Raw genomic sequence first — 72,089 nt, forward strand, 5'->3', positions numbered from 1 at the left:
CCAACAGGCAGAACTAAATACCGAAATCAGCAATTTACCTAAACGTTACCACTAATGTAGTCATTGCCGAAAAAAACAAAACTAAGACAATAGCGGGAACGCAATCTTGCTCAATAATCCGACTATAAAAACTTGGTTTAAAAGAAAAAACTGGCTAAGAGCGAGTTGGAGGCGCGCACCACCGGTTCCGTTCTGTCTGTAAAACTAAAAATAATACATTTCTTGAATCGGAACCTCCTAAAATACTTATCTTATTCTAGTTTTCAGTTGGGTGTGGTTGGCCGGGTAACTGGGTTGAAGGGTCAGATAGGAAGTCTCTCCTTGTAAAACACGTATACTCAGCTGCATCCGATTAGTCTGGAAGCCGACCCCAAGATAGTTGGGAAAAAGCTCGGGAGATGATGACGATGATTCTAGTTTTAAGTTTTTGTTGTTCAACAAAATTTCAACTGTCTACTGGCTACCATGGTTTATAAGATATAGCCTGGTGACAGACGGATTGTAGGACAGACGAAAAGCGAAGTCTTAATAGACAAGAGATAGGGCTCCGTTTTTTGCCCACGAAACCCTAAAAAAGACACTGTTAAGAAAATCAGCGAAAACTCTAACGATAAACAGAAAGAATCGTCTTAAAGATATTTATCGGTAAAATATTCTTGCCACAAACCAGTAGCTTGGGGTAGAAGCTCATAAAACGACTAAAGCCTAGTTCACACACACACGTTAGTTTCCAAGTGTATGGTGCTTCGGAAACCGGTTTGCGCCGGTTAGAGGCGGGGCAATAAATATTGGAGCAGCTTAATACTTTAATCTGGATTTAATAAGATGGAGTAGCTTATTAATTTCTTAGTGAGGATTAAGGAAAATTAAGGCGATTTTTGTTAGAGATTTTTTAAGAAAAGATGGATAAGTTTTTGATTTTAAAAGATTTAATAAGTACTGTTTTTAAGAAGACTTTTAAGATTCTAATTAACTTCTAATCTATTAATAGTTTAGTTAATGCTATAATCAGGCAATGGATTCTGAACTTAAAACCCATTAAATGTTTTTTTACTCTCTAATACTTTTACATTGATTCAGATTTACCTACCAAACCAATCACCACCTCTAAACTACCATTTATCTTTTTCCGAATTATCAAAATAAGTGCTGTCATTTTACCAAAAAGTCTGATGAATATCAATGCCATAGATAAAATCAAGACTCACTATCAAACAAGCCTACATTCCGATTAGTATGTGTTGGCTCTGGTCATCAGCTAACCCTGTTAAAGGCTTTGTAGTACAGACAAAGGTAAAATGTCTCATGTGCCTGTAATTACAGTGGCAAACCCTTTGATCTGCAGCGCTTTGACGTAGAAACGGGTAAGGTGGTAACTGGTTTCCTGGATTTCATCCTCCGAGCCTTTTTCCCAATCATGTTGGGGTCGGCTTCCAGTCTATCCGGATTCAGCTGAGTACCAGTGCTTTACAAGAAGCGACTGCCTATCTGACCTCCTCAACCCAGTTACCCGGGCAACCCGATACCCCTTGGTTAGACTGGTGTCAGACTTACTGGCTTCTGACTACCCGTAACGACTGCCAAGGATGTTCAATGACAGCCGGGACCTACAGTTTAACGTGCCATCCGAAACACAGTCAATGGTGTCTAAGATATACTTAGAAAGTACATACAAACTTAGAAAAGTTGCATTGGTACTTGCCTGACCTGGGATCGAACCCGCGCCCTCATACTTGAGAGGTTGGTCCTTTACCCACTAGGCCACCACGACTTTTTTTTTTTTTAATTTTGATTTGTTTGATTTGTTTGTAAAAATTTGTGCCTACACTACCTATATTTTGTAAAAACATTTACATGAAGGTTAATAAGGGTAACGGCCGTTTCAATCTATACTAATAAAATAAAGAAGATTTGTTTTTCTGTTGCAGACTAGAGATAAAATCTTGTCATTACCTACTCCCATACACGTAATGTCAAATACTATCTCGTTTAAGTAAAACACAGATAGGATATTGATATTGGATAGATAGGATAGGATAGGATATTGGGATTTGGGAACGGCCGTAAGGCAATAATCACATTTTTCCTCAAAATTGAGGATGTTTGCTGTTTTTCAATCAAATTTTTTGACCAGGTAAGTAGCATCAAATTATAATTAAGTACGATTACACGTGTATAGCCTACTTTCCTTACATTTTGTGGCAAAAAAAAAAATCCTCCGACTAAATTTTTATTTTTACGCATACAAATTTGAGAAACCGTCTTACTGTTGAGATAGGAAATCATCAAATTCCCTTTCCTAGAACCCTATGCACCTACATAATACGGTGCATAGGGTTCTAAAGCCATTTTATTATATAAAAAATCTTCAGTACTCAATCCAAGCATAACATGTTTCTCTAGTGTAACCCAACCCTAACATCAAACGCTATTGTTTCCAACCACCGCCGATGTACGAAGAAACTTTACATAATCAGATGGCATCGACAAACGTTTGCCAACAGAAGGAAGGGTTGACTTTTGAATTTTTTCCCCATTCACTTCGAAATGTTTATCTATTGCTAAAGAATTGTATTTGTTCCACGTAAATGGTGGTGCGTAATTGCTCTCTGTTGCTTGATGATAGCAATATTGGCGAATGACTTTTTTAGGACTAATTTCCATTTTGGTTGGAATTTTATATGTACGAGTTATTTATTTTTATAATATTTAATTACCTAAACTTCTTAAGAAACGAATTGCATAGGTAGTATCCAGGTTTTTTCATCGAGCAGACTTAATGGACTGATTTGAAAAATCTTTTAATGGTAATTAGATACCCATTTATCGAGTAAAGATGAAAAGTAGCTTATAGGGTTTCTTTTTATCCGATGACGTAAATAAAACCGCTGGCGATAACCAGTGTCATATTTCATTTATTTCTTCAAGAAAAGATCTACATATCTGCCACCATTCAATTGAAAATGTTAGAGTGGTCAGAACATAGAATCTAAATAACTTAGCTAAGGCTTGGGAATAGCAATCTAAGTGGCGACGTTACGAACCAGCTTTAAACTTATGAGGGAGTATGATATGCATAGTTAATGAACCTTACCAATATTATTCACTTCTAATTTGTCTAGCTAGTAGACCAGATTTCGGACAATCCATATTTTTATGTGTAAATGCGACAAAAATTCTACATTTCCGGGATATGGGAACTTCTTCCGTACAAAATATAGCCACAAAATATGTTACTCGGGGATATTTTATCATAAGCTGGGTACTCACTTAGAAGTGTAGCACGTAACGTATCAGATACGGTATCAACCTGCAAGTGGGTACGGCTCGTCCACGGTCCTCACGAGCACACTGCAAGCCGCCTTTGTGTTCGCAGTGAAACCGCCACTCGGCGGGTCACTGCGAGTTTACAGCGCTCCACGCACGAGCGGCTCGCAGCGGGCTCGTGCCTACGTACTCACTTGATACCGTATCTGATACGCTTCGTGCTACACTGCTAAGTGAGTACCCAGCTATAGATATTCAATTTTTTTTAATCACTTCAGTAGTTTCGGAGCCTTTAGGGTACAAACAAACAAACAAAAAAAATCCTCTTTAGTATATTAGTACAGAAGTACAGATTTAATTTCAATTGTTTCTTCAAGAACTTAATTTATTACCATGAATTGAAATAACTTACCTGAGGGAATAGCAATCTAAGTGGCGACGTTACTAACCAGCTTTAAACTTTTGAGAGAATATGATATGCATAGTTAATGAACGTTATCAATATTATTCACTTCTAGTTTGTCCTACGTGGCGAGATTCTGCCAAAATTGTTCGAGCAGAGCTAGTAGACCAGTATTAGTTATATAATGTCGGGAATATAAATATAATGTCGGGACACCTTTTCACACACGGTCGGTTAGCCCCATGGTAAGTTATTAATTAACTTGTGTTATGGGTGCTAACACAACTGATACTCTACATATAGCTACATATATACATATTTATAAATACATATTGTAACACCCAGACCACGGCCAACAAGCATGCTCACCACACAAATGTCGACCGAACCGGGAATCGAACCCGGGACCTCAGGTCCGGCAGTCCGGCATGGTGACCATTGCGCCATCGAGGTCGTCGAGTTAGATATGTTGATGTGACAAAAAAATACATATTTACCTGTTTACATAGAAGACGACTTACCTACGGTTTCTGAGCGTCCATTGTGAACTTCTTCACGAATCCGAACAAAATAATGGCCTATGTTACTTAGACATAGTTGGCCTTACTACAAAAACTTTAACCACTGTTTTACACTTGTCTAATAAAATTTTGGCTGCAAAATCTTGCTTATATTATAAATGGGAAAGTTTGTGAGAATGTATGGATGTATGTTTGTTATTCAATCACGCAAAAACGGCTGGACCGATTTGATTGAAATTTGGTATGTAGATAGGTGATACCCTGGATTAACACATAGGCTACTTTGTATCAACACACCACGCGGGCGAAGCCGCTGGCGGAAGCTAGTAAACCATATGTCAACGTCATAATTTGACATTTTTTTAGACAAGGCATAAACTGACGTTTAAAAGTTTTTGTGGTAAGACGGAGTGTATCTTTCTGACCGTGGAAATATTTTTCAAATTGGTTGTTTCAGAGCCATTAGGAAACAAACGAATAAAATATTTCGAAATAGTTTAGAGGCTACTATGACCAGTATTTTGGACAATCATTTTTCTCCAATTTTTAGTATAGCAATATAGGTCTTGTTATATTACCTTTCATGCAAAATATATTTAAGTAGATATATCATGTTTTTACAAATAACTAAAAACAAAGGGGCCAAATTGAATTTTCACTTTCAAAATTATTTTAACGTTAATCTTTTTAAGTACATAATATTACAATATAACATTACTAAGTCCTTACAATGTATTTATTTCAAACAATACTACGTACTTAACCATACAAATTAGATTATCACAAAATTCCATTAAATTAATTCATGCGTTGAGTTCAAAACAATAGTATTTAAACTTTACACTTGAAAGAATCCCGGCTTTCAAACCTTTTGATAGCCTGAAATTTATTTTTTCAGATCAAAATCAACTCTATTTTTAAAGCAGTAAGGTGCGTTTTCAGAACATCCTTGGCAGTCGTTACGGGTAGTCAGAAGCCAGTAAATCTGACACCAGTCTAACCAAGGGGTATCGGGTTGCCCGGGTAAATGGGTTGAGGAGGTCAGATAGGCAGTCGCTTCTTGTAAAGCACTGGTACTCAGCTGAATCCGGTTAGACTGGAAGCCGACCCCAACATGATTGGGAAAAAGGCTCGGAGGATGATGATGATGAAGGTGCGTTTTCAGTTAAAGATTGTTAAGAAAATAAATTGCTCTCAAATTGATTTTGATTTCTACTAGTCGCCAGAGGAAATTAAGAACTAAGTAATATTTTTATACATTTAGAGACTGGGTCTGGACTTCTAGATAGAAACTGTTTAGAACGAATATTTAATTCATTAAACATTCCTGTAATTTAGCTGTTAAACCCGTAGACGAATTTATAATTCTTTCAGCATTCCTGTGATTTAGTTGTGAAACCTGTAGATACTTATAATTATTATTATTATGTGGGAAATGAAAATGGCGTTTTCATTAAAGGTTGTTGAAATGTAATAAATGTTTATTTATTTTGTATATCAAGAAAAAGAAAGTTAAAAATATTGAGTTTGAAAAACATGTACCTAAAATAGATTTCTATGAAAATGGTTATGAGGAGCTTAAAAAAGTCGTGGTGGCCTAGTGGGTAAAGGACCAATCTCTCAAGTATGAGAGCGCGGGTTCGATCCCAGGTCAGGCAAGTACCAATGCAACTTTTCTAAGTCTGTATGTACTTCCTAAGTATATCTTAGACACCATTGGCTGTGTTTCGGATGGCACGTTAAACTGTAGGTCCCGGCTGTCATTGAACATCCTTGGCAGTCGTTACGGGTAGTCAGAAGCCAGTAAGTCTGACACCAGTCTAACCAAGGGGTATCGGGTTGCCCGGGTAACTGGGTTGAGGAGGTCAGATAGGCAGTCGCTTCTTGTAAAGCACTGGTACTCAGCTGAATCCGGTTAGACTGGAAGCCGACCCCAACATGATTGGGAAAAAGGCTCGGAGGATGGTTATGAGGAGCTTAAAGGTTCATAAACATAACTTAATTCGATTTTTATGTTCTAAAATGTAGAACAGTAAAGAAGTATAGAAGTGCAGAAGTAGTTATTTATATCTAAAAAAATATGAAATCATAATTTACATTGATCAAAGGCAAATGTAGTATTTTTGTATATTCTGTATGTTTGATGTTTCTATGCACTAACTTCTTAAATGTAAACCATTTAGTGGTTTACTCGTCACGAGGCCCACTAAAAAAGTACCCTATGTCCTTTCCCAGGCTTTAGACTATCTATATACCAATATCTTTTATATCAGTAGCTTTTACGAGAAAGTAAAACGGTCAGGCAAGGGGTACTTCCGCATAATAATTTTCTTTAAAAAATACACAAGAAGTAAGAGAAATCAAAGGAAATAACTAGCTATCTTTAAATGCCAGCAGAATTGTTAAAACCATTGCCCTCAAGCTAAGAGATAGTCTTTCACTAATTAATGTAACTTTATACCTCTTGTTTTCATTGTCGTATTTCTAAGAATATTGGAATGGCTACGTCTGTGTCATAGAGAACAAATGATGAGCGGACATATCATAATGGAAAGTCTCCTAAGAAAGTAGCGTGCAGAATTGCGGGTGTTCGGGGGACGAAGAACGTTACTATAGCAGGGCCTTGCTATAGTAACGTTCTTCGTCCCCCGAACATCATATGCCTTATTTGAAAATCGCTATTTTTTTCTTAACAGAATCGCGAATCAATTAACAAGGTAAAGAGTGGACGTACTTGGGCACTGCATGTTATACCGATGTTCGAAAAACTGTAAAACTTTGAATTAACTTTAAATAACTGATAATTTTGATCACGATCACCTTACGTAGTTGACCTGCAAGAAGGCGCCAGACTTACCTGCCTTTTTTATTGGAAATCATCAAATGTCCCCTCCCGCCTTAGGTGTAGCGTGAGGGAGTGACAGACTCTTACTGACTAAACCCCACCATGTTCCTTCTTAAGCCTTTTATGTATCTGGGTAACTCTTTCGAACAATCCCGCAGCCCCGACAGGAGACATACGTGCCTTATGGCATCTCCGCTCATCTTTCTTTCCTCCGGAGTCTGCGCCTTGTCATTTTATTAATGTATATTGTTTTATAATAAAAGGTCCTTCTTTGTTATTTTTGTAAGTCTGTCGATAGCACGCACCAGGTGGATTTGAAAGTTTAATTGTATGAAAATGAAAACATTGACGATTTAATGAAAATTTGTATAAAAACTACGTGGGTCTGGGTTTGTGATAATATTCGATTGTGATTTCAATATTGCTGGTTCTTCAAAATGTTTTAGCGGTAATTTTATGGAGCTTTGTGTTAAGGGTACCAAAATCGTGATAAATCCTGACTGGCAGTTGTCCTGGTTGTCGTTTGATCATCTTTTGCAGTCATTACGGGTCGTCAACACTTAGTATTATTAAGGCGTATCGGGTTGTTGGGTAACTAGGTTGAGGAAGTCAAATAGGCAGTTGTTTTATGTAAAACACTGTTTCTGAATAGACTGAAAGCTAAAGTTGTTAAGCCGGATTATTCGAAAGAGTTACCGCGACCCTGGTACATAAAAAGCCTACGACGGAACACGAAGGTTTTTAGTCAGTAAGAGTCGACACTCCCTTACCGCTGCTAACCCACAGCGGGAGGGGTCATTTGATGATATTTTTTGTTTTTTGTTAAAAAAAAGGCCAGGCAAGCTTTTTAAATTACCACTAGAACAAAAGAGTTGGTCACTCGAACATGCTTTGTCTTTTTGTATCTCAAAGAATTGGCAAAACAAAATTCTGTTCTGCTACAGCCTTTTTATCGTCCCACTGCTGGGCACAGGCCTCCTCTCACATGGAGAAGGAAGGAAGGCAAAACAAAATTCGAATACATAAAATTATTGAGAGCGGACCGTACACTAATTACGATACCGCACCTGCATCCCACAAAAATTACGTAACAAGCTTTATTTTTCCTCAAAATTCTTGCGCAGATCAGCATAAAACAGAAAGCGTATGTTTTAATAACAGGCACAATATCCAAAACGAGCAATAACAACAGCTCAGAAAGCTATTACATCGCTGGTGGAGCAATTTGAGGCTATTCCGCCGTGAAAATCGCGAGTTTACAATAAATCCAGAATTCTCGTACTATTTGTGCTCGAACGCAGTCTTGGTAGGATGGGAGTATTTGAGGAACGTGTGTTGAGTTTTGATAGGGGCAGATTTTTTAAAAAAGTTGAGGAGATTTTTGGTGGTTATCTTGAAATGTGATGTGTTTTAAAGAAGACAAAGCTTGATAGAGAGGACACTGAAAGCACACTTGTAGTTGACCGATACTTTGATTGGGCTCTTAATCAGAATGAAGATGTAAAGTCGGTATTATGGTAGTCCACGCATTACAACGGTTAACTGTTGGGCTACCAAAATGCTTGATGGGATTCACAATGAGGTACCTTAAAACCAATCTGTCTGGCTAACTTACGGATAATTTAGCCAAACCCATATTTATTTTATTTTTGAGGTAACAGATTTAAAAGCGTTGTGACCCGCATGACAAAACAAGACATTTTATATATCCTTTTCTTCTACAAAAAACTAAAAAACCGTTGGCACATGTTCAAAATACTACCCGCGTAAGCAACATAACCCCAAGTAGGGGTCCCACAGTTAGCATCTACAATGCCACACTACGGCTGATTTTCGAAATTGCAACGTGACGCGCCGACAATAACGGTTCTGTATTTTCAATTTCTAAATGCTGCACTCGAATATTTTTGCCGTACATTTTCAATGGGTGTTGCCCGGGATCAAAAAAATAAAGGAGACGTTTTTGGGTAACGGGATGGTGTAAATGTTTTAATTTTTGGATATGCAAATGATTGTATTTCTTTGTTAGGATGGCGTGAAAGATTTATATCTTAGGACTTTTATATCATGTATCAGTTATATCATATACACTTTATTGACTTCTTTACATACATTTTAGAAAACTGAAGTACCTTAGGTCACCCTGCCCTACCCACGGAAAATGTGGCTTAAATTCTCGCTATAAGAGCATTTTGCTAGTATCTTTATTACAAAGCTAAAGAGTTTGTTTATTTGAACTGGCTATCTTGTGAACTACAGGACCAAATTGAAAAAATCTTTCAGTATTAGATAGCCCATTTATCGAGCTAGGCTATAGGTTTTTCTTTTCGTCCAGGTGCATTGGAGAAAATGGTAGTATTAGATACGCGTTATTTACCTTCAGAAAAAGAAACCTTTTCTATAAATGCCTTTTCTATAGAAGGAACTTTTAAACTTAGCCACTGTTTCGGCACATCTCCCTTTCTTCTATCTTCCGAAGTGATTCAGTAATGATGGGCGTCGGCTCTCGTTAATTCCTCTCGCTTTATCTCCTTTACGTATACTGTCATTAATTATTGTTTTTCCACGCTTTTTGGGTTTTTAAAAATCGAGGATATTATTTCGGTATAAATCTTGATGGATGCTCAATTGCGCAATTTGGCTTTTGGCGTCCGAAATTTTGGGAGCGTCAGTTTCGAAATGGATTTCGAAATAACTTTTAAAGGCACCATTAGAGTGCTCGTCGGTTTAATATACAACAGTATCATATAAAGTAGAAATGGTTAGTCATTTGTTTTAGGCTTTTCAGCTTTAATTACATCGCGTTACCATTATATTCTGATGTTATATGACTACCATATGTCACAACATCAGTCCGCAATTTATATGAAGGCGTTCATTTGAAAATCTTTGGCAGTGAGTTTTACCAGACTTACCAAGGGGTATCGGGCTGCCCGGGTGACTGGATTGAGGCTGTCAGATCACTCCATGTAAAACACTGGTACTCAGCTGAATTCAGCTAGACTGGAGGCCAACCCCAACTTAGTCGGGAAAAGGCTAGGCAGATGATGATCAGCAATATACAGATTTATCTTTTTCGAATGTTAGCGTTCATTTATTCTTAATGTTAGTGTTTTTTTAAGATTTAGAAAAACACAATCTGCTCAGCTACCTACTGTATACTTAGCCTCTGGTCTCCAAGAAATTTTCCGTTACTTCCTACAGACATTATACAGCCTTTTCAGAACCCAGATCTAATAAACTACATATAAAAATACCCACACAAAAGCCAAAGCATTATTAAATCACTCGCCTGCTTCTTGTTTCCACTAAGATACGCCAACACATACAAACAAAACGCCTGGTTTTGCTCAACTTCTGTTTCGCCACTTCTCCAGCAATAATTAGGTACGTGTGGCTTGCTTGAAAGCCGAGCTTTCAAAACTTTGTGTACAGTCTTAAAATTGTATATTTTGTTTGTGTATTGTCAAAGAGAATTAAAGTAAGGGTTGGTTTATGCTGGTCTAGTTTTTTTGTTTTTTTTTTTATGTGGACAGAACATCACGGGTACGGGTACGGGTAGTCAGAAGCCAGTAAGTCTGACATCAGTAACCAAGGGGTATCGGGTTGCCCGGGTAACTGGGTTGAGGAGGTCAGATAGGCTGTCGCTTCTTGTAAAGCACTGGTACTCAGCTGAATCCGGTTAGACTGGAAGCCGACCCCAACATGATTGGGAAAAGGCTCGGAGGAGGAGGAGGATGTGGACAGAACATGGTAATAACAAAGAAGACTAACTTTAATGTATTGTATAATATATGTGTGTACCATGTATTTGATGTATTGATTTCAATCACTCAGTGTATTAAGGCTTCAAATACCTACTTAAACATAAGAACTTTGAGTATGAAGAGCTGACGGAAAAGATTAAAAAAAAAGAAATATATTATATTTATTATTTTGGATGATTTGCATCCCTGAACAGAGAAATTCTATTGGTGGTGGTAAAACTTCTTCTTTTGCTCTGCTTTGGTGAAGTCTGGGCCTTGTTGTGGAATGACCTGACAAATATTTCTGATGAATTTACTTAGAATTTAATTTTAAGTTAGGTACTCCCTCTTCTATATTTAGTGAAGAACTGGGCATGCCCACTCCACAACTTCATCTGTAATTTCTTACGACTTATTTGTAATATTTTGACATCCCGTCTTATTAGAAAGAAAGAAATATATTTTATCTCAATATCCAAAAAAAAACAACCTCCTTCTCCCCAATACCCTTGAAAGCCTTCAAAACGTAATACACCTTACATTATCCCCATTATAAACTGCGTTTAACCCTCCAATGATAAATCAAAACACTGGGCCCGGACAATGGGCGCTTATGGCCCCCATTTCGCTTCGGGGTCGAAAGTATCCCGACATGTAATAACAAGACCCCACTAATTTAAGCTATCAATTTCATGTGTACTAATGGGTTGACATTGTTTAGGTTTTCTTGCAAATCGTGTGTGATATTTCGTATTGTTTGCTTTTGTTTTATTTTAAGCTAGCTGTTTTCCGCGGGTTTTCTTACATTATAAGAACGTGTTTATATTTGCCCATATTTTTTTCAAAATGTGTATACTATGCCTATTGTAACTAACTAAGCGTGAATTTTGACGTCTGATCTTTACCAATATTATACTCACCATATCGCTTTTGGCATTGAAATAGAATCTCGTGAACATATTTAATGCATGAGCATTTGCTCACTTTCAAGTCAGGCTGATGATGATAAGTGAAGATTTTAAATGGCTTTCAAATGTTTAATCTTGTGCTTCTATTTACTTATTGATCACCATCTCCCGAGCTGTTTCCCAACTATGTTGGGGTCGGCTTCCAGTCTAACCGGATGCAGCTGAGTACCAGTGTTTTCTGCTTCTCTTAGTATGTAGGTAGCGGTAAGTCTTCCATGTAGATATGTAAAGAGTCTGCTAGGCTTATTTAGTTTTTTAATAATTGTTCTATTAAATATTCGAGAATTCGGGTATTGCATTAATAAAAACAACACACGAAATAATTTTAAAGTCTTTAATTTTCTATTTTCAAGATGTTATTTTTACATTTTCCATACAATTTCACAAATTAATATTGACATTATTTATCTCACGATTTTATAATTAACACTTCTATTTTTACTCCTGGCAAAGGACATATTTTAAAGTTTCAAATAAATTAAAAAAATAAAATAAAAAACTGCCTCATTTATTTTAAAAATTATATTAGAACAGTTGCTCTTTTCGGGGCTGCCTCGGCATCAGTGAAATTCACGTTAAAAAAAAAACCTTAATGCCTCGGAAAAAGAAATCTAATCTCTATTTGCAAACCATTCTGCTCAACCCGAGGCTGCCTTGAGGAATCAAACAGTCGTTTAACAACTGGCTCATATAATTTACCTTTATATGATACGCATTAGATATACAAACTATCAGATTTATATGTTTTACAATATAATTTGGCATATTTCCATAAAACTATTTGTTACAACAATACAATAAATAAATTCAAACTCCCTAATGTATAATGTCTACGTACAAAAAACCTTTCATTTTTCAGTAATCAATAAACCTTACGACTAGTTTTACGCTTCCATAATTACTTAGTAATAACTTATTTCTATTTCAAACACAAGTTTACTGTCCTATAATAGTACCTATTTTATTTTTACTCAACTAAGTAAAATAATTAACACATAAGGTCAGTCATTTCTTTACATAAGTTTTGGTTGAGACTGTTCATCAAATCCTTCATTTCTACGTGTCATCAAATCAAACAGTACTACAGTTTTGGGAATGAAAAAACGTGTACCTACATGGGAGTCACTCTCTCTGGTTCTTTCACCTCTTTGAGAGTATACACAGACCTCCTCACGGCCCCTCCTTCAAACCGAGCATTCGAGACATGGTGCAAAACCTCTGGCAAAGATTCCCCATCTGAATGAATCACTGTTTCATCAGTCAGGTTCCCGCTTTCGTCTCGTCAAGATCTATGAAGAAACTCTGATGTTAAAACCTTCTGGTTGTTAGCTTTCAGCACCTTCTCGTGATGTCGTAGTCTATGAACAATCTCGTCGTGAAGAACATTGAAACACATGGCAGTGAGAGCGAGACCAGTCATGATGTATATTGAGCAAAACCAAACCGTGCCAGAAGACGCGCCATTCTTCTGCGTAGCTCCAGGAGCTAAATGTCCAAAACCAATCGTACTTAGACTCATGAAGCAGAAATATACCCCGTCTATTGGACTCCAGCCTTCCAATTGATACAACACTAACGCTCCAAAGAAAATGTATGTAAAAATGGCGGCCAAACATAAAGAAATTGGAGCTAGGATTGAAAACCCTCGGAGGGACACTTTGGAGTCTGTGTCAGTACAGCTCATGGAGTCACAGTCTCTTAGGAAGCTTAAACCTTGAGTTTTGTCTTTGATTGAATTTGTGCTTACACTGTGAGCTTGTGACGCAGATATTATTGTACCTGAAGGAGACCTGACATAATACGGCTCTTGAAGGTGTAAATTCTGATGCCTGTAATCATCTTGTCTTCGTACTTTTTCCTTTCTTTCTTTACTGGTCATAGTGCGTTCATCGAGACAGCAGTATCCGCATTTCGTGCATAGACAGCAACATAAAGCTCTGCTGAATACACTTCTGGCCAATCGTGACAGTAGGGCTCCGACAACGGAGAGATATAAGAGTGTTAAAGGTATGCCTATTACTGCGTACCCTATTGTGACTGCCTTTCCAAGAGCTGTTCTTGGCGCCACGCTGCCGTAACCTGAGAACAAAAAGTAGGATCAGCAAAGTTCTATCAAAGAATACAGTACTTTGATCGTATGTTATATTTGTTTAGATATGGTAAAATTTGGAAAGTAATTTAGGACATAATAAAGGGTATTGAAATATTTAATACCTATCAAGAAAAAATATATTATATCTTACCTATAGTAGTCAGGACTGTCAAAGAATATAGAAACGCTTTCGCGAAGTTCCACTCATAGTCATCAACTACCAGCGCAGGAGCTGACTCCAAGGCCCTTGCCCCTCCATACTGAGCTGATACATCAGCCGCCACTCTTGCCACCAACTTCTCCTGGAACCTGGCAATCTCCTGAGCAGCCAGTCTCGTCCAGTTCTCCTTATACAATATGTTTAGAGACACCGTAATCTCCCAAATACTTTCCACTGTTTGAGACCTCAATTCCTGACTGGCCTGACTGATAGTCCCATTTAATTTTGACAATGGTACTGACTTCTGATTTTCAGTAGCTTGGTACGATGTGGTGGCTAGAGTTTTCTGGTGAATCTTGGCCGCTCCCCCTTCAATGGCCAAGAATATGAAAGCACCAACCAAAGTATATGCAAGGAGTAGTGTGAAGATACCAAGATTCGTAACACACCCTGCGATAAAACTTTTCTTTTTACTCTTTTTAGTTTTGACACAGAGACAACACGTCGTGATGACGTCCTCGTCAATCCTGTAGTTCTCAGATTTGCCATTTTTCTTGTACTTCCCATTCGAATGGTTCTTTTTCTTCAAACTTTTGTCCATGTTCGTCTTCATGTGTTCAATATTCCCAATACGTGGCGACCAGTGAAGAATATAAGGACAATAGAGATTTTACAACATCGTCTAGTTAACCTTATTGAGAGGTAGAGACAGAAATCCATCTGAAACAAAAAGCCACGTTTATTTACTTTCCTTAGATTTTTATTAGTTTCGAATGAGCTTTCGTCGAGGCCTATATAAACCCAAATTCGACAGAATAAAACTGCTTTACTAGAAAAAGGCGGGGGCAATAAACTGAAAAGAAAAGATAAAAGTAAATTCGGTAAATATAAAGAAAGATATATTAGCGTGTGGTATAAAAATATGGGTTTGTTTTTTGGAGTCCTTTTTGACAGGCGTGAACAGTCTAGTTAGCACAGCTAGATAATATATCAATAGAGAATTGTTATACTGCTTATTTTCTATACAGACGTCATCGCTTTATTTAGTCTGTGTCCCAATTTTACGCTGACAATGTTATGGATTAGTTTCACGAGTTTTTTGTACAATATATAAATTTAGGTTTTATTTTATAACCTCTAGGTTACAGTTCAGTAATCTAAATAAAGCCTTTTGTTTACGACTGAAGATAAAATTAATAATAAAATGAAAAAAAGGTCAGTATCATTCTGTTTTTGATAGATAGCCTAATGCTATTGGAATAAAGAGCGATAAAATTAAGCCTTTAGCTATGAGCAAATTATGTTTACGACCATTTTTTTTTTTGAATAAATGGTTTACGTCATTTTAATAATGACAAACAAATGGCACTCGTACCAGGTCACTAGCAAAAGAATGTTTGATTTTACATTTATAAAAAAAAACGATTTTTAACTAAAGAAAAAAACAACGACAGGTATTTTTTTTTTAGCTAACTCCTGATTAACATAATAGGTAACAATTAAGTTTTATCCAAATAAAGGCTTTTTAAATTAAAATCTGTTGAATTTTTCATTTGTCTTTCACTTACTGTAAAGATAATCTTTTACGTTTAATATAAAGGTCTTCACATAAACAACAATAACAAACAAGATATTCAATGCATTAAGCGCAGTTACAAGTTTATTACACGCGCCGCCAAGTTGCCGGGAACAGCGGTATATCCACATTAGTGATCTCGTTAAAGGAGTAAGATTGTTACGCTCTGAGTGAAATTCGTAATTGTAGTGTTTTGTAGATTTTATAGTACAAGGCAGAGGATTATTAATCATCCTTATATGTTCTCGCACACTGCAAACTTTTATGACGAGTCTCGTAAAAATCAATAAAGACATGAATAGTATTTATTTATTATTTCAGAAATGTACAATTTTAAAATAAACATTTTCCCACAAAACCGGTTTAGCGGTTTGACTGTGGGTGATGAGCCGCATTGCCTTACATAAACTTATATATATAAACATTTATAATTTTTTAAACTACTCAATTATTTTATGAAAGTACTTTTTTAACTTAACTTTAAAGAGTCTTCTATTATTTTCTTCTCTGATGTCTGCCGGTAAACTGTTGAGCACATATGGTACACGCTTCTTTAAAGTTCTATCACCAAAATAATTATGAACCCTTGGAACAGTATATTTACCGGCAGGCATAGACCGTGTATTGTATGTATTTGATACAATAGATAAGTCATGCTCTTTCCTGCCGTGCTGATTTATGGTAAGTGAGAACACACATTACAACAATCAGGTATTCTTCCGATATCAGACTCGGCATCATCATCGTCCCTTCATCCCCTTATCCCAATTTTATTTTCAATTACCATTTAAGTATTTATTTTTTGGATTTTCTCCTTCCATACTCTTCTATCTGCCGTCATCTCACAAGTAACATTCTTTCTTACCATAATAATATCTACTTTCCCATAATCCATTCGATCAGACTAAAGAAAAAAAAATTGTTACACGATTTACTTTAGAATATATACGGAACTATGTAAGTTCGAAACTATGTAAGTTGAAATTGTCTTCAAAACAGATATACCTAGCTGAGTGTAAGTGTTTTACATAGCGAATGCCCATCTAACCTCCAGCCCAATTTATTCACCTTTATTTACCTACATTAATAGTTCACAAAATCCACAATTTCCCTACAAATTGGGACTATAACTTAACGAAACGTCATCGTAAATAAAACCGTATTAATCTCAGTAATTATTAACAGACAGCTCCACAAACTTCGACCATTAAAAGACTCTGTGTCAATGTACTAAAATCTCTTTAATTCCACTACATTAAATTCCAAAGATATTTCCTCAGGAAAATATTAAATTACACTCGAGGACACTTAAAACGGGCCAGTAAATGAGCTTTTGTTTTTTCTGACTCATTGGTTTGTTTCTGATTAATTTATTTAATCAATTGCTTATTCAGTTAAATGGCGGTCTTTCATGTTTTTCTGAGGCATTGAAAATTTAACGGGTAGGTACTTGGTGCAACCGTTGCTTGGATTTTTTTTCTGTTGGTTCATTTCTGAAAATAGATTGCAACGTAGAGAACAAGTAGATTTTATCCTTTACTTTGAAATTAATGAAGGATTCGGAAACTAAATGGGTTATTTTTCTTGACACCTTTTGAATTAAAAGTAAAATGTAATTTATATGGGTGATAAGTTAAAATAGATGCCAATCATAAATACTATCTCGTTTTGTTCAATCTATATTTCAATTTTACATCCATTTGCTAACACTAATATTATAGTAACTGCAGACTTTCGCCAACCGGTAGTTTATTTGGACTCATAAATCAGTATGAAGATGAATGGCAGTAAGCACATTACAAAGATCAGGTATATAGGGATTGTTCACACCAAACGTATTGTCCGCCGCTGACTGTGAGTATACTCACAGTCGGCCTCAGTGTGAACGTCGACTCAATCTGCAGTACGCGTACTCACCAAGCCGACAATAGGCTATAGCGTACGATGCGCTACATGTGTGAACAAAAGAATACGCTCGTGTAGGTTCACACTAGATGCGTACGCTGAGCGGCCGACTATTCTACACATAAAAGAGCTCAGTATTTGAAGTTGCTCGTAGTATTTTATAAACGATCTCTGAGATCACTCGTGGTTCCCATACGATAAAACTAGTGTATTTTAAAAAAAAATCGGACGTTTACTGATATTTCAATTAAATGATGCGCATTCAGATAGTTGCCATTTGCGAAGCTCTAGAGGAAGACGAAAATAATAAAAAGAAGAGATTGTGGGTACATCCCTTAAATTTGAAGAGATGTTTTCTTGGTCAATTTCATACTTTATATTTCGAATATAGACTTTATCCAAATAAGTTCAAGAAATATTTTCGTATGACAGTAAAAACATTCGATGAGTTACTATCTTTAATACGTATAAGTTTATATAAAAGGGACACTAATTATCGACGTGCTATTCAGCCAGAAGAAAGATTGACAATTACTTTAAGGTAAGAGGAAAACAACTTGTACTGTAATCAACACTTATTTATTATAATCAAATCAATCACGTTTAAACAATTGCGAAAAGAACAATGTCAGACGTCCATAGTAACTTAGGCTCAATAAAAATATTTCATGTACAGTGAAAATTCTTACAGTTTCTTGTGTAGTTTCCCGCTGATCCCCCCAAAGGATTGTTCCCCCCAAAAAATCCCCCGTGGGCAGAAAATACCCCCAAATTTGAGGGGAATCCCCCCAATCTGGCATCACTGCGCGGCGGTGCGGACGCGGCGGAGCGGCGGTGCGTACGCGGCGGAGCGGCGCTATTCGGCAACTGCGTCCGCGTAGCCAATCCGCGTCCGCCGTGCATAGTCGCGTAGTAAAATAATCGGCTACTGAGAGTCAGCTACAACAGACGACGTAACAGCGTATAGTCGGTTCGGTGTGAACGACAATTTCAATATATATGGAAAAGCAATAAACTGCGTAACGCGCGCTCACAGTCAGCGGCGGACAATACGTTTGGTGTGAACGATGCCTTAGCCGGTATCAGACCGACTGAAAAATTTGATTGAATTCACGATTTCTTTAAAAAAAACAACCATCGTCAACCGTCGGCCGACTGTTTTGTCTGCCGTGTGCTCCTAGGGTTCTCTTTCCATCGATTGAATTGACAATCATATCTCATTTATCTTGAAAGGGTAAAGTAAGATATTTCCTTGAACCATAAAGTAAGAAACTTTATCGGAACATCTTTTGGTGAAAAAATATCACCTTATAGGGTCATCTAACATATGACCTTTCAACTGAAACCTTTAGGGATTCTTGAAAAATAAGTAGTTTATGAGACTTTCGGAAAAATCACTAAATTGGGGTCCAATCGAATCCATCTGCTTATCTTTTTCTTTTCTAAGACTATGTTGGAGTTAGCTGCCAGTCTAACCGTATGCATCTGAGTACCAGTGTTTTACATGGAGCGCCTGTCTATCTGAGCCCTGTAACTGGATTGACACCACCTAATACCCCTTGGTAAAGCTATTTCTGACTTCTGACTACCCGTCACGACTATCACAGATGTCCAAATTATAGTTGGATCAATTAACTACTGATTATTAAACTAATGACTCATATTAATTTCAGAATTAGTTTAACTTGCAACTTAATTGGTTTAACTTAACTATCACCTATCGCCGAAAACATAGTTTACGTTCTATAAACATGAGTTATAATAACAATTGAAACCCTAATAACACCAGCAAGAGCATTAGTACATTCAAAGTCTAACCTAACACTACAGCAAAATTACTAACTCTACAAACGCCAAGTTCCAACAATATAAGGTGCTTTAATATTACCTGCCAGGACTTGAATGGGGGGTAGTATTGCGTTTATAGATTACAATAGTGAAAGAATTTCGTTCCCCGGAACAGTCAATTCAATTTGAGACATTAAACAAGTTAAATTAACATTGGCTCTACTCTGCATAACGTGGTTCACAAATTACGCGCGTAGTGTCTCTTCGTCAATGAAAACAACTGCTATCTCTTTCTATCCGTTCTGCAAGAGTGGCAACGCGCAACTCTACTGGATGGTTAAACTAATAAATTAAGTCAAATTTATACGTATTTTTTTTTGTATGAAAAAAAAAATGACAAATAATCAATTATTTATCTTCACTATTGTAATCTATAAACGCAATACTACCCCCCATTCAAGTCCTGGCAGGTAATATTAAAGCACCTTATATGTATGTCCAAGTAATAAGGTATGGCATTCCCAGATCACAATTACTGCTACCCAGTCGAGTACCTTCAAACATTACCTCCGGAGAACGGTACACTACAATGTTTTGCAGATATTTAAATTAAAATAAATAAAAAGAAGCTTGAAAAGATACACAATGTCTTCAGATTGCTGCTGTGTATTTTTTTTTTAGGTTGGGTACTTCTGTGTTTTAAAGCAGATTTTTGGTGATTATGTCACAAAGTGAAAAATATCCCTTGATATTTGCTGGTAAACGTCAGAAAATTTCGCATTTTCATTAATGAACATACTTTATATCATAGAAAATTAATTGTAACTCATATTATAGAGACAAGAGCATTAATGAGCTTAAGTAATACCAACAAAGTCTAACCTAACACTACAGCAAAATTACTAACACTACAAACGCCAAGTTCCAACAATATGTATGTCCAAGTAATAAGGTGTGGCATTCCCGGATCACAATTAACCTACCCAGTCGAGTACCCTCAGACATTACCTCCGGAGTACGGTACACTACTCGTGCGAAATTTTGGTGCGATGGTACAGAGAAATGCAGAAGTTCCATTTTAGTAGAAAATGTATTAAAATGAATATTACAAGAAAGCACGTAGAAGAGATGGCAAAAGGTTTTGTACAAGAAAAAATGTCCTAAGAAGAAATTTTTATGTTTAAAAGAATAGCTGACAATACCGACGGCTTTAAATTAAATATGTAAATGTAGACGTGAAATACTTTAATTTCACACTCTCGAGATAGTTTAAGGCGCTATGTTTTTTAAAAAGTTTAGTCAAAAATTTTAATAAGCCGTCTCTTTGCGAATACAGACGACATAAAACAATATGACAAAATGCTTCTTTTCTAACAGCAGAACCAACCCCATACATATAAAACACTGCATGATATCATTCCAAACACTACTTCTAACGTAATTAAAGTATCAACCAAAATAATAAAAAATCCAATTAAAAAACCAGCTCCTTTTCAATCCGCAGTACAAACTAAACCTTCTGACCACCTCCACTTACTTTCCAAACTAACATGAACTCAACATACCTTGTGACCATACCCCGCATTCTACCGTCGCCGGTCTTCTATCGTAAGCAATTAGACTTTGCAGTTGAAGCTATCTGGTCTATGCACTATTACTTACTAGGTATTTGGTACGTCTGGGAGTTCAAAAATGCAATTTGACAACCTATTTTCTTCTACAAATGTGTTTCAGTTTCCTTTTTGTAAGTGAACTTGGAATTGAAAATATTTCTTTTTTTTAACAATAAAGTGTCAATGTTACACTAGCTTTCACCCGTGTGTCCTTCCATAAATGGTCAAGACATCACCCATAAAAAGGCACTGAAAGATTTTTTCGAATCGGTTCAGTAGGTCCTGAGATTAATGCATTCAAGCAAACGTACTCTCAACAACACAAAGGCTTCATAATATTAGTAGTAGACACTTCACATTTGGCATAAATAAATATTGTAACACTGCTTTTCCACAAGTTTACTGTAATACATACCAAAATTATGTACCTAATTATACCCGGAAAGCACAAAAATAAGACTACAATAACAAGATTGACACTGACACCCTTAAATCCTCTCCAAGAGCTCTTCCAACGAATAATATGCAGACGCCATATTGATTGGCTCGGACATATGAGTGAAGGACGAGGGTACTTGAGTTCCAGATATTGGTAGTGTTGATGCTAGGAGCCTGAGGTCAAGATGATCCTTCTCGAGTGGCGCGTAATAAGTTGGTAGAGATGGAAATATTCTTGGGTTATTTGGTTATGTACCTCAGGTTATTTTCCGCGTTTTCACCCACGTGCCGGGGGTACTTTCTTCCCGTACTTGGATGAAATATAGTCAACGTTACTCGGGGATAGTGTTGACTTTCAACAGTGAAATAATTTTTGAAATAGGGTCTGTAGTTTCGGAGCCCTTGGGCCAAAAAAAAAATGTTTATTAAATCCGTGTAGATTGGTAAAAAATATTATTTCTTAGGCCGCTTTTAAACCTACCGAGGAGTATTTGAATCAGTTTGCGCGGTCCTGGTACACGAAGGGGTTCAAAATGAACAAAGATGGGTTTTAGTTAATAAAAGTCTGACACTACAAATGCATCCACAAAAGGGTGCATTTAAACTCATCTAATCAAATTCATTCAGAGATAACAAGGATAGAGTGCTCTGCGTCTTTTTACATAAAAATAATTTTATCGGAGAAGAGGCTATAAATGTGCGTAAGAAAGCTATAGTTTTGAGTTCAGTTGGTCTAATCGCAACTTTCATTTTAATCTGAATCGTGTGCTAATAATTAAAAACTGAGAATGAGATGACTAAGGCGATGTTAAAATAAAGATATTTCAAAATTGAGACCAATACCTAAAAGCGATATCATATTACAGGTAAAAATACCAGCCTATTTCAAAGCACGGTTGAAAGTGAATAGAACGCCAAATGATTTTTATTACTAACTGGATAGCGGAGATACGAATTTTCACATCAAAACAAATATTTATTTTGGCCTATTATTTGTTCCGAATCGGAATGTTTGGCTAAGGGATTTGTACGCCTTTGTGTATCGGCACCGAATACACAGGAAATCCTAGTGTGAAGAATTTGTTTATTTTCGCAAAAACAAAGCTTGGATATTTTGCTATCGGATACTGGGTAACGATCTGGTTATTTTTGTGTGCGATTAGAATTATTAGACCTATTTAGCATTACCTTACATTTTTTCCTAAAAATGTTAGTTGATTCTGCAAACCGCCAAAAAGACTCTTAAAAGAAAAAGTACAACATAGAGAATGATATTATGAACACCAGGACACCAATTGTTAATAGACCTACTTACTGCCACTGATAAAGTCATACCTGCGGCTAAACACTGGTCTTCTAAAATGTAAGTATGATTGCCATCAAATAGCCAGACGAAGAAGTACTTACTTAATAAAACCTCATAACTTAAAGCAAAATCTCGTTCCACCTTTTTTTTTTTTCCGACGTCAAAAATCATCAAATGACCCCTCCCGCTGTGGGTTAACAGCGGTGAGGGAGTGTCAGACTCTTACTGACTAAAAACCGTCGTGTTCCGTCATAGGCCTTTTAAGTACCAGGGCCGCGGTATCTCTTTCGAACAACCCGCAGCCCCGACAATCTGGTTCCACCTTCAAAATCAATTTAATCCAAAACCAAAGAGAATCTTCCAGAAAAATCCCGTCCAATCGGCGCTAAGTAATGTAACTCCACCCAAATCCAATTTCAGGTGACGTCGATAAAGATTTTGCATAAATCAGTGATATAATCCTATGATACCGCATTTTAGCCGCTGCCATACCTAATGTTCAGCAATTGAATACTCTATATCAATTTAAATGACTTATTTCATTACGCTGCACGAGGATTCTCTGGGATCTGTGGGCATAAATTCAGAAATTGATAATAAAATTTTAGTAGGATCGCATTATGTTCAGTGTTATATTCAATCGTTCGGATTTGTGGGGTAGGTGTTTGGGGCCTTTTGCGTGATTTAAATGAAGGGATTTAGGTATTTTTGGGTACCTGGTTATGTTTCAAATATATGGGTCCCAAGATTCGCAGAATGTTTATCGAATATTGTATGCTTGATTTCACTGCTTATGCGTACCTTATCTAAGAACTCGTATCAAGTAGACGTCTTATTAGCTGTTAGAATTTCAAATGATGATAACAATATTAATATGATTTTTAAGGAATCATTTTCATTGTAGTTTTTTATGTTGTCTATTTATTGAACAACAAAAACATCTGTACATTATTATAAAGAAACCTCAACCTTTTCGTTAGCCATTTTCGTTGCAGTAAAGTTTTTGATTTTAACAAATTCACAAGACCTGAATGAAAGACATTGGATCAACAGATATTTTCCCAATTGAACCTTCACTAAGCCTTATTAAATATTTAGTCATACCAACAACCAAATTCATTTATCCCAAATTAATTTCCCATCCACTCAGGCCAAGACGAAACACTGAACAAGTTTTTCCTCACACGTATTAAACGGGGGCTCCGAAGTTTGGCGGAACTTGCCGATTAGTTCCGAGCTCAAATCCGGAACTAAAGTAAAAACGATGTTCAGACAAGTGGCGAAGTTCGTTCGAAACTTGGAGCGGTTTCATAACGAGTTTGATGCGGTTCTGTTGCCAAACAAGGTACGGAAACCGAAAATAGCTGGAAGTTCGGTGTAGAGGTTATAAAAAATCTAGGATTTGTAGGGTTTTGGTTTCAATTGTTTCTTGAGGCTGTAATTAACTTTTTCTGTTAGATAATTGGTAACGAAGTAGCAAGTTGGCGCTATTGAAATTTAAACTGAACTTTCTCTTGGAAGTTCACACAGAGGATGCCATGGTCTAGCTAGAGTATTCGACAATGCAGAAAGCACGAAAACTAAAACAAAATCTGGAATAAATCAGTCACCAATAACAAGGTTTTACTTTATTTCCCACAACCGGGTCACAAATACCTTAAATATGGTCTCTCTTAGGCGTTGACTTATTAAGTTATTTTCGTCAAGGCGAGAAAGGCAGACAATTATTTTCGCATTTATAATATAAACAAGGATAACATTACAAATTCACGTAGGTACAACTTCCCCATATTCAAAGAACCCTATATTCCAAACAAGACCACAGACACACTTCACACCATCTAAAATTCGTACCACATAAACTTCCAATCAATAAGTCATCCATTAACACAGATAAATAACTTTTTGCTCACAACTTGTCTAAACATAATCCACTTAACCGCAAATTGGACGATCCACACTGTTATAGATAGTTCAACTCAGATTTGCGCGCGGCCCTATGTGTGCGTCGGCTTGTAAATATACAACTTTCGTTCGTGTGACAGTGACGTCGTCCGAGCATGACGTGTTCTTATCGCTTTTTGTTTTGGGTACAGTCATTTACAAAAATGTCTAGGTCTTCACGGAGAAAATGTTTAAGGAGTCAGGTAACGTTTCAAAAAATGAAACAACATTCAAAGCTTTTTATTATTACATTTTACAGTTTTTCATTATTTTCTCATACGTTTTTAGGGTTCCGTAGCCAAAATGGCAAAAACGGAACCCTTATAGTTTCGTCATGTCCGTCTGTCCGTCTGTCCGTCTGTCCGTCTGTCACAGCCGATTTACTCGGAAACTATAAGTACTACAGTGATGAAATTTGATGGGAATATGTGTTGTATGAACCGCTACAAAAATATGACACTAAATAGTAAAAAAAAGAATTGGGGGTGGGGCCCCCCATACATGTAACTGAGGGATGAAATTTTTTTTTTCGATGTACATACCCGTGTGGGGTATCAATGGAAAGGTCTTTTAAAATGATATAAAGTTTTCTAAAAAACATTTTTCTTAAAGTGAACGGTTTTTGAGATATCAGCTCTCAAAGTCGTAAAAAGTATGTCCCCCCCCCCTCTATTTTTATAACTACGGGGTATAAAATTCTAAAAAAAATAGAGGTGATGCATGCTAATTAACTCTTTCAACGATTTTTGGTTTGATCAAAGTATCTCTTATAGTTTTTGAGATAGGTTGATTTAACTGTAATTTACGGAACCCTTCGTGCACGAGTCCGACTCGCACTTGGCCGGTTTTTTCAAATTGACATTGACAGTATCTAAGAAATAAATGAGGTGAAATATCTAAGATGAATTAAATACTCCTTATATATTTTCTAGCTCGGGGTACGAGGACAATAAATAAAAGTGTGGACTAAAAATGCAAAATACATCATAGGTATGATTTTTCAAGTAGCGATTCAGAATCATTAGGTATAAATAAATAAACATTAAATTACGTAATAACTGTTTTTCTTTAAACCGCCGTAACGTACCCCTAAATAACTGTATTTGTATCCGACTGTACCTCTTCTCACGCACACAAAGTCACTGTATATGTACAAGGGTTACCCACACATAAGGCCGCGCGCAAGACTGAGTTGAACTTACTATAGACTTTCACGGAAAAAGGAAAAGCCTAAAAAAATCTTATTACAGGGTTTTTCTGAGCTGATGGAAGAAAAACAGTGGGATCTAGGCTTCCTTGTTTGAATAAAGATTAGATTGATTGAGGTATTAAACCTGCTAATTACATATGATCTTTACGAAGTTTATATCTAGAATCTAAAAGTTGGGTATTAATATTATTCGGCTGAAGAAATTGCCACCAGTGGTTCCACCGTCATACCGCAAGAATTACACGCAACAGGGCAAAGATATATGCCTATAAGCCTTCTTCGACAAATGAGCTATCTAACACAGAAAGATTTTTTCAAATTGGCCAAGTAGATTCCCTGATTTTAGCAGCAAGTTCAAGCCAACAAACAAATTCTGCAACTTTCGTAATACCTATTAGAATAGACACAGAAAATTACCAACACTCCGAAAATCAGACAATCCCTCTTACGCAAGCACATACTATAAACCATCTTAGAGTACAAAATGTACTGTAACACTACACAGCATATAGTGGGTCATGGAGAACAAAATGAAAACGGAGGTGCTTTAACGGAAAAATCACCTAAGAAATAGCGCGCCAAAAAGCGAGAGAGTGGGGGGACGAGGAACGATGCTGTATTCGCCCTCTTACGGCCTCTTCTTTGGACCCGAACATTTTTTTCAATGCCAAAAACCGTTGACAGATGTCTCAAAGAACCTAAACGCCTAGTTACTGATCGTTTTGTGTCATGCCCACCGCATTTGACCTAGAAGAAGGCGCCTGACCTACCTGCATTATGGCATCTCCACTCATCTCCTTACTCCATGAGTGTGTCATTATGCTACCTAGTTACACAGGGTGCTTCGCTAGCGAGTCTGCGAGTATTACGTATTCAAGATACAAAGCCTATTGTATTTTCTGACATTACACTTCTCGACGCATACTGTACTGTATTTAGAAGTTGTATTTACAGTTTGTTTTGTTGGAAATGGAATCGGATTTCATATTTTGTTGAAGCTCTTTTAATGGTGTGTAAGAAAGCTTTTTTCTGTGGGTGTTTTATTTTTCATTTGCCTTATTTATCGTCCTACTCTGGTCGGACCACACAAAGAAGGATTGGGCATTCGACGTTAATCAGCACGTTTTCTCACTCATGATATCAAATTTTATAGTCCAGATGTTACGGTATTTTTATCACTATTATATTTTAAATATTTATATTCAGGATTATTTTAACCGTTATTTTAAACGTTTACATCGAAAAACGTTTTTCAAAGTATTTTCTGAAGCAATCCACTTTTCCAACAAAAGATTTCTTCTCGCGCAAACCATTCCAAAAAACCAAAAGAAAAAAAATTTAACCGACCAGCGTCCAGTATTTCAATTACCACAATATCAGTGCAAAGCCAAGTTCCGAGTCTCAACCCTCCAATGTCCAACGTCTCTCGGAAAATACGGAACGTATAAATGCAGAAATTCCGCAAGGTAGTACGAAATATTTGCGTGGCATGCACGGAGACTCATGTTAGACAACCAGGCTTGCAATGCTAGACAGGGTCCAATTTAATTGAACAGTAACCGCCGACACTCGACTCTGTATTCCGAAATTGGAATCGGTCAAGTGGCATCCGGAGGGTTAAGCGCCATCTTTTATTTGTGTTTTATATTTTAAATATTGTATACTTTTTTTGTTTAAGTAGGCTTCAGTGAAGTGGTTTGCTTTTTGTTTTTAATTGGTGTTTTCTTTTATGTTCCGAAAAGTCTCGAAATTGTCCCTTTGTTTCGTAAGTGTTGTGAAGTCTTTTATTTATCGCCAGCCTTTTTCCCGTGGTTTTACCCGCATCCCGTTCTAACTAATGGGTTAAAATATAGCCTATGTTACTCGAGATAAGTGTTACTTTCCAACAAAGAAAGAATTTCAGTAGTTCAGTAGTTTCGGAGCTTTCAGGGTCTTACAAACAAACAAAAGTTTACTCTTTATTGTATTAGTATTGATTTCTATTTTAGGATTGAGTGCAATGATATTCTTGATATTCAAAACAGTAAAGTTGAAATTAATATCAAGGACGACCCCAAAATAGAACTTCGATCCGAAACAATTAATCAGCAACTTCACAGCAATAATTTTCGTCCATTCTTTGTCCCCCACTTTGACCCCTGATTTCCAACCTATTGTTTTCGTACTTGAAACTTAAAGTCTAACACGATTCAGTGACAAGGGCTAAGTATAATTAATTTCGCCCTTTTGACATGTCCATTGTCAAAATTCAAATCGTTTAGCCTTCCGAAGTAAGGGTGACTTTCTGAACCACGGAGGAAGGAAAGACAGCGGAGATGCCATAAGGAAGGTAGGTCAGGCGCCTTCAGGTAGGTCAATTTAACGTGCGGTAGGCGTGATCAGTTGCTAGAACTAGCGAGATGATCGGGTTCCATGTCAAATTAAAACTATTCTGTCAAAGATTAGTCTTGATTGATTTGTCATTTTCTTTTGAAAATAATGTGTGGGTTCTTAGTAAGGCGTGTAAAGGCGGAGCTAGTAACTTTGTAGATTTTGCGTTATGACATCTCCACTAGTCATTTTATTCTCCATGTTCTGAACCCTTTTGGTATTGAAAAGCAACATAGCAAAATGGCTGTATCTGAGCTTCTTCCTGAAGACAAGAGAATTGAAAGGATACTTTAAACTTGAAAAGCTATCTTAGTTTGAATATAGAACACGTTTTATAAATGAGGTATTGTACAGTATAGGTTAATTTTTAACAAATAATCACTAACTATGATGATAGAGTGTCCATATATTGCAACCCATCTTGATCTATGCCACTGTGAAGTATTAGACAAAGCTGTTATTTTTTAATATTTTGCTTGATTTAGTATTTATAGATTTGAATTACCAAGAACATAAGTGTATGTCCGATATCTGTATTTTAACGAGTAATTACCAAAACCGATGTACTAAACTGTATATGTATCTGATGTAGTTACTACTAAACTAAACTACTTAAACAGCAGTCAAATAAACACTAAACTTAAAAACTACTAAACATTTAAGTACACAACATAAACAGTTAAGTCCGCGACCATAAAATGAAACCATTCAATAAGCCATAATAGTGAGCAATAATACGAAATACATCTCGTTTCAGGCAATTCAGGACCAAATTAACCAATATCACTTCATTAGACCCATAAAATAGACCAGATAGCTTTAGTGTGTACTATTTAGTATATAAACTACCCTGAACGTAGAGTACACTGCAAACTTTTAGTCGGCCGATAGTTTGTTTGGGCTCATAGATCAGTGTGAAGATGAATTGTAGAACGCATATTACAAGGATCAGGTATTTTCTTTAAAGAAAGCCAACCATCGGGGTCTGTTTAGCCTGCAGTTTCTGTCCGTGAAATCTCGCAAGCTGACCTCAAATTATCCACAGTAAGTAATCTAATAGCTAAGCGTTGTCATGTCGAGTTCCTCTATGAATCAGAAGGAGTTTAAATTGGTGGATCCTGCTGTCATTTGAAGATATTTATCAGTCATTACGGGTAGTCAGGAGCCAGAAAGTCTTAGGTTTTGAAGAGTATCAGTTTCTCCAGGTAATTGAGTGGGGGAGATCAGACGGGCAGTCGTTCTATGTGACACACTGGTATTTGCATTCGGTAAAATTAAAAGCCGACCCCACTGTATTTAAGAAAAGGCTGGGCAGATGATGCAAGCAATCTATTGAAGGAGAAAACATAACGTCTATTTTTGCCAAACTCACTTTACTCTTCTCCAACATCGAACTTATGACCTCAAGATCAGAACCAGTGCAATATCTAGTAGAATCAAGTCTAGGGCGTAACCAAGTAATAAATTATACTTAAGCCCTCATATTACATAGCTTTGATCTACGATAGTCTTGCTTAAGCCATGAACATAATTTTCACCATGGCACATGAAATATTAGTTCTCGCCTTACTATGAATAGAAGCCACAGAGAAGATTCATACCATTTATTTAAATTAACGATAGAGTAAGCAGATTTCATTTTATCAGAGCATTTTCATCATAGCTGACAGTATTGTATATCACATAGTGCCAATGTGCAATGCCTTTTGGGTATAATACCAAGTGACATCGTTGAGGACCAATTTTTGATAATATACCTACAACTAAAAACAATTATAAAATGGCATCAAAAAACTCCTCATCACTGCCCACCGGCAGTGTACCCAAGAGGCTGACAGCATTACCACGTTGGATGGCAATGCTTAATTTTTCAACAAATTGTCATGTTCAAGTTCAAGTTTTGTCATAATAACTACAACTTTATCGACACGACCAATTCTGTCGACTAGTTAAATAAATTAATAGTTTTAAATTCACTGCAAAAACATGGTTTTGTAAATGCACATAAAAATCAAAAAGTTTCAGCTCATATTTTCCAACTCTATTATCAGTAAGTGTCACTGTAATATTGTCATCAGAACTACATACAGCTGCCAATTTTAATGACTATACGATCCTTGGAAGATGGTTGTGCATCGATATTTCTGATTTACAAACCGACACTTAATATAAAATGTTAAAGGAAAAACGCCGAATTTTTTTAACTGGGGTCCTTCCGGGTACCGGCCAAACTGGAACCCGGATGTCAAAAAAAAGGTTTTAAACGACTTTTTTGCACGGACCTTATTATAATTGAAAATATTTTAAATGGATGTGACAATCTACTTTTTATATTTCACGGGTTTATTTACTTAACATGTTATATTACGCAGGTATAGAAGGTGAAAAAAGTAATTGAATATTAGTTAATTTAATGTGGAATGGAAAAAAGTACCTGGGAATATCAGACAATTAGTCATGGACTATCGATTACTTAGCCTAATTGTTGCTTGAAACGGGCCGTCTAAATAGACGATGCCTAAGTCCAAGAATAGCAGCTTCTCCGCCTTATAAGATCACAAAGTTTAAAATAACTTATCAAAATTGAGAAGCCAAGTAATTCACTAAAATCACACGAGCATACTGTACTTCCTAATTTAACCATAAACCCTTCCAATCTCAGAGCGATGATAATGTAATTTCAAAATACAATATCAAAACCATTGTTCAGGAAAGTAAAACATGCGATTTATTATAAGTCGAGCACACAATCTATAAAGGCACCATCAGACACCCACGTAAAACAATACAAGCGCTCAACAAAAGCTATTGTATCGACGACAACGTTGAAATAAAGACGAATAAATTTCGCCGTGTTCCTCCAAAACTCATTTTAGGCAGCAAGTAAATTAATTTTATTATCAATTTCGGTCCATTTACTCAGCTTAAGGACATTACTTTGGGCTGTTATGAAAGTCAAATTGATAATCTTTCACCGGTTTGAAATGCGCGGAGTCGTTGTGATAGTCTGAGGAGGTCATTACTTTTTATAGAATTACTGATGTGAAAATTTAAAATGGGATGGAAGGGGATAAAGGAAAGTGTGTGGGGATCGTAAATGTGGATGGCGATTGGTTATCTTTGTGTGCTGAAAGGGTAGGATGGTGATTAATATGGGGATTGTCATTTTGGGGAGGTTATTGTTATTGGCTGAATCTTTTGCAGGCAAATATCGGAAAGGTTTATCGGAGACCAAAATTCGGAAAGGGAAAAGTTCCAAACTAAATAAAATTACGGATCCTCTTCTCTACAATGCGATAATATCCTATATAATGAAATTGTAAAATAACGATAATCAAAGCAGATTTTAAAAATAGTAAACAAGTATCCAGAAATAAAATTGTAGAAAGCTGAGAGTAACGTACAGAGTAACGGCACTGAAATACGATTTAGAAGAATACCTAGAACCACTATGTATTGTAGAAGAGCTGTATTGTTGAAATGTTGAAAGAATCTTCAGTCAAAATAATGGGCAAAATCTTCCTCAGGAACGCCTCTATGTATTGGTGAAATACACGTGAAAATTTTTATAAGTATTTTTTTTCATCATTTTCATTCTACCCAAGTATACATTACATATATGCCACACCCGATATATGCTAATACTTCATCAATTTAAAATCATCACGATTCGGACTCACATACTCCAATGTATCGTAAAGCTAAAATATTCCTTGTTCAGAATATCAATGTGAAAACGTTTATAATGAAATGGTTGATTAATCGACCACCTTACAAAAGTCCTGTAAATCATTATTCCAACGAAAATGACTACAAATTCAAATATAAAACCATTAAACTAGTTATAAACGTGAAAGGGCACAATAAACGGGCCATTGATAAACTTATCCGCGCTCATCATTCAAATGAAACGCCGGCTACCAAGAGTTTTGTATCGGAGTAAAACTTTTCACGTTCGGTAACAAACGAACAAACTTTGCCTATTTATTATATTAATGTTGATGATATAAAATGGTGGAATACCTGCAAAAATGTAAGCCGTTTTCATCTAAGAATATAAAGAACAATGTCAGACGTCCATAGTAACTTAGGCTCAATAAAAATATTTCATGGACAGTGAAAATTCTTACAGTTTTTTGTGTAGTTTAATGTCAGAAGCTTTTCTATGTTTTCCACTTTTGCATTGAACTTCTCAAAACCAAATTATTCTAAATTATTAAAACGAAAAACCTGAAGTCGATAAACAAAATAATTACTTTTAATACTTATTTTAAACAAAATATTTTTTTTTTTTTGGAAAAGTTCTAGATAACAATTAAATATTTTATAAGAAGTTAGTATTTTATATTTAAATTGTTGTAGTAAAGCACTTTCCGTCTTACCACAAAAACTTTTTAACGTCAGTTTAAGACTTGTCTAAAAAAATGTCAAATTATGACGTTGACATATGGTTCATTTTGGAGCCACATTTTTTTTAGACAAGCGTAAAACAGTGGTTAAAGTTTTTGTAGTAAGACCATATGTGTCCGTGAGAATTTAGTTTTGGAAGTTGATTGGGTGGGTTGAAACCTGACATTGTTCTTTCTCGAATTGCACAGCCAGTGGTCCCCGCTGTGGGTGCAGCGTGAGGGGGTGTCAGACTCTTACTGATTAAAACCCACCATGTTCCTTCTTAAGCCCTTTATGTACCAGGGCCGCGGTGATTCTTTCGAACAATCCCGAAGCCCAAGGAAGAGTGTGCTGAGTCCGAGTTTTGTAAGATGACGCCCACGATATGTGACTCGACTAAAATTAGGAGTCCTACTTTACACCACATGATGTGAATGGTTTATAAAGTCTGCTTTCTTATGAGTGACCTTTATAATACGACCAAAAGCCGATGACAACTTTATTAAATAATCAATTCTAAGTAGCATTGGCAGTAGCATCTCCAGTTGGTTCAATGATCGAAGTTTTTAATCTACGATGAGTTTTCTTTTGGAAAATTCTAATTATTGTAAAAATATCAGCCTTTAGTAATGGAGGACAAGAGTTCTTTCTAAGAAATGCTTTTACAGTAAATCAAGTTCTGAGAATTCAAACCTTTTTGGGTAATTAAAGTTGTACTTTTATTTGTATTGGATATTTCTCAATTGAAATTATTTGACTTCATCATCATCCTTCTTACACCAATTTTATTTTATGTCGGCGCAGCATGTTTTATTCTTCAATACTGTGCTATCTGCCGTCATCTCACAAAAAACAATATTTCTTAATAGCCATATCGACTTACACATATCCATCGTTTCTTGGTAGTCTTATCTATCCACGTTTATGCTCAAAACCACGGAGGAGAAAAGACTAGTCTTTTAACCTCCGTGCTCAAAACCATGCTCACAACATGATCTATTCTTTGACCTCATATTATTACAGTATTCTCATCTGCATTAATAAATAACAGTATATTATGAATATTTGTGTCACAAACCTCTTTTCTATTTTTCCCTTTTTCATATATTGACTGATTCTTTAAAAAAAATTGCAAAGCAGTGTCTTGAATTACAATTTGGTCTAAATAATATACTTAACCGACAAACGCACTAAAGCCAATTTATTTCACTTAAGAGTTACACCGAAGTTGCGTACTTATGTTACAACCAGTATTTTATGTATTTTAAGAAAATTGTATTAATCATTTTCATGATTTTGACAAGATTTGCAAAAGATTTCAGATAGGAGCTGAGCGCGTAAGTTGAAAAGCAGACAATATGGCGACTTCAGAAAGAGCCTATGCACAATGATAGACTACAAACTAAAGGTTTACTAATGCTGGTACCTTAGTAAGTAATAAACCGATTACCACAAATATAGCAGATCTCTCGTCGCTTGGGGACTCGTCTAGACCATTTACATGTAGTAAACTAATTAATTTATTCATAATGGATATGCTTTACTGTTAATTAAAGTTGCTCTAGAGTTTGAGTGAATATAATTTGAATTTAATGGTTTCAAGAGACATGGACTCTGAGACAAAATATGGCGCTGATTTTTTTATTTATTTTTCGGCATCTAAACTGGAAGTCCGGTCAATTTTCTGTTATTTTAAATGTCTAATTTAAAATAACAGAAAATTCCGGAAAGCCAAATATTGGTGGAGCGTGTGCTTCTAAGTTATGCGGTCCACAAGAAAACTTTTATGACTTTTCTTATTTTTTTTTTTTTGAAAACGTTAAGATTAATCAAAATAAATAAAGTAAGGTTCTTCTACGCGCGACACATTTCGCGTCGCACCGGTCGCATGGTTTCAGGTGTCATTGTTTGAAAAAGTACGGTTTGAATGCTAGCTGCCGACTCCAACTGCCGACCCTACATCTCGCGATTGCATGAACAGGCACCAGCTGCACTACTTTTGTATGTAGTTACATGAAACCCTTTTATTTATTTATTTATTTTTGGATTGAAGCGGCAGCAGCATGTACTTTCACCCTCAGATATCGACCGATTTTATGCAGTCACTGCAAGTGGGGTCGGCAATTGCAGTCGGTAGCTTTCAAAACTCACTTGTATGGTATTTGAATATTATTTCTTGTATAACAGTAGTCTTTGTCCTTTTTCAAGCTCTAGACTAGAATATCTGTGTACCAAAATTAATCGGTTTAGTACTTTTGTCTACTTACTAGGCTAACTAGGCGAAAAATCGGCATTTTTAACGTCAAAAATAGTACGCAAAGACAGCCCCTGAAACGCCCACCTTTCACCACTTCCTATGTGTTATTATTGGGAAGAAGTGCCGCAACAAACTTCATAGGTATCATCAAAAGAAAGGCATATTTTCTTTCGCATTTATAATATTAATTAAAATGTATATGGGTCTACCTTCTTTTAATTCCGAAAAACGGTCACGAAAAGGTCATAATAGGTGTTTCTGATTTAATAAAAGAAGTCTCATAAAATTGTTTTATGAGTAAATACTTTATGAGCTCATTTTACGGCCTTATTTATGAATACGTAGATCATTTTATTTACGTATTTACTGTTATACGTGGTATTTTTTACGTATCGGTATAAAATATATATGAATAAACTTCTTTTCGAGTTTAATAGGTATCCTTAGGTGCGGAACTAACTCTGTGTTTGTCTGTCTATCGCGCTTTCAGCCAAAACTACTGCACAAAAATGTAGTTAGGTTAGGTTAGGTTAGGTTAGGTTAGGTTAGGATATATATATAATACAAGCTGTTGATTTGCATTTGTGCCATAGTTCAGGAGGAGGACATACAATACGTAAATAATCGATTGGAATTACAGTAGATGGGAAATAACTAATATGCACTGCTTTTTTGTCATTGTAATGTCGTGGTATTTCAGAAGTACCTAATCTTTTATGAATGAAATTTATGAGTGATCGTTGCGTATGCTTTGTGTTTGCGTTTGTGTGAGGGTGCAGCACGGTTTTAAGGCCAGTAACATACGCGCCAAGTTTAAATAAGGCTAGATGACATTTACGGAATTCCGAAAAAAAAAATTACGTACCAATTTTTTTATTGATTGGGGTCGAGAATCATTAGCATAATTACCTCCTTGAATATGGCACGGATGCAAATCAACAGCTTGTATAGGTAGTCTGGTCTTGAAAAAGGATTAAGGCTTCATATCTGGTTCTTGATTAATGATCACCACTTTGAGTAATCTTTATGAGAGGACGCCTTTGGATGTTTCTCTTCTAAGTGCATCTCCTAATATCAGTAAGATATATTAATATCTACGTTCAGGGCTCGGAAATTGCTAGACCGATTTCTAACTGTCAGGGAATCTACATTATCTCTTATATTTTATTCTAATATAAGCTAGCTTGTATATTACTGCCACGTTTCACCAAAATCCATTCATCCGTTTTTTCATATAACAGCCAGAAACAAACATACCTACATCCTTATTAACTTTCGCATTAACAATAGGTTTCTCTCTTGACCTAACACTATTGTCACATTTGACAACACAAAGGACAGCCTACACTATCTACAGAGCAGAACTTAGTTATAAACAGGAACATTTCCTTGTCAATGGAAAATCAATCGTATTTCATGATGTATAAGGTGCTAATTTGATGTTAATAAGTGATGACTTGTGTGAATTAGTGACAACCTTACGGAGTCTATGGAGATGGATTTCATTCAATTAATATGTTCGGGGGTAAGTTAATATTTGTTGTCAAATTATGTTAAAAAAATAAAGAAAAAAGCAGATTTTTTATCTACATTATAACAAATAAAGGAAATCGCTAATAAAATAAATAAATAAAAAGGTATTGCAAACTGACACGTCATATTTTTAACGCGTAAATCAATCGAGTTTGGGTTTATTTTTATATTGTTAAGCGAATAGTACAAAGGTTTATAATTAATAATTATTGTAATAGATAACTTACCTTACGAAGTAAAGAATGTAGTTATTCCATCACCCAGAAACAATTCTTCATTACATTTTCGTTTAATCTTTTCCATATCATTGTCTATGATGATCGATTCTTCTAGGCAGTATTTAATTTGGATGATTTCAATCAAGAAATACGTTTCTATCTCAAAATTATGTAGTCATAGCACATCTTTATTAATTCGATCTATCTGTCAACACTCTATCTGTTAAATCCACAATCAGTTTTTAGCACAAAACACTAAAACCCGCCATTTTGTTCACGTCAAACTGTCAATCAATTGTTTTTTTCAATCATTTGAATTTAGAATGTGCAACACAATTCAATTTTTATTAGCAAAACATTTTAGTTGGTGTTCTCAAATCTTTGGGTGGCAGCCATTTTGTAAGCTGAAGAGCGCATGCGTCAATTTCCGAAAGTCACGCATGCGTAAAAAATACGAGTGAATTATTTAAAATGGCATTGTTTTGGTAACATGTTTGTATGAAAAATTAAGCGCACATCTCGCTATGAATTCATATGCTGGATTAATTTTTTGAGAGATTCCTAGGAAGGATCCGTTTCATTAGAGTAATGGGCCATTGTGAGGGGGTCAGAAGCTAGGTACCTACTTAGATATTTATACCACTTTTAGTTAAGAAATGCGCCAAACAATTCAGGGAAAAACCACAACTTTTGTGAACTAAGTATTCCGTGAAATGTTTCACAAGTTAGCTTAATTTAATAACCTTTATTAGCCTTCTCGATTTCTCAATATTTACATTATATGTAGACTAGTTATTTTCTGTTGAACTTGGATAAAATATAGCCAATCTCAGGCACCTACTCGGGGATATTGTATCTAGCCAACAATGGAAGAATTTTTGAATTAGTTCAGAAGTTTAAGAGGCTTTTGAGTACGAATAAACAAAAATATATCTATATATAAGTATCGATAAAATAGAGTACCTAACGTTACTTTACAGCACTTTTACGTAGCCCGTCAATCTATGTTAACAAATTCAGGAACAATGATCAAGGATTATTCAAACACTGTAATATTTTACCCGTTCACACGCAATTTAATTATGTATTACTTAAAGAACAATTTTTCAATGACAGTCTAAAGCAAAAAATCCAACATCCTATATACACCCGAGCGATTGCTCGAAACCGGCTTTGCACAGTAGGTGCCAATAATACTTACGGCGAGCGGACAACACCTTATCTAGTTCCTCGTTTAATTAATAACCTACCCGCAGATTTACGAAATGTCATAACGGAAAGTAATGTTAAGTCTAAGCTGAAGTCTCACTTTCTGCAGCTTTTGGAATGCTGATAAATCCTATATCGGCATTCCGGGGGCTGCGGGGGGTGGGGCTTTGGTTTGGATTTGATATTGCTTTTTGTTAATTTGGGAATTTAGTTACCAACATCCTAAATTTTATTTATACATAAGTAAATATTCCTTGTATCTAATATCTTGATGTAGACTAAGTTGTAGCATTAATCACAAACTTTTGTAGTTTATAAATGCTATGTATATTAATGTTTTTGTTGTATATTTTAAATGGTAATAAAAAAAAAATAAAAAAAATGTAGATCTTTTTTTAGGAATCACATTTTTGTGGTAAATCTAATCACAAAAGAAAACTTATAAAATACCAACCTTAGCCAGTCACCAGGTAAACAGAACACCTAATATTTTGAAAGTATCATCTAACCCTGCGAACGGGTACAAAGATGTGAAACCGCAACTGTCCGGGGCCTTTGAGACCCGCAACGAGGGTTGATGAGTGTTAACAAACGTAATACTCACTGCATGAATAATTACGGGCTCAAAAGAGTCAGCGGGTTAGGGTTAACATAGTTACGTTACGTCACGGGTGCATTGAAATGATAAAAAAAGAATAAAGAAAAATAAGTCTGTTACTTTTTAATCAACTCTTAACCTTGCTTGCTATGTGTGATAAGTCATACTTCCCAGGTAGTAGTTAGGTCAGGATCTGATGATGGATTTTTACTAGCTTAATATTCAAGCGACCAGAGGAAATACTTCCAAATTCTATAAGTACCTCTAGAATATCACTGTTTCCACGATAACTAGGTACTACTTCCATACAGGTATTTTGTTCGAAAATGATTAAGTAGGTCTCAGAGCAAAGTTAGGTTTTATAAAAATCTAGCTGCGTATCTAAAAAGAAGTGAAATAATGAAATCATCAGTCGGTTAAATTGGCACTAAAATACTTTGGCATTCAAAATACCTACTAATGTAAATTCTTTAGATTAATTAGTGTGCCTAAGTGATTCATGTATTTTTTTAAGCCGTAAAGCCTTAATAATTATGGTAATTAAGTTTTTAATAGCATTGAGACGTCTAGACATGTAAAATAATATGTAAATTACTCGTTATACATTTACACCCAAAATTAATGATAAACAACGTTAAACCTTGGTAGTATGTTTCAATTAAAAAAACATCATTACGGCTAGTATTAATTAATCCCTACTAATATTATAATTGCTAAAGTAACTCTGTCTGTCTGTCTGTCTGCCACGCTTTCACGTCTAAACCGCTGAACTGAATTTAATAAAATTTGGCACAGAGATAGAGTTGACCTTGAGAAAGAACGTAGGATAGTTTTCATCCCGGACTTTTGAAGAATTCTCTTGGAAACGCGATATAACCGAACTCTACGCAGGCGAAGCCGCGGGCGGAAGCTAGGTAGGTATAAATAATAGTATATTTAAAGCATGAGCTTTAGATACTTTACTATTATATGTGTCACCGTAAGATTACAAACATCGTTAGATTACAATCTATCTCGAGAGATTGTAAACTGTCGAATTATTGTAAACCGTAACACCTGATTGCAATTTAACGCATTATTTTTCGCTATATTATAATCTATCGATGAGAAATTGTCAAATTGTCAACTGTCCGAAAGCTCTCCCTGATTGGTCAGTCTTTTTGTAAGATCGAGAGCGATGTAGAGCGGTCAAATTGTCAACTGGCGTAGAACGGAATGCATCTTGCGCGCTGATTGGTAGAACGTCAAAAAAGACAATGTTCTTTGCAACTCCCGGTGTCACAGCTCTTTGACGTGCAAAAATAAGTGACGGTTTAATTTTTTATAAAATCAAAAATTGTACTTAATTTTTAAGACTCAAATTACACACAATTAAAAATAGTATTAAAAATTGAAGTTAGTGACGAAAACGAATCGCTGCAAAACCGACTCCACGTAGTCTTGTCTGCCCTACCCCTAGAGTGCAATTCAAAACCGCGTAGGCGCGGAGGGGCGAGGCGGCCTGCGAGCTGAGGCGCAGGTAGTTTCAGCGCTCGCCGCCGCGGCTGAGGCTGGCCGGCTCTGCCGGCCAGCAAGCCGAAGCTGCGGTGGTGAGCGTGAAAACCATCTGCGACGATAAGCTCGCATGGGACCGCCGGAGCCCCGCAGCGCCGGAGCCGTGACAGAAGTTATGCTTGCTGCATGTTGCATGCTTACTTCCATGCTGTGCTGGGTCAATTAATATGGGATGTGTTATATTTTAAACAAAAAACTCAGTAGGTACGAGTTAAAAAATTAGATGGTAAATAAATATTTTTATGATGTCATTTAATAGTATTTAAGAAGTTTACTGTTAGAATGCATGCTACAAATTTAGATGCAAAAAAATAACCATCATGCTGAGTTGTATTTAGAGTGGAAGATAACTCGTGGCTAAGATAGTATTATTTAGATGCTCGACGCTTTATTAATTGTGGCTGACTTAGTAATTTAGAAGGCAACATACATTTTTGGGGGCGAATAATGATATTAAAAAGAAGCCTGTTTAATTAGCACCCCTTTTATTTTATTTTTAAATATTAGTTTGTATTTGAAGACAAAATACCTAACTGTATTTTTATAAGAGTTATTTTTATATAAATTTAATACTTGAAGAATTTTTGAAGAGCATTTATTTTATTTAACTGACACCTCTATTTCATTCCTAACTCTACGGGAACTCCATGGGAACAGAACGGCTGGTCGTGATTGGTCGATCTTACAAAAAGACTGACCAATCAGAGAGAGCTTTCGGACAGTTGACAATTTGACAATTTCTCATCGATAGATTATAATATAGCGAAAAATAATGCGTTAAATTGCAATCAGATGTTACGGTTCACAATAATTCGACAGTTTACAATCTCTCGAGATAGATTGTAATCTAACGATGTTTGTAATCTTACGGTAACATATGCACTACCATATTTGACTTACACTACAGATGCCTGCTCTACTTCTAAAAATTCATTCTCAAAAATGTTTGCTCACTTCAGAATTTTCACCATCCTCTCAACACACATTTTTAATAAACTGTTATCCAAAAACACGTTCTTGTTCCTTAGAAATTCTCAAGAATATTTTGAAAGTGTAAAGACGAATAGAATGCAACAAGTTGCCATGTTGTTGCTTAAAATTGCATTTGAGATGCTTTGCAACGAGCAGAGAAATGCAGTATTAAAAGGTGACAAGTTACTGCAGTAAGTGTTAGATAATGTTAACATTTTTAGCTGTGAATCATTCACAGCAAAGCGTCAAATTATATGAACTAATTTGAGCATATTTGTGGATGGTTTGTGTCAAATTCGATATGGCTAGTAAGAATGTTACTTAGAGAAGACGACACATTTTCATTATGAAAGTGACAATTAAGTATTTTTCACAAAGTTTTCCTTTTGCGTAAATGTACTTACAGCCAGTTTCTTCATCAAAAGTAAAAGCCAAAGTAAAAGTCAAAGTAATGTCTAAAGTAAAAGTAACGGTCAAATTCAATTTTTCTATTAGTTTTGCTGTCACTTTAGCCTTGAAAAAAACGAATTCGACCGTTACTTTTACTTTAGACATTACTTTAACTTTTACTTTTGAAGAAGAAACTGGCCTTTAATCAAGTAAATTAATGTTTATTGTTTTGATTGAGGTAAAATTAGTGTTATAATATGTATAACAGGTGCAGCCCAAGCAATTATTGAACCTAAATCTAAAAGCCATAAAAATAATTCATTTCCTACAATTAAAATTTCCCATAGCGTAACCTAAATATAATTTCAGAGTTCAAAACTGAATTTAAGGTTGTCATTTTAAGCGTAGGTTGGCGTAGTTAAAAGTTTATCCACAGTGGGGTCACCTTTATACCTACAGAGGATAAAAGGAAATGTAACTTACTCATTATAAGTGACAGTTTAGTCAGGTATCTTGGCTTTTAGTTTTAAAGTATTTTACACTACATGAAAGGTATGACTCATGTCACAACACCTTAGGGCCAAAGAAAGAAAGAAGAAAAGAAAGAAAGAAAATAAGTTTTATTGCGCAGAATATAAGACGCATAAATGCCCTTAATAAAATGAGCATAACATAAATAAAAAGATAAAAAGAACATAGAACAAATTTAAGGGAAAATATATGTCCCAAAGCGCGCAATACGGCCCTCGCTCAGCATAATGCTGCGACCCGAAACGAGACAGAGTCCCAGCGCTGGTTTTCAGCGATAGCCGGTGCTACCGCGATGACGTCAAAGCCTGCTGGGGCTGCGTGGTTGTTCGAAAAAGTTATCGAGGCCCTGGTACATGAAGGGCTTAAGAAGGAACATGGTGGGTTTTAGTCAGTAAGAGTCTGACACTCCCTCAAGCTGCACCCACAGTGGTAGGTGTCATTTAAGGTTTCCCACCAAAAACAGGTATGATTTATAGTATGGTACAGTATGGTAGTTACTGTTACTGTTACAGCCTTTTTATCGTCCCACTGCTGGGCACAGGCCTCCTCTCACATGGAGAAGGATTGAGCAGTAATCACCACACTTGCTCAATGCGGGTTGGTGATTTCAGACTATAGTCCAGGTTTCCTCAAGATGTTTTCCTTCATCTTTTTTTATATCAGCCATTGGTGTCCAAGATATACTTAGAAAGTACATACAAACTTAGAAAAGTTGCATTGGTACTTGCCTGACCTGGATTCGAACCCACACCCACATACTCGAGAGGTTGGTTCTTTACCCACTAGGCCACCACGACTCCACGATATCACGACAGTATGGTAGTATGGTGCAGGAATGAGTTTTAGGTATTGTGATAAGGATGCTTATCTAAGTTAAATTTTATAAGGTAAATAGTGTAATAAGCTTCGGCCCTTCTATTTATATAAATAAATGTCACTTGATATGTAGAACACCTAGGCCATCACGAAAATTATGACATAGCAGGAGTGCCTACTAATTTTTGAAGGCATATTCCAATATTAATTAATAATTAACAGAAATGATGTTTCTTACCACATAATTGCCTTCTTCACGAAACCTAATAATGTCACTCATTCATTACAAAATATTGCTTTTGTACTTCAGCCTAAAGCTAATTTTCGGAATTTTCCTTTATTCCGAAACCTCAAAATAAAGGAAATTTCCTCTTAGTCTTCCTTATAATTTAGCCTTTAATGATATCTTTACCGCCTGAATAAAGACAAGACAAATATTTAAACAGTTAACGCATCAAATCTGGTGAAACATATTTTGGTATATTTTAACCTATTTTTACGAAGATATTTTGCAATTGGAAATGACCGAGAAAGTTGGTGCCCATTTTAAACAAGCCTATGCTCTCTGATCGTCTAAAGATGTACATACGTAACAGTATAAAAACCATGCAACGTAAAATATTCCCCTTATGCACTTTCAAATCTTAGTTATAATTAAATGTCTCCTCGAACCACCATAAGCAAAGCACTTTACAAAGGATATTTTTAAGCATTTCATTATTATCTCGTAACGAATTCAACTGTCTTGAAAATTTTAAAAATACCTTCCCTTCTATGACTTAAACATCTTTGTATCTAAATACGTCTTGATTTCGGCTAAGCAAGCCTCTGTCATACGATATGTTATATGATGTGTACCAAAGAATTAATATGACAAAGTCTAATAAATTGTGTGTTATTATATTACTACTAGTCTGTCATTGAACATCCTTGGCAGTCGTTACGGGTAGTCAGAAGCCAGTAAGTCTGACACCAGTCTAACCAAGGGGTATCGGGTTGCCCGGGTAACTGGGTTGAGGAGGTCAGATGGGCAGTCGCTTCTTGTAAAGCACTGGTACTCAGCTGAATCCGGTTAGACTGGAAGCCAACCCCAACATAGTTTGGGAAAAGGCTCGGAGGATGATGATGATGTTACTACTAGTATCATGGTATGATCGGTGATACAAAACATTGTATGATACAAAACATTGTATGTAATAAAAAATATGACCCTTAATTGAGTTTTCATTTGATACAAGTTTCATTCTCAAGCCGCAATGCATACCTACTTATTACACCTCGGCTGCAGCTTCTTTTCAACAAAACTCGTACATTTGTTCTGATGCTGAAAACCAAAAAAGCAAAGCAGTCACCAATAATATCTTCAACGAACAAGAAAGCTAATTTGACCCTTAAACTATCTTCCTACAATACTGCCCACTGTCTTTCGTCCCACGTTACTTAAGATGCCTTCAATAACGTCCAATAGAATTATAATAAATTATCTTCCTATCTTTTGACCTATAATGTAATCTTCAATGTAAACTATGATGACCTACGCCTAAAAGGTTCTAAATTAGTTTAAGTTATTTCTTATTAATATTCCGACGTCAAACTAGGGAATTTTATTATCTACATAAAGATCTTTCTAGAAATATTACCTACTTATCTAGTAAAGTACCGGAATACGCCTAAATTGGATATCTTCCTAAAAAGTGTTTTATCAGGTTGTGGCGGACTAAAACCTTTATAGTCGGAACTTTTTGTGTGTGTGTTTTATTTTATATTTTATTAATTTTTCTCCGTCAAAATAGTCTGACAGATTACAAATACTTTTACAATCTTGCTGAAGCATTTTTATTAAATACAGTCCTATTCAGGCCTGCGTAGTACGCTTATGAGCATCTCGCTTAGATGCTACAAGGTAACTAATTACCCACTAACACGGATGCCCAGCGCAGTGAGTATAGCAAATCCCCCCAGCTTCTGGAAGGCTTTTGCCCAGCGGCTGAAGTTTGAGGGTGTGACAACGAGTCAGATAAATAAGGTACTAAAAATTTGTTGTTATTTTATAGACGACTAGCCGATTTCCCATACTGAGATAAAATATAGCCTATGTTACTCGAGAAGAGTGTAGCTATCCAACAGCGGAAGAATTTTTCAAATAGGTTCGGTAGCTTCGGTACAAACAAACAAAATAAATGATTTCGCTTTTTTATATTAGTAGCTTTGTATTTTATAGAATCAGCTGAATTATGTAATAATTAAATCTTTTACCAAACCCAATCAACAATAAAATACCTACGAGCAGATAATTGAAATAGTTGAAATGAATACGGTAACGACACAAAATTAATTAATTTTCAAATGGACGAATAGTGTATCTGGCAAATATTTCGGCCTAGCAGTAATATGTGGTACATCCCTAGCGCCCATCGAGAACAAAATGACTAGCGGAGATGTCATAACGCAAAATCTACTGAGAAAGTAGCGCGACAACATGCGGGTGTTCGGGGGACGAGGAACGTTACTAGCTTCGCCCTTGTAAGCCTTCTTTGTGACTCGCCCATTTTTTGAAAACCATATCACTCAATCAATCGAGATCAATCTTTGATAGATCAAGGAACTCAAACGCCGCCAAATCATCAAATGACCCCTCCTGCTGTGGGTTAGCAGAGGTGAGAGAGTGTCAGACTTTTACTGCCTAAAAATCCATCATGTTCCGTCGTAGGCCTTTTATATACGAGGACCGCGGTAACTCTTTCGAACAATCCTGCAGCCCACCTGCGTGCCCTGACCTACCTGCCTTATAGCATCTCCGCCATCTTTACTTCCTCGGTGGGCACAGCCCTAGCGCCGAATTGTTGCTGATGAAAAGGCCATTTGATACGTCAATAATTTAATTAATTTTGCATAATTAACCAACATGAGTGTTATTTATAAATTGCAAATAATTTGTATGTATTTTAGTATGCTATTATTTAATGGAAATTTTGAATTGCAAGAACATGTTACATATTTTAGTAGCGTACACAGTATTTACGATTTTTTTTATTTGGGTTTTTAGAAGTAGAATACCTAGTGGCGTTCAAAACAGATTATGATCATCATCATTATTATGCGTAAACCTCATAGTTGAGAAAGCATGATTACTTATTAAGATTTTATATAATAACCAGCCTCTTCCCGCGGTTTCACCCGCATCCCGGTGGAACTACTTTTCACACCCGGATAAATTGTGGCCTATAACCACTGGGATAGTGAAGCTTCCCAACAGTATTTTTTTTTTCAATATGCAGAAGTTACGGACCCTTTAAGTTACAATCACAACAACAAATAATCCTCTTTATATTTTGGTTTCAGTTAGACTGAAACAACATTTCTGAAAAGGAAAAAGCCTTTGAAGTAGTTCCCACAGGACTCGAGTGAAACCGCGGTAACACAGCTAGTTATTTATACTGTGATAAAGGGGAAAATAGATCTCAGTGGCGTGCACTTGGAGAGGCCTATGTCCAGCAGTGGACTGCGATAGGCTGATGATGATGATGATGATGATGATACAGGGGATACCGTAATCATTTCGATTTACAAAGAAACTACAAAAAACATTTGTTTCTAAATTGAAACTACATTCTTCAAATTCAAAAAGCCAAAGAAACCTTTGTGAAAGTGAAACATCAATAAGTAGGTGCACAGAGGTCCCCTATGAAACTCGGAACTTATTTGACAGCAGTTGAACTGCCTTCTGCACCCCTGGGTATTAGCCTGTGATACGTACAAATAAGGTTAGGTTGGTGGTGTTTAGAAGGCTAACCAAAGCGGTAAACAATTTGAATTTTATTTACATAGTTTTGAGTGTGTTTACAAAATAAAAGGCTAAATTATTGCAATTGTTATACAAGGTATATCTGGGACCTTTTTTGGACTCATGCTAGAAATCTGTTTTATGATGAAAATAAAAGATCTAGCTGTAATAAAATGTAGACTCTCACATGTCATATTTTGAATGCAAAACCTTACTCACATTATAACTACAAGTATGCGAAAGTAACTCCGTCTCTCTGTCTCCGATTCCGATCTTATTTAATTTGTACACAGATAATCTAAAGCCTGAGAAAGGAAAGCTTTTATCTAAAGTATGGGATTAGTTCTTTCAGAACGTGGGTGGAACCGCGAAGAATACAATAAAACCGGCCAAGTGCGAGTCGGACTCGCACACGAAGGGTTTGTTGTATGGGAGCCCACTAAAATATTTATTTAATTCTAGTTTTCAGTATTTGTTGTTATAGCGGCAACAAAAATACATCATCTGTGAAAATTTCAGCTTTCTAACTATCACGGTTCAGGAGATACAGCCTGGTGACAGACGAACGGATGGACGGACGGACAGACAGAGGAGCGAAAACAATAGGGTCCCGTTTTTACCCTTTGGGTACGGAACCCTAAAAATGTCCGCTTCATATATCTCGCAGTGTGTTACGTTCCTATCTGTTACGGAGCCCGCAGTTTCCTGTTTATTAGTCAAATAGCAACGTTTTAGGGACGCTTCTGTTACACAAAATATTGACTTCGACAATCGAAACAATGTTTTATTTGCTTTACTAAGTTACATGGGTATAGTGTTATGTTTTTGTGTAGTTATTTTTTTTAAGATAAAAATCATAATATAATTATTAGTTTCTTTTTTTGCTTTTGGATAAACTCGGACCCAAAATAAACTTTTTGATATCATTTCATACACCACTCTTAAACACAATTGCTAAAGAATATATTATTGCATCTACTTTCAACAATAGGTACATACCCTCACCAAGTGGTTGGAAGAAGTACAGTCACCTTCAAAACCAGCTAACCACTAGCTAACTTACCAGAGTACTCATCTACTTTTTTTAGTACATATATTGGCTTTTATATTCTTAAGACATTATGACCCTCTACTCCACTTTTGAACATTTTGATTTATTCAGCTACTTTTGACGCTGATCTTACCTGCTACGGCAGAAAGTATCAAAATGTTGTCACGTAAGTTGATAACGCAGTAGTGAGTCGACTGTATCCTGAAACACGTAGAAAATCTACTGAAGCACACGACGTGCGAGCCAGTCAGATGTAAAATAAGCAGATATATTCTGACTTCCGAATAGCTGGCTTTGGATTTCTTGTTTTGATGTCAAAGTACCTGTGTGTATTTGTTGAGAATAACTAATTTTGTTATTCTTAAAAATTCTTAAAGAAAAACCAGCTTGATTAATTTGTTTTTACTTCCTGTTTAAATCCTACTTCTTTTCTATCTGTATACTATATAATAGCTCTGTTCTGAGATAACTACTTTTCTGGCTACTACTTAACTAACTAATTTGTTAGTTTAGGCTATTAAAGTTGTGGTACCATACTGACACTCGGAGTGTGTGTCAGTATAGCGTACTTTTTTTGGGTCGTCTTATTTATGACATCTTTCAAGTAATCCGTCCTTCTTTTTTTAGGTCTTCCTCTTCCTCTCTACCTATTTACATTCATACTTAGCACACACTTTGTTACATAAGCATGACACAAAAAACATCCTCTTAACCAATGCAATAATACAGCATAAACAAATACAAAGTCAGACTTAATGATAATCAGAATGCTGATCGTTACAACAAGTTTGCGGGCCGTTCCCCAAAGCTGTGCTCCATTGAATATCGGGAGAAACTCGACCATTGCCAAGCTAAGTTTCGTGATAAAAAGAAAACAAAAATACTGAGTGTCTAGAAGTGACAAGTGACTAAAAGTGCAACACTTACCTATTGTTAAGACCAGCAATTGGTAACGTATGAATTTCTACTTCTTAGTTATTAACCCTCAAGAGCCCCCATAAATAGAAGTATATTTTGTTCTTTCCTCTCTAAGAGAATTGGTAGAAGCTGCAAATGTAAATCATTTTGAAGAGATATAATGTGATTAGGTATAGTTATCGGCACGAATCTTGAGCTCTGACCTACATCTGCGCAGAAGTGATTTACTAGCAAAGAACCAATCTCGAGTGACGACTAAGACGCGATGCACTGCGGGCCAATCACCGCTTTATCCTGCCCCCCGCGCCTCACTTCATACCACAAAAGGGACCCAATAAATTACTTCTGCGCAGGTAAAGGTCAGAGCTCAAGATTCGTGCCGATAACTATATGACACACCCGATATATAATATACAATATATATACAAGAGATACAGAATATTGTCCCCGCACATCAACAGAAATATCCCGGGATATATCCGGGAGATGACGGGAAATTTTGTTATAAACGACAAATACATAATGCGATCAAGATAAAGATCGATTTGTATAAACCCAAAGAGCAAAAATATAAGACTACAAAATACATACCACATCCAGCAACAGAACATCTGGAATGTAAAACAAATTCTTACCTGGCTATATTTGAACATCGCAGCCAGATGGTCACTACGACACTCGGTCCTTGTTACATCAGAAACTAAGAACTCATTAACATATATTAAAATTAATTATTAAAACTAAAAGAGAATTAGATCTCCAAGACATTAAGGGATAGGAATAGCAATGAAGGGTACTGTAGGGTGACCAAGTTTCTGTCGGGGATCCGGGACTGTTCGAGAGGCTTACCGTGGCCCTGGAATGCAGAGAGCTCCAAAAGGAACAACGGTGCATTTTAGGCATAAAAGTCTGACGTTCTATCCCGCTGCATCCACTGCTGAAGATAGGTACCCTTATTGATTTTTAAAGGATCACTTTGCAGCGGCCTATGCGCCATGCCTATGCCTATGTGCTACCTAGCAAGTTGAGATAATAAAAATCCGCCCATTGCTAGACCACCCAAAAAAACTTTTCGCTAGATTTCTTTCTCAAATCATTTATATAAGTCCATTCATATCGGCATCTAACAAGCACACAGGCAGAGTAGCGCTTCTTATATAAGATGACTTTGAGCAGGTAAATATATCCCTCTAAATTGGAAATGTTGGTCATCCTAGTGGTCACCATCTGTTTGCACTCCTTGTTTTACTGATATTAATTCAATTCATCTCATTACCAAATCAACATGTTCTTATTAAAATGTCCCCCGTGTTACCTACACCTATTACTAAATTACCATTGAGACGCTATTTCAGTCATAGATATAGAGTAGTTGATAGATTTTCTTACCCTAAAAATGGGTTATTATTTTATTTGTGGTGTATCTTGATTTTGATCATAGAACATTAAAATCGTTTTTAGTATCGCTTTTCTTGTTATTTGCGTTTAATACGGGGTACGTTTAATGGAGTATTAATTTTTTGGACTCATACCATATCATACCCAATCAAGCCTTACTAAGATCCGAAATCTGGTCTCTAATCTTTCAAATCTAACTAAATCAACTCCAAAAACAGACAAACAGTTAATCCTAACTGAACTGAGCATCGTGGTTTTAAACCAGCAAAAAAGTGGAAAAGTTTAAAAGCGAGCGATACTGAAAGTCCATTGGATAGACTGCGCCGTTTATATTGGTGTACGATATTTATACGCGTTTCATTCGGACACGACGGATCGAAGCGTTCGGTCACTGTCTTTCGACTTTGTTATTTGATTCTGTACGTTCTCTGTTGTGCTGGCTCCGCCGCTGCACAAGCAGAGAACCTCAAGCGGCGCAAATATAGTAACCTTATAGGCAATTACATGTTTGAGCCGTTTGGGGTTGAAACTCTGGGGCCGTGGGGTCCGAGGGCGCACCTTCTTGCCAGGGATATTTCCCAGCGCCTGGTTGACACTTCCCGGGACCCAAAGGCTGGCTTTTATTTCGCACAGAGGTTGAGCATTGCCATCCAACGTGGCAATGCTGCCAGTCTTTTGGGTACATTACCCAGTGACAGCGATGAGGAGCAATTTTTTGATGCACTGTATTAGTTTTAAGTTGTATATATATATATAAGTTTATTTTATTTTATTTTCAATTAATGTAAATATGTATATTGTGAATAAATAAAATTCTGTACGAATTTGTTTTAACTTTAACCGACTTCCTAAAAATAAGATGTAAATAGGTACCTATTTGATTTTGTAGACATCAAAAATATTGGATAGCAATTGCAATTTGAGAAGTATTTGGACTGGAAATCAATTTATTAGACTCATTTTCAACATCTGTATTACAAGCGTACGATTAAAGAAAATACATATTGAGATAGATAGATAGATATAATCTTTATTATGTACACCAATTAAAAAATTAAAACCTTCGTAAATTAAAACCTTATGCTGAGTAAAGTAAATTTTATTTGGGAAAAACGATTGATTCTCAAAGCAAGGTGGATTGTAGCTCATGCCTTCTAGTTCGAAAGAGTTATGGTACATGAAAGGCCTACGTCGGAACACGACGATTTTAGTCAGTAAGAGTCTGACACTCCCTCACCGCTGCTAACCCACGGCGGGAGGAGTCATTTGATGATTTTTGACGTCGTCAAGGTGAAATGTAGCTTTTAAATTCGAGCGAATTTATTTAGTAGGTATGCCTAAGTAGGTATACCTAAGTGTTTATCCGGATGGGGAAGTAGTCCCCATTTTCGTGGTTAAATCCACGTGAAACATTGAGTAATTCATACAGCTCATTAATTTCTGTCATAAGCCGTTAAAACAAGAAATCACAATGAACCCGAGAAAGTCCGAGGCTAAGATTTAAAATGATTAAAGTTTTCAACTCAATGAATCTTAAATTAGATAATCAATCGAATCCGATTGGAATTGTGTTCAGCGAATTTTAAAATAAAGGTTAGTTTCCACTATCCTTGTATTCGTTTGACTTTTCCTCATTATTGATAATAACTGGAATGGACGGCATGTTCATATTACAGCACCTGGCCTAAATATAACAATAGCCATGTATTAAAAATCATCAAATTGTACTTCCTAAAGCCTACCTACTTTTTACCTTTTTCTTTGTTTTTTCTATGTCGTCTTTTTAAGTGATATTAAAAATGCTATTTTACTTCCTAAAGCCAGTTTTTTGCCCTTTTCTTTTTGTTCTGTTCTACGTGTCTTTTTGAGTGGATTTTGTTTTTTTTTTTTTATTTAAGTTATCTAACTCTTTCAAAAAATCTCATCTAAAACAAAAATCGATACTTGAATTTATACTCGTACATCGGACACATGAACTTTCACCCGAACATTTACTTTTTGTTAGTGTGTCTAAACTTTAAAATAAATTAACTTTTACATGATAACAGTCTGAACTCACTGTTTACTGGTCAGCAGTATTACTGATCTTTGAATTTTAGAGGGTTTGCTATGGTAATGAAATTGATGGAAGTTCCAAAGTTATAGAGAGGTCAGTTTCGATTGAATGAGTTAGACTGCTTGTGTTAATTATATTTGACAAGTCTGTCTGTGGCATTGTCTGAGTGCGCTATAAATTGAGTTTAGATTAAAAGTGTCTAACATTAGTTTCACTCCGGTGGATTTTTGTAGCATGTAGCAAAATGGAGCATATAGTTACAGCCTTTTTATCGTCCTACTGTTGGGCACAGGCCTCCTCTCACACGGAGAAGGATTGAGCGAATGGAGTATATACGCGCGAGATATTCTGAGCGGTAAAAATTAGTAGTTGTCAATTGTTTACCCGGTCGTCCGAGCTTTTTCATTCGGAAAATCCACTAGTGTAAAAGCGCTGGACTTATCGTTTTGATTTGCTTGCAATGTTCTCGGACCCACTGTTTTAGTGCATACCTAAGATAAAAAGAAGCACTCTTTTTGTAGGACTCAAGACTTCTAGATAGTTACTAATAACCTAAAAAAATCTAAGTTAAAATAACGGAACCTAGTCTAATGGTAATAATCAGTTTGCCTTGTCACAAAATATGTAGACAAAGGTTAGCCGGACTGATTTTTGGAATAACAAAGAATACAAAAGTCTTCATAGAAAAAAAAACTTTATTTCCTAAAAGGTACTTCTTTTGTTCTTATCAACTAATTAGCTCTAGCCTATTGTCTAAATGAGCTTTGATTGGCGACGCTTTTCTGACGTATCTTTCAATAGCTTCAGAATCTAGACCCAGTACTTTATGGTCGCGGCCATGCTCTTTGAACATCTGAAAAAGAAAACAGTTTTATTACAGAAGGATTTATTGCAATTGATATTTGAGTTTTAAGAAACTTTCACAAAGCAGCTCGGAGCCTGGAAGTTGGTGATTGATACACCCGTGCATCGAAGAGCACGTTAATGTCGGTCCTGCGCCTGATCTCTCTCCAGTCGCCGTCCCATCGGTCTATGAGAGTGACGGAATGCAAAGTGCACTTGTGTCTGCGCAAATGCTTGTGCACTATAATACGTCCTGCGCAGCTGGCTGATCTTCTTAGGGCAGAACAGCGACCGTGCCCGAAATCCTTGCCTTGGATGCCAGTAGGTTATGATAACATACCTACTATACTACCAATATAGGAAAGATTATAATCTTACCGTAAAACCACTCGCTCCTCTCGTGAGGAAATCCAAGGTTGACACCTGATAGTCTGCATCCACGTCAAATGGTTTCAACTCATCGCCCACCTTCAAATGTATCTCCAGCACTTTAGCTGACGTTGTGTTGATCTTTGCGTGGATACCTTGAAACATATGTGAAAAGGATGATGTAGGGTCTTACAAATCTCTTTGTCAGCTGTTTTGGGGTAGGCAGTCCAGGTTGCTGAGTATCAGTCTTTTAACTTCCTCAACTGAGTTCTCTGGGTAATACGATACCCTTAGATACCATCAGACAAACTGGCTACTTATCTGGGTAGGGAGAAGTCAGAAAATCTATGGAATAACTGACAAAGATGTATAATTTACTGCCTGGGCCTTTTCTTATGGAGGTCGTAGGTAGACTTCTAGTTTCTAAACTAAGGCTTTCAAAGAAATAAATATATGAATATCATCATCTGACAAGTCTTTTTCCAAGTTTGATGGGATCGGCAACTGTCTACCAGTGTTTTACATTGCTTATCTGACCTCTTCAACCCATTTACCTGGGTGACCTAATTCTCATGTACCCCTTGGAAAGAAATACATGAAATACTGACCAGTAAAATGTGGTGTAGAAGAACCAGCATAAGGGTGGGTCGTCCAAGGATGAAGTACAGACTTCTCCAAGGCTTCTATAATATGTTTCCCTTTGATCACAAACGTCACCAGATTATTTGTGAACGGCGACATATTTATTATGGAACCTTTTGTGATATCTGGAAATAGAAAAGCAATTGTTAGTGGCACTGGTGATAAATAGGTAGGTATATTGTCCTACTTAGAGACTTTCAGGAATTTCAAAATTTCGCTGTTTCTTAAGGCAGATTTCAATAAACTATCTCTGTTGATTTGCTTTCTTTTGATTCGATAGCACTTGTATGGGCAAAAGCAAAAGTTGAGTAGTGCTAAACAAACCTTTTTTTGTATGAGTCGTTCTATCTTTTGAAAGTGTAATCTCCGACTTGGACACTGGATAGATTTTGACGATGGACTTAACTGAAAGGACGTGATGGTGAAAAAGAAACCAAGTTTAATACAAACTTGTACTTACACACCTCCTTTTAGCAAAGAACTGCGGATCATTGATCTAAGGAAAAAAGAGATGGAAGGCAGCTCCGTAGGGTACAGCTCACTTGACTGAAAAATATAAAAAATACATAAGACTAATATACGAAATAAAAAAACACATAGACATAATAAATATTCTGAGTTTGAGACTGGTTGGTCCATTTTAATTTGTTGGATGGCTCAACCCAATTTCTGAAGGTATATTATAATTGTGGCAGTGGCCATCTTGGATATTGTGCATGATTAATATGTTACAGCCTTTTTTTTTATCGTCCCACTGCTAGGCACAGGCCTCCTCTCACACGGAGAAGGATTAATGCTTAATGTGCATGATTAAAAAACTATTTAATACAACATTTAGCAAATACTAGCTGTTTTCCCCCGGTTTCACTCCCGTCCCGTAGGAACCGTAGGAGGATATGAAGACTACGTTACTCGGAGAGAATGCAGCTCACGAACAACAAAATATTTTTTTTAATTGGTTCAGTAGTTACTTTCGAAGCCTTCAGCGTAAAAACAAACAAACAAACAATTTCCTCTTTATTATATTAGAGTAGAAGTACAATAATTCGGAGTGATGACTTGCGCAAGACGGCTGGCAGGAGCTGGATGCGAGCAGCCGAAAATCGCTCTCAGTGGCGTGCACTTGGAGAGGCCTATGTCCAGCAGTGGACTGCTATAGGCTGATGATGATGACAATAATTCTCATCGTCGTCTTAGAACGAATACTTCGAAAATGCATTCTTTTTATTTTTTAAGTTATCTGAAGTATTTGGAATAAATGAAATACTCACAGAATTCAAAAACGCCTCAGTGACGAAATTACCAAGAGCACACTCCTGTGATGCACATACATCCATATCGAAGTCGTCGTCCGAATACCCCACTACTTCGTTCACTATCCTGTGTAGCTTCTCCGTGTATGGTGCTAGAAGAGCCTTGATTTTTGGATCTGAAAAATAAGAAAAAATACTATTAATCAACCTAAATGGACACTTGGCCATACAGATTGTCGGCCACGGTAGCTGGTCTCATTTATCCGGAGATCGGCCAGCTCTTTCGATCTCATGGCCCGATGGGACGACAAGGCCGGAGATAAATTATTATGTGCTTTTTATAATTATGTATATTATAAGATTGACATGAGTTATTAAAATAAATATCATAATTGTATTTTCCAATTAAGAAGTTGTTAATTTTCTCTGTGCTCTCATTTTTATCAGTACCTACTAAGGTCCATTTCCATGGACAACATATACTTATAAATTAGTTTCTCCAAAAACAACAGATTAGTTTGGAAATTGAACAAGAAAAATAGTGCAGTGATTTTTGTACGTGACCTTGGGCTAAGAATATTTTAGGGCGTTAATTTACTCCCATCGAAAACTGCTGAGATTGGTTAGACATACCTTCAGGAATAGACCTGTTCAGGAAAACAGGAGATCCCTCAAATGATTGCAAATCTCCTTCCGAATCAAAATACGCAGTCATATTCCCGAGGTATTTGGTGTACGCAGACGCTGTTATTACTAATACCTGTAAAGGAGAAAAGAATTGAAAGTACAAAAAGAACTCAGCTTATAATAATGGCATCCAGGCCGATTATCGGTCACATCTGTTCTCTACAAGGAGATCAGCCATTTGCGCAGAATATAAATAGTTCAGAGATCAGCCAGCTGCGCAGGACATAACTAGTGCACCACCATTTGCGCAGATACAGGTGCACTCACTATTCCTTCACTCTCATAGCCCGATGGGACGGCAATTCGACACGACCGGAGAGAGATCAGGCACAGAACCGACATTTACGTACTCTCCGATGCACGGGTGTATGAATCACCAATATCCAGACTCTGGGCTTCTTTGTGAAAGTTTCTTGACGCGTTCACCAAAACAAACTCGTCAGCCTCATTATACTAGTAAATTATAATTAAAATACCCGAATAGCTAAATTAATAGTTTACTGATAGAAAATTAATAGCAACTCCGTTATAGATTATATAACGTGATTAGGCAATAATTAACTTTAAATTCTATATTAATACCGTTTAATTAGTCTGCCCCAATTAGTTATCAGTGTTTTCTAATTAACGGGCACCTATATTGCATACATTTTAGGTCAAAAATGTTATTTGAAACTATTATTTGAGTTTTTAAAAGTAATTCCTTTAAATACTAATAAATGATAATATGATTTGCAGGGATTCAGCACGGATAAAAACAATTGACCGACTTTGAGTGGAAAAATAATTATCATCGTAATTAATCATATTCATAAATGCTTAATGAAACTTTTTTGTTTTTGTTGTGTATAAATACATCCAATTAAACCGTAAGGTTTTTTCCAAGACATACCTAATTAATTTTAAGTTACCTAAGGTTATTTATGAGTTAAATATTATTTTAAAATGACGTAAGGATTCTAAGAAACAAATCAACTTATAACTTGTGGCGAATGAAAAACGTTAAGCGTCAGTTTTTGCCCAAGACGGTTTAAGCCGAGGTGTATGACCTAAAAAACGGTTTTCATGATTGAACGAACACTCACCAAAGGACAGGAAAAATAGAAATACAGCATTGGAAATATGCATGACAAAAAATTTCTATGGAAAAAATCGCTTACAAAATATACCTACTATTATTTATTTTTTTTGGCAATCGCGAATTTCTGAATTGGAAATCTTGTAAAGAAATGAACTATTTTCAACCGACTTCAAAAAAAGGAGGAGGTTCTCAATTCGGCTGTATTTTTTTTGTTTTTTTTTTTATGTTTGTTACTCGATTTCTCAAAGACGCTTGGACCGATTTCAAAAATTCTTTTTTTATTTGAAAGGGTATGCTTGTCATTTGGTCCCATTGTCATCAGATCAGGATCTGATGGTGGAAACCCTGAGAAATCGAGGGCATCTCTTGAAAATTGTAGGCGAGCATGGGGTACAAACTTTATATTTATGTGTTTATCTGATGAGACTACAATACTATGGAGGTTTAGGGCAGATCTGATGATGGAGACGACAGAGGATCGAGGGAACTCCTAAACGGCACATCTTAACTACCTCGTGTTTGGGCTTATTTTATTAGTGTTGACAAGATCTTTACACCGAAATGAGTTATGACTGCCACTGCAAGGTCCGAGATGCAGATGCAGTACAGTTTAGGGAACTCCTTAATGGTCGATAGCAGCTACATAATGTTTGGGTTTATTTTATTCGTGGTGACAAGAACTTTAAGCTGAGATGGGTTATGACTACCACAGCAAGGTCAGTGATGCAGGTGCAGTACAGTTTAGGGAACTCCTTAATGGTTGATAGCAGCTACATAATGTTTGGGTTTATTTTATTCGTGGTGACAAGAACTTTAAGCTGAGATGGGTTATGACTGCCACAGCAAGGTCAGTGATGCAGGTGCAGTACAGTTTAGGGAACTCCTTAATGGTCGATAGCAGCTACATAGTGTTTGGGCGTATTTTATTCGTATTGATGTACACTTTAAGCTGAGATGGGTAATATTGCAGATTCGACAGTGAAGACGAAAAACAGTTTAAGGATATTCTAAATGGAAATGTTTACCGACGTTTAAGTATTGGAAGGAAGATTTCTTAACCTCGTTATTTCTGCCAACGCCCTGCCGTCGTGTGGTCGATTAAGTAACTTGTTGGCATCCAAATCTGACAAAACTATACCTTCTATACTTCTGACACGACTTAGCGCAAAATACCTCGTATTTGGGCTTATATTCTTTGTATTGATAAGAACTTTCCACTTATATGGATAGTGACAACTATACGTATCACTAAAAAGCTGTAAATAAAAAACTTTTTTACAAAAAAATTAAACCGACTTCCAAAAACACTAAAAAGCAAAAAAAAAAAATAATTTTAGTTGCATCGGCCTAGAAGTCGGTGGCAAAATTAACTTAGTAACATCCATTAGACACCGACTTCTAGGCCGATGCACCTAAAATTATTATTTTTTTTTTGCTTTTTAGTGTTTTTGGAAGTCGGTTTAATTTTTTTGTAAAAAAGTTTTTTTAACATTTGTATTGAAACTCACACCCGTATTATTCTAAGCATACAACATGACTAGCCGTGTAGCGACGGTAGCCGTGTAGCGACGGCTTAAGAATACGTATGTCGCTACCCCTTCTTCCAGTGGGTGTCGTAGAAGTCGACTAATGGAGTAAAGAATGCACCGAACACCAGTGTGAGAGAAGGAAAACTCGGAAAAAAACCCTCTATCAACCCGTCTGGCCAGCGTGATAGCAGTAGGCTAAATACCTTCATGAGCAGCACAAAAAAGCCACGGCCCCTAGTTCCCGGCAGTCCCGCTATTCCCGGTCACGGTGGCGACCGTGGTTACGGTGGGACAGGGGGTGCGAAGAATCTCCGGGTTACGGGAGGCCACCAAACTAAACTGACTCTTGCGACGTACAACGGCCGCACGCTACGGCTTGACTCGCATCTGGCGCAACTCGAAGTGGAACTTGGGAAGATTAGGTGGCACATATTAGGGTTATGTGAAGTTCGAAGAGAGGGGGAGGACACCATAACCCTCGAATCAGGTCACCTAATGTACTTCCGAGAGGGAGACCAACAATCCCAAGGTGGCGTTGGGTTTCTGGTTAATAAGTCCCTAGCTGATAACGTTGTGGAGGTGTCTAGTGTGTCGAACAGGGTAGCGTACCTTATCATAAAGCTCACCGATAGGTATAGCCTCAAGGTAGTGCAAGTGTACGCACCGACCTCGACACATTCAGACGATGAAGTGGAGGATATGTTTGATGATATATCAAGGGCCCTCCACTTCACTACAAAGACCCATTACACCGTTGTCATGGGGGACTTTAACGCTAAAGTGGGAGTACAGATTTGCGGCGAATCGGCAGTAGGATCCCATGGATTTGGAAGCAGGAATCATAGGGGGCAAATGCTCGTCAACTTCCTCGAACGCGAGGGGCTCTTTTTGATGAACTCCTTTTTCAAAAAGCGGCCCCAAAGGAAGTGGACGTGGCAAAGCCCCGACACTATGACTAAAAATGAGATTGACTTCATCATGACGAACAAGAAGCACATATTCAGAGACGTCTCCGTGATCAATAGGTTTAATACCGGGAGCGATCACCGACTTGTCCGAGGCTCTCTGAATATCAACTTCAAGGCCGAACGTTTCCGTCTGATGAAGGCCAGGCTCCGACCAACACTGCTCCAAACCATGACAGGATCTGAAACGTTCCAGTCACATTTGGAGAACCGATTTGCCGCCGTGGAAACCACAACAGACGTTAACCAGAACCACGAATATGTGGTTCGGATCCTCAGGGAGGAAGGTTCGAGATTCTGTAACATGCAGCGTAAGGGCAGGAAATCAAAGCTTTCGGAAGAGACATTAGGACTTATGAAGAAACGACGTGAAAACCCGCCTGTCACTTCGTCAGCTAAGCGAGCTCTAAACCAAGAGATCAACAAGCACGTACGACGCGACCTCCGGTGCTCCAATACTCTTGCCATTGAAAGAGCAATTGAGCTGAATCGGGGGTCAAAGGTGTTCGTACAATCTCTTGGAAGAAGCCACTTGACGAAGCTGACCACAGCAAGCGGAGAAGTCGTTTCTTCGGTGCCGGCAGTCCTTTCGGAAGTGGAAAATTTCTATGGCCGGTTATACGCATCGCATGCATCCCGACCTGATCCCGGAAATGAGGATTCTAGAGCCACATTAACACGCCATTTCACCGAAGACCTGCCAGAAGTCAGCAGTGGCGAAATCGAGATCGCTCTGAGACAGCTCAAAAATGGAAAAGCCCCTGGCGAGGATGGCATTACAACAGAGCTACTAAAAGCAGGAGGAAAGCCCGTACTGGGGGAGCTCCAGAAGCTTTTTAATGCCGTCCTGTTTGAAGGGAGAACTCCAGAGGCGTGGAGTAGGAGTGTTGTCGTCCTGTTCTTCAAAAAGGGAGACAAAACCCAGTTGAAGAACTATCGACCCATTTCCCTCCTAAGCCACGTCTATAAGCTGTTCTCAAGAGTGATCACGAACCGACTTGCGCGAAGACTCGACGAATTCCAACCACCGGAGCAGGCTGGGTTTCGGAGCGGATACGGCACCATAGACCACATCCACACAGTGCGGCAGATTATACAGAAGACCGAAGAGTATAATCAGCCCCTGTGTCTAGCATTTGTGGACTATGAGAAGGCCTTTGACTCGGTTGAAATCTGGTCTGTTCTGGAGTCCCTGCAGCGTTGTCAAGTAGATTGGCGATACATCCAAGTGATGAGATGTCTCTACGAAGCCGCTACAATGTCCGTCCAAGTACAGAATCAGCAAACAAGGCCCATACCGTTGCATCGAGGAGTGAGACAAGGGGATGTTATTTCCCCGAAATTGTTCACTAATGCAATGGAGGATATGTTCAAGACGCTGAACTGGAAAGGACGCGGCATCAACATCAATGGCGAACACATCTCTCACTTGCGATTTGCCGACGATATCGTCATCATGGCGGAAACGCTGCAGGACCTACAACAGATGCTGAACGACCTGGCTGAATCTTCTCTACGCATCGGCCTACGGATGAACTTGGACAAAACCAAGGTCATGTTCAATGAACATGTTCTACCGGAACCGATAGCGATACACGGCGCCGTTCTCGAAGTTGTTCGGAAATATGTTTACCTCGGGCAGACATTGCAGTTAGGTAGAAACAACTTTGAGGACGAGGTGAATAGGAGAATTCAGTTGGGTTGGGCTGCATTTGGGAAGCTACGTCGAGTCCTAACATCGTCGATCCCACAGTGCCTAAAGACAAAAGTCTTCAATCAGTGCGTCCTACCTGTCATGACTTACGGAGCCGAAACGTGGACACTGTCGGTGCGGCTGGTTCACAAGTTTAAAGTCGCTCAGCGGGCTATGGAAAGGGCTATGCTCGGCATTTCTCTGAGGGATCGCATCAGAAATGAGGTAATCCGTCAGAGAACCAAGGTCATCGACATAGCCCACCGAATCAGCAAGCTGAAGTGGCAGTGGGCTGGCCATATTAGCCGAAGAACCGATAACCGTTGGGGTAAACGAGTTCTGGAGTGGAGACCACGCCTCGGCAAACGTAGTGTAGGACGTCCTCAGGCACGGTGGAGTGATGACTTGCGCAAGGCGGCTGGCAGGAGCTGGATGCGAGAAGCCGAAAATCGATCTCAGTGGCGTGCACTTGGAGAGGCCTATGTCCAGCAGTGGACTGCGATAGGCTGATGATGACAACATGACCCCAATAATGAAAAGATTTATTTGTTTGAGTAGTTTATAGCAAAAAAATATAATTAAGTATTTAGCAAAAATGATGATCAACCAATGATCTCAACGGGCGTTACGATAAGACAAACCAATAAATAACGTATTTCTTAAATTTCATTTGTTTTTAGATATACCTCTAGAATACAATTTATAAGCTGCAGTGTTCAAAATGCAATAGGTATAATTAATTGATAATAGTCCGCATAAAAAACCCTAATTCAGAATTAGACCTTCTGTAACTTAATTGTATTGTACAGTAGCATCACGCTATTCAATTTAATTCTTTGTTGACCTCTAACTAAATGAAGGTTTTCAGCTGACTTCGTAAGGCGATTACTGCTAGGAAGAATAAGTTTATTTTTACCTAACACATATGAGAGAATTGAGATACTTACATTTTTATCTTCTTTTACGAAAAAAATATTATGGTGTTCAGGCAAATTATTGTCTGTTATTTTTTATATCGTGCGTGCATTAAATTAATTTTTGACAAAAAAATTTGAATAAAATTTATATTACTCTATATAATTTATTTATTTAATGGGTTAAGCTCGCCATTGTACATTATCTCTCTGTTTTCAGTGTGTCAAATGTATTTATGTGCGCAATAAAGAATGAAGAATAAGAATTACTAAAAATTCTTGAATCTCGCCTATAGTACTCTAATATATACTAATACAAAGAAACATGTATTACAAAGCGAAGATTTGATTTGTACCTATGTTTGTTTGCACTAATATAAGAAACAACTAATATAATTTGGACAGGTTTCATTTTACACATTTGTACTTCAGCTGACTTATAACCTCGGTATTTTTAAGTCTTTGTTTAAAATTAATTTAACCCGTGTCAGAATTATCGTCATTTGTATTCCTAAAGTAAATCAGCCATTACGAAGTTAATGGTTGTATGATAATTTGTCAAGTAAAAAAAGTAAAAAAAGTTGTCTATAGATCTTGGAGACATTAATACAGTGCACGAGGATTTGCGCAGGCAAAGGTCCACTCGCTATTCCTTCATTCTCGCGGTGCTTTTCGATGCAAGGGTGTAACACCAAAAATTTTTCAGACTCCGGACTACTTCGTGAAAGTTTCTAAAACCCACAAACCGTTTTCGGCCACCTCTGGGTATGGAATCCGAGACCCCGTGCACGACAATGCAATTTAACGACTATATCACCATATTTGCCACATACGTTCATTAACAAAGCACTCGATAACAGTGTCTACTAGTTAAATTATATAAAACAATACTAACCTTATGCCCCGGCTTCGCTTTACTCTCAACAACGATAGGATAGGGTCCCGTCACTGGTTCCTTGGACGGCGCTTCGCCATTCCACAACAAACTATGTGAGTGACCCCCTACTATTATATCTATGTTCTCTCCTACTTCCTTAGCTATTTGTCTGAAAATAAAAGTATTAATCTAGTTACATGTACACTAAAGTTTAATTTACTTTAATTTTTTGTACCTAATTTTTTTTAGAAATTTAAGCATTATTTTTTTTTACTTTTGTACGCCCTTGTGGGCAAAACATGCAAGAATATGATTTTTATGTAACACCCTGCTTTGCAAACTTGTTTGAACTGTATACTATACCTACTTCTTTATGTATGTAAGTACGTCTAATAAAAAACACGTGACGGATAATCCATATTCGTCAGTGGTTTTTCATCCCACTAAACTAAACCACACTTGTATGTATTATAAAAACGAATGTTTGTGAGTTTGATAGCTAAACGAATTTTGACAAAACTTGGCAGTGATATATTTTTCATTAATATCCTATTAATATTATAAGTCTAAATAAGAGGAAGTTTGTATGTTTATACAGATGGGCGGATGGATTATTTGTCCCTCCTTCACGCAAAAACTACTAAACGAATTTCGAAGAAACTTGGCAGCAACATAGCTGACACATCAGAATAATATCGAAGCTACTTTTTATCCTAGAACCAGAAGTAGTTCTCTCAAGACACAGGCGGAACTTGGTGAACACCTAGTATCCCTCAAAATATTTATATAAAACCTTTTTAAAACGAACTATACATCAGGATTTAACGAACACTAAGTTTATCGTCTTATAACCAATTTAAATGCAAAGACGGTGGCCATCCACTATATTCCCAATAAAGTTGTCAGGCCAAGTGCATAAGACGGGGTGAACTGATAAAATATTTCTCCTATCTATACCTTGTGAATAATGGCATATGACGTTGGTATTATGAGAGATTAGATTTATTGTGTTACTTGGTTCTGTGAGTGGTTTTACCCGATTTCTTATACTTTTATAATAGAATTGGCTGTTTTCTCGTGGTTGCATCTGCGTCCCGGTGGAACTTTTTCCCATACCCGAAATATAACCTACTATATAGCTTCCACCCGCGGCTTCGCCCGCGTAGAGTTCGGCTATATCGCGTTTCCAAGAGAATTATTCAAAAGTCCGGGATAAAAACTAACCTACGTTCTTTCTCAAGGTCAGCTCTATCTCTGTATAAAATTTTATTAAAATCAGTTCAGTGGTTTAGACGTGAAAGCGTAACAGACAGACAGACAGACAGACAGAGATTACTTTCGCATTTATAATATTAGTAGGGATTTCACCCGGAGATAATCTTGCCAACAGTAAAATTTAGTTTTTTCAAATCGGTTCGAGAGTTTCATAGCCTTAAGAGTACCTATATTAGAATATATGAGTAATCAATCCTAACTAATATTATAAATGTGAAAGTAACTCTGTCTGTCTGTCTGTCTTTTCTTCACGCCTAAACTACTGAACCGATTTGTGTGAAATTTGGTACAGACATAGTTTGGAACTTGAGAAAGGACATAGGATAGTTTTTATTTCAAAAAAAAATAAAAAATAAAAAATAAAAAATAAAATGTATTCCGGACATATAGCGCCATCTATTGGTCAAACCAAAAATATGCCGGAAGTCACTATTCCATGCGAACGAAGTCGCGGGCAAAAGCTATGTTTTATATGCAGATTTCCATGATTCATCTTGATACTGATTTATGCGCCCAAGCAAACTATCGGCCGACTAAAAGTCTGCAGTGTGATACTAAAGTACCTACAAGCAACAAAATGAATACTTACAAATCCTCAATAATTCCACAGTGAGACAGTACTATGATAATATCAACTCCTTGATCTGTTAATATCTTCGCTTCCTTTTTTACTATAGGAATAGGTTCCAAGAATGTCACTCCTTCCGAATTCGATAAACGCTGGAAAAAAATAAAGTCTTCAACATATTTTGCATAAGAAAAGGACTCTTAAGTACACTGTTTCGGAGGGCACGATAAATTTTTGCTCCCATCCATCCTGATTGTTTGACCATCTTTGGCAGTCGTTACGGGTAGCCCGGACAAAGTCTGACTAGCAGAATTGCTACGAAGAAGTTTCGGGTCAATGTGGTAATTGAGTTGAGGAGATCAGATAAAGTCTATATAAAACACAGTATGTACTCTGTTGCATCCGATTAGACTGAAAGCCAATCCCAACATAGTTAGGATAAGGCCAAGCAGATTATGAGTTTAATTAATTAATTAATCATATTGCTGTAGAAGTAGAACAGGATAATAATAATGACGATGATAGGCGAATAAAAAAACGCGTAGCTATTTTTGAACATTTTACAATAAACCTGTTCAATCAAATCTCACCTCTGTAGACTTAGTAATAAGGCCGATAATCCCAATCTTCCTGCCCTTCTTCTCCACCACCACCGAGGGCTGGTACAGGCCGTTCATTTGCGAATCCTTGCTGCTCAGGAGGTTGGCTGCGAGGACTGGTCCCTTCAGATCCTTTAAGTAGGGCACTAAGCCTGGTATTCCATCATCGAACTCGTGGTTTCCAAGAGCCTGTGGAATAGAACAAGATTTATAGTTCTCTATTAACACTCAAAGTCTGCTTGGTGATAGAAATGTGTGCGGGACATAATAATGGTGGCTTTAAAATGATGTGCACTGTTTTTTTGTGAAAAAATGCTACTGCTCTGTTTTCGATTTGTTTAATGACAAATTAATTTAATTTGGCAGAATGTACACGGGTCAAATGAGAAATTTATATTGTTACATCTAATTAATTTAAACCTGAAATTGCCTACATTGTATGCAAAGAAATAAATCTATTTTTAACTTTACAAAAGGGTTGGGACATAGTTGGGGCATGTTAGGACCTTGAAGAGTTACAATCAGGCACACATTTTGAGAGACGATGAGATATCCGGGTAGTGTCAAACCACCCCAAAAAGTTTCATTGGATTCTTATACAATAACTGTCAAATAACCATTAGGTCAACTACTCACCAACAGTTTTGTCTGCAATGTGTGAGGGCTGTTACAGTTTTGCTAAAGGGAAGGTATGTATGCCACACTTGAAATTAATTTCGGAGCAGCGCAAAATTTAAGTTCTAATTACCCCGAAACACAGCCTTTGTTAGTTTCAAAATTGTTAGTGAAACTATTACCGACATGAATATGTGCTGTTATGCAAGGGTAAATATGGTATCAGGGAAAATAAATCTACGTAGAGTGAGAAGAAAATAAGTTATTTTTAGGGAACCAGATTATTTTTTCATAGAAGCTCTTTAAAACTAAAAAAAAATTGATGCATAAAACTTTTTTACAAAAATATTAAATCAACTTCAAGAACACATCTAACTAAACCCTTCTCCAAATTTGACAAATTCTATGCCTACTTCATCAAAATCGTTTTAGTTTGGCTAAAACGATTTTGATGTGATTCGTGATATAATTGAGATAATTTCGCACAAACATACATAGGGACAGGTCAATCTGAGAACATTCTCTCTTTTTGAAGTCGGTTAAAAATCGTTTCATTTTATTGATAGAACAGATAATAATAAGTATGTATCTTGATAGATACTCCATCAATTGAACAGCCAATTGTCATGAAATTAATGACATAATCCGGGAATCGAACCCAACCATACACAACTGTCATAATAATTATCTAAAAAACCTTCAAAAACTTACATGAGCATCATTAGGCAGCATATTAATAAACGTCTGGGTGACATTCCACTTCAGCAGAGTATACCAATAGGTCCCCTGGAATGTGTCTCCGGCATTCAGGAGTAGGGCACCTGGTCTCTCATCCAGCAATGTATGGATCTCCTGGTAAAGGCGCGCGAAACCACCGAGACAGGAGGTATCGTTGGATTTGCATATTGGGTAGGCTACTGAGGTCTCTTCGAATCTGGAAATGGAAGATTTTGGTGATATTACGATGTGCAGATTAAACTAGGAATATTGGTTTGGAGGGATTAGATACATAAATATTGATTACTAACACTTACGCGAATATTACACTTTACGGCCGGTTCACACATGTCTCCGTTTTACTGTCCCGTTTTATCGTGTACGTTTTTTTTTCGTCGATGGCGTATGTAGTTGTATACAGAATACTGTGCCATGTGTGAAGTCACTCATACAACTACATACGCCATCGACGAAAAAAAAACGTACACGATAAAACGGAACAGTAAAACGGAGACATGTGTGAACCGGCCGTTAAATAAAACTAAACTAGGTAGGTACTACTTACTAGTCTGCCCTTGACCATAGATGGTGCAAAGGATCAGAAACGTCTGCATTAAATAATATTAATATAACTGCGATAAAATCCGAAAGAGTAGTTTTATTTAAATGTCTTATATTCGCCAAAGTTTTAGAAATCAATATGACCAAACATATTTTTCGTTATTTATTGGTGGGTTGCCCCATGTAGCTGAAACAATAACCAAACCAAAACATGTGGTCCAATCGCCGATTTGACAACAAGATACCAACACCTGTTTCTTTGGTAAATGCGATTATTAAGAAATAGTTACTGCAATCAACAATGAGACCCTGCTGTGAAAAAATACTTAAGCTACTTCTTTTGGATTTCTTAGATTAGAGCAATTTTATATTGTAGTCATATGGTGCAATAACTTACACTAAATGTCATCATACGAGCTGCTTGTAATAATTATAAAATTTCCAAAATCAGATAAATGTGTATAAAATAGAATTTCTTGTCCCTTGCACTGGTCCTCTCTGATGCAAATATGTGGATTCAATTCCAAGTCAAGCAACCGTGATTAACGCTCAATTTTTCCTTATATGAGAAGACGTATGTAGGACTAAATATATTTGTATTTGTAGACTAAATTGTAATGTATTTCTTTCAACAAATCTTGGCTTACGAATGTACACAACGGATGCTCTAGCGCAGTGACGAACGATCGACCTTCGTAATGTTGTGGTTCCCACCATTGTTTGTGAATACAATTTTGTTATACTTTTTACGGTAAACCAGACATTATTACCATTCCGATGTATCAACAGTTTTAGATGTTTATAGTAGGTACTTGAAAACATAGTTTAAAAAATACTTAGTATTATAAAATATGGGTTTGCGAATTCCTTTCAAAACAAAACAAAACAGAGCAGGGCAGGTTACGATTTAAACGATTTAGAATTGTATAATTCCATATTGGTTATTGAAATTCTTCTCTTCTTTTGGTGGAGTCTGGGAGAATTTCATCATTCTTTTCGTTATGTAAATTCGTTTTAGGGGAGTCTGGGCTTAACAATAAAGAAGAAGAGCACGTATGCGTCTCGTTCATGAGACGCATACGTGCTCTTCTAGAGATAAAAATGTCAATTGAAAAATATCCAGTTTTAGATACGATAAAACAAAATAATATTTAGGTACCTAGCATATATTATTTTTAGAAGTTGAATGACACAAAAACTAGTTATACTTACTATACTCTAATTGGCATTTAACATAAAGATCATAATCTCGATAGGACTTTTTACACAAATGCATATTAAACAAAGCGACTACTGACCTTATTTAATTTGATACTATCGCCCTTAGATTGATTTAGAACTGTTTTTATTTTTAAACTGAATCATGTCCTCCTAGCCGATTATCGGCTACGGCGGCTGTTCGGCTGTTCTCATGTAAAGAGATCAGCCAACTGCGCAGGACATAAGATTATAGTGCACAAGCATTTGCGCAGACACAGGTGCACTCCCTATTCCTTCACTCTCATAGCCCGATGGGGCGGTAATCCGACACGACCGGAATGCTTACATTTAGATAAGAGCCTAATCAAATGGTATGATTCTAAATAGATAAGCTGATTTCCATTTTTTCGATTTCATGTTTTTTTTTTTTGGAGTTCAATTATTTATTAATCAAACAAATTCTATTAAGTTTACCTTCAACTTTCAACTTTGAGAGGTCAGACCTATAACATGATATTAACTGTCTAAAGCTTCTAAATGTCATCATAGTAAAACTAGTTTTTTAGCAAAAAAAATTAAATATCTAGTATGGAATCTATTTTTAGAGTATATTTCTCAAAGGCAAAAACGGGAAACTATCACTAAGACTTCGCTTAAATTATTTTTTTGGGAGACCATCAGATGTCCTTCCACTGTGGGTGCAGCGTGAGGGAGTGTCAGACTCATACTGACTAAAACCCATTATGTTCCTTCTTAAGTCCTTTGTGTATCAGGGCCGCGGTTACTATTCGAACAATCCCGCAGCAGATAGAATCTTTCTACATTCATAATCATCTGCATTGTTTATCTATCTGATAGATAAACAACAAATTATGAAAACAGCTAATTGCATTAAATACTGCACTTCGTTTGTTGTCAAAGTCGATTAATATTTTTCCTGCATTGCAGACTTAATAAGTCGATGTAGCCTTAGGTACTAGTTAAAAGACAGGGTCAATTTTAATTTGGTTTACGGAACCTTTTCTATTAAACACTACTAAGGTATCTCAAAATGTTGCATTAAAATGAAACTAATAAATGTATCTGGTGTGTAGTACCTACTTAATGACATTAAATCCTATCACATATAGTTTACGTTATTCTATGGCGAATTGTAAAAAAATTAACCTTAATCCATTCAATGGTTTAGCCACAGGAGTCATTTTTCGTTTTCATAATTTACAACATCATGTGTAAAGCAGAGATAAAGTAATTAGGAGTATCGAATGTTTTGAAAAGTTGACAGCTGTTAGTTTTCAAGGGAGAATTTCCGTTATTTGTAATGACTGACTCTTATATGGTGTTCTAATTCTGGCACATTTTTATTCTATTTACTTTATTTGTTTTTTTTTTATGCATTTTTTTTCTTTGTGCTAATCGACATATGTATATTAACCAGTATATTTGTCGCAGGGATATGATAAAAACGGGGGTTTTATCAATTCCCTAAGGGATTTGATCAATTCCCTAAGGGATTTGATCAATTCCCTAAGGGATTTGATCAAATCACGGAGGATGTTAAAATAACAACACGATTTTATCTTTTCCCTAAACAAATCTAGTGAATTGAACAAATCCCTAAATTGGTTCAGTGAAATGACAAAAAAAACATGTCAGTTCTTGTCTTTTGCCTGTAAGAAATTCCTTTATGTAATTCACGATGCCACAAATCAAGTACATGTTTTAAGTGATTATTACAAATAGGCATATCATACGCAACTAAAATGTTTTTTTTTTTTAATTTATGTTTATTCTTTCAAAAAAAATTGTTCCGAGCAATGGTGATTTTTATATCAATATTTCCTTGTATTACACACACCTGATTATCATAATGATGTAGGTATCTATATCTTACCAAAGAAACCTTTAAAATATCAAAACAAAATTATTTTTTTCATGTCACTGAACCAATTTAGGGATTTGTTCAATTCACTAGATTTGTTTAGAGAAAAGATAAAATCGTGTTGTTATTTTAACATCCTCCGTGATTTAATCAAATCCCCGTTTTTATCATATCCCTGCGACATATTAACGTATTTCATTTAATGTGATTAGGTGCGACACACTCTGAATAACACAAAAAATCGTGAAAGATTAAAAAGACAGTAGGTATATTTTATGGAATTAAATCAGAAAATGATTGATCACAAATTAGAGTAATTACTAATTATCCCCTTCAATTTAGATAAACAGAACAATACAGACTATTATTAATCATTTAATCGTTCCTTTATAATTGCTCATTTTCCCGTAAACTTCCTTAATTTGTAATTACGAGAAATCCAATAATCATGGATAATTCATAATTTCCGTTGCAATTACTGTAATTATGTGTATTAATCTTAGAATCATATTATATAGTAATATCACAGCGCGTGTGATTGATGACATATACATATAATTATATCTTATACTAATTACAAATAATTATGTTTATGTTTGTTTCTGTATCAACTTAAAGGCTGAACTGAAAAACTACTGAACTGATTGGATAGTTTCTTTAACGGCGGGAAGGTACATTATAGGTCAAAGTCAAAGAATTTTGAATTTAAGAGTCACGAGAGTGAGTTGAAAATGTGTTTTTTGCAACTTAAAAAAGAAGGTATGTATGTAGGTAGGTATAAGACATATATAACGTTTTGCTGAACCGCTTTTGATGCGGTTTTCAGCGTAGTATTTGTCACTCCGACAACGAGGATGACTTAGAAGGTTTTAGAAGAAATATTAGTAGGTCTTTTTTTAGTTTTAGTATACAGATTCAACATATACTGCATAACCTTGTAGGCACATATCTATTGGAGTGATAATGTTCCGCCAAAGACCCATAATAAATAAATTATGGTTCCAATACAATTGATTATCAGTTGAATGTGGCATTGTTCAACAAAACAGGTGTTGGAAAAAATATTAGGTACGTGACGTTCTGTGTAACTTAAATAGTTATAGATAAAACCCGGAGTAAACAATTAAATACTACTATTTATTGTTTTGAATATGATATTACCATCGCATCAATGATGGATAATAATTTCAGTACAATTATAAGCAAAAAATTTGAATCGACTCAATATTGCATCAAAATATTATATTTTTATTAATGTTTTTGCTTATTAATAAAATAAAACTATAAATCAAAATACTGACCAGTAAAATAAAAAAAAATACTTCAATAAATTTCTCCATTTGTTTTTCTAAATTCAAAAAGTATTTTCTCAAATGTTTTATTTCACGGAATAACTGGCCCAATTCACGTGATTATCGCGCGACCTTACCTAGGAATGAGCTCAAGAACGAGACTCCAGTCATGGCCATACCAACCTAAGGGTGTATCTACACGGTGCAAGTAGCTTGCGCATGTTGAATTACAAGCCCAGGTTACATGCATTTAAAAAACTTGCGGATCCAGCGACTCGCGCATGTACCAAAGCAAAATACCCACCCGCGTGCTCTTGTCACTTGCGCATGTAACTTGCTCCAACTACATACACCATTTAGACAAACCCTTACCTACTCGGCATTCCTGTAAAACATGTGACTATCACATTATTATGTACCACGGAGGAAGGAAAAATAGCGGAGATGCCATAAGGAAGGTAGATCAGGCGCCTTCTTGTAGGTCAAGCAACGTAGACGTCATCAGTTACTAGAACTAACCAGTCTATTTGTCAAGGATTAGTCTTAATTGATTGGTGAACACGTTTGTATAAAATGGTGGGCTCAAAAGAAAGCGTATGAAGGTAGAGCTGGTTACGATCCTCGTCCAAATTAAAACCGACCTCATCGACCCAGTTACCCGGGTACCACCCAATACCCTTTGGTAAGACTGGTTGTCAGAA

The 72,089-nt window shown here is 36.5% G+C and overlaps 2 protein-coding genes across 2 annotated transcripts in view; both read right to left on the bottom strand.

The window, feature by feature from the left end:
• Positions 1-12,083: 12,083 nt before the first annotated feature.
• On the bottom strand, positions 12,084-36,929 carry LOC124639568 (potassium channel subfamily K member 18-like). Its single transcript, XM_047176998.1, has 3 exons — positions 36,559-36,929; positions 13,994-14,722; positions 12,084-13,829 (listed from the first exon to the last, which is right to left on the bottom strand). Exons 2-3 carry the CDS (start codon positions 14,613-14,615, stop codon positions 13,033-13,035), a joined length of 1,419 nt encoding a protein of 472 aa, XP_047032954.1. The 5' UTR covers positions 14,616-14,722; positions 36,559-36,929; the 3' UTR covers positions 12,084-13,032.
• Positions 36,930-52,503: 15,574 nt separating this feature from the next.
• LOC124639339 (apyrase-like) overlaps positions 52,504-72,089 on the bottom strand; it is a 20,451-nt gene continuing 865 nt past the window's right edge. Inside the window, exons 2-11 of the mRNA XM_047176649.1 lie at positions 66,448-66,670; positions 65,113-65,310; positions 64,544-64,674; positions 62,698-62,848; positions 55,567-55,693; positions 54,952-55,109; positions 54,145-54,226; positions 53,647-53,805; positions 53,048-53,193; positions 52,504-52,679 (exon numbers count right to left, since the gene is read on the bottom strand). Of these exons, the coding sequence (XP_047032605.1) occupies positions 52,554-52,679; positions 53,048-53,193; positions 53,647-53,805; positions 54,145-54,226; positions 54,952-55,109; positions 55,567-55,693; positions 62,698-62,848; positions 64,544-64,674; positions 65,113-65,310; positions 66,448-66,670 (1,501 nt within the window). The 3' untranslated portion in view covers positions 52,504-52,553. The remainder of the gene's footprint in view (positions 52,680-53,047; positions 53,194-53,646; positions 53,806-54,144; positions 54,227-54,951; positions 55,110-55,566; positions 55,694-62,697; positions 62,849-64,543; positions 64,675-65,112; positions 65,311-66,447; positions 66,671-72,089) is intronic.

This window comes from Helicoverpa zea, chromosome 19, assembly GCF_022581195.2.
Source record: "Helicoverpa zea isolate HzStark_Cry1AcR chromosome 19, ilHelZeax1.1, whole genome shotgun sequence".
Classification (NCBI taxonomy): Eukaryota; Metazoa; Arthropoda; class Insecta; order Lepidoptera; family Noctuidae; genus Helicoverpa; species Helicoverpa zea.

What these genes read in the sequence shown, in the direction of transcription:
- LOC124639568 (XM_047176998.1), bottom strand. Translation starts at nt 14,615, where the DNA reads ATGAAGACGAACATGGACAAAAGTTTGAAGAAAAAGAACCATTCGAAT. An exon ending in GACAGTCCTGACTACTATAG is followed by an intron (nt 13,830 to 13,993) that starts GTAAGATATAAT and finishes TTTTGTTCTCAG; the next exon opens with GTTACGGCAGCGTGGCGCCA.